The sequence below is a fragment of the Equus przewalskii genome, chromosome 3 (assembly GCF_037783145.1).
Source record: "Equus przewalskii isolate Varuska chromosome 3, EquPr2, whole genome shotgun sequence".
NCBI classification, from domain to species: Eukaryota; Metazoa; Chordata; class Mammalia; order Perissodactyla; family Equidae; genus Equus; species Equus przewalskii.
Window position 1 is genome coordinate 10,509,652 of NC_091833.1, and position 70,491 is coordinate 10,580,142.

General features: G+C 46.9%; 2 protein-coding genes and 2 long non-coding RNA genes across 5 annotated transcripts; 2 read left to right on the forward strand and 2 right to left on the reverse strand.

The window, feature by feature from the left end:
* Positions 1-358: 358 nt before the first annotated feature.
* On the reverse strand, positions 359-14,560 carry SLC38A7 (solute carrier family 38 member 7). Of its 2 annotated transcripts, none has more exons than XM_008516115.2 (12): positions 14,497-14,560; positions 13,759-13,978; positions 10,897-11,318; positions 9,549-9,747; positions 9,167-9,311; positions 8,169-8,267; positions 7,469-7,526; positions 7,181-7,295; positions 5,726-5,873; positions 4,975-5,174; positions 4,091-4,145; positions 359-2,359 (listed from the first exon to the last, which is right to left on the reverse strand). In XM_008516115.2, exons 3-12 carry the CDS (start codon positions 11,164-11,166, stop codon positions 2,257-2,259), a joined length of 1,392 nt encoding a protein of 463 aa, XP_008514337.1. In that variant the 5' UTR covers positions 11,167-11,318; positions 13,759-13,978; positions 14,497-14,560; the 3' UTR covers positions 359-2,256. The 2 variants fall into 2 exon arrangements, with proteins under 2 accessions (XP_008514337.1, XP_008514336.1); XM_008516114.2 differs by having other exon boundaries at positions 14,493-14,560.
* Positions 14,561-18,500: 3,940 nt separating this feature from the next.
* GOT2 (glutamic-oxaloacetic transaminase 2) lies at positions 18,501-41,437 on the reverse strand. Its single transcript, XM_008516112.2, has 10 exons — positions 41,248-41,437; positions 31,132-31,288; positions 28,691-28,819; positions 26,657-26,716; positions 25,972-26,133; positions 25,635-25,739; positions 24,284-24,434; positions 23,655-23,820; positions 20,278-20,428; positions 18,501-19,750 (listed from the first exon to the last, which is right to left on the reverse strand). Exons 1-10 carry the CDS (start codon positions 41,334-41,336, stop codon positions 19,628-19,630), a joined length of 1,293 nt encoding a protein of 430 aa, XP_008514334.1. The 5' UTR covers positions 41,337-41,437; the 3' UTR covers positions 18,501-19,627.
* On the forward strand, positions 36,760-40,567 carry LOC139082197 (uncharacterized). Its single transcript, XR_011537949.1, has 3 exons — positions 36,760-36,840; positions 36,969-37,178; positions 40,360-40,567. It is a non-coding gene; the product is annotated as an uncharacterized lncRNA (long non-coding RNA).
* LOC139082195 (uncharacterized) lies at positions 41,261-48,556 on the forward strand. Its single transcript, XR_011537947.1, has 3 exons — positions 41,261-41,423; positions 45,762-46,014; positions 48,241-48,556. It is a non-coding gene; the product is annotated as an uncharacterized lncRNA (long non-coding RNA).
* Positions 48,557-70,491: the final 21,935 nt, after the last annotated feature.

The following is a 70,491-nucleotide window of genomic DNA, read 5'->3' on the forward strand; positions in this document are numbered from 1 at the left end:
CATTCCCACATCAGGGGCACAGATGGCGAAGCCAAAAGGCCTGAGCCAGCCCTGAGGGCCTATGGTTAAAGTTCAGTGCACTCCACTTTGGCAGCCTGGGTTCGGTTCCCAGGCGTGGAACCACAACACTCATCTGTCAGTAGCCATGCTGTGGCAGCGGCTCACATAGAAGAACCAGAAGGACTTACAACTAGAAGATACAGCTACGTACTGGGGCTTTGGGGAGCAAAACAAAAAACAAAACCCCAAAAAACAAAAGGCCTTGCCCCCCCGCTTCCCCCCAATTTCTGCCCCAGACCATCTTCTTTCTGTCAGTGGCCTGGACCCTGTCCCCAGCACCAGACACAGGCCACACAGATCAGCAGCACAAGTCCCTTTTTTTATTAACCATCCTCCCCAGTCTGAATGTGCACAAATAGAAAAGAAACAGTAAAATGCCCTGGCAGGGAGGGGGCTCCTGAGGTTAGGCCAAGAGGCCGGATTCCAGCTTTTTCCCGACTGGTCCAGTTCTGTGCAGTGACTCTCCCTACATCCCCCCACCCCGGAAACCCAGCATCAGGAGGCTGTGCAGCCCTGCTGACCGCCGTCCTCCGACCCTCGGCAGGCGTGGGCGCTGGCAGGGTCTGGTGCTGTGCAGCAGCCTGAGAGAAAACAGCAGAGTGGGTCTGGCCCTGGGGGCCGAGATGGGACGTGAGGAAAGGCAGGTCGCCCGTTCTGGGGACTGAGCAGAGGCCTCTCCAGCCTCCAGCCAGCCTCTGCTTCTTATATCCGACTGCCCTGAGTAGGGGTCTGCTGGGCGGTGGTCCCTTGCATCCCTGGTACAGAGGTTTGGGCAGGAGGGGCCAGGGAAATACTGGTGCTCCAGGCGGACGAAGCCTGATTTGGTACCTGGGGTTGACCGAAGTGAGCGGCCAAGGTGTTGAAAATGGGAACAAGAACGGGGAGAACAGTGTCCCTCCTCATCCTGCTTGGGGCACAATCTGGGTGTGACCTCAGTGTGACCGACAAGCCACTGAAGGAAGGCCTGGTGGATGTGTGGAGCTGAGGAAGCTGACACGATGGGGTTTGGCAATCCCCCACCTGCATACTTATGTGCACAGGAGAGGTTGAGCTACATAGAGAAATGGGGGAGGGGGTGAAGAAGTGATGGAATGGAGAAGGAGCAGACAAGATCCACAGTGGAAGGGAAACTTCCAGGCTGGCGCGGCTACACTCAGACGTCACCCAGTTAATGACAACGCGGCTGCCTTTTTTCTCTCTGGGCTACCATGCTGCTAGGGCTGGCAGGGCAGGAGAAGAGAAGCAGTGGGTGAAAGTGCAGATGTCAGACAGGCTCACCTTGATCCTGACCAGCCCAGCCTGCACGGGTCTGAAAGGTTCCCAGACTTTTCCGTTACCCACCCTCATGCCTCGGAAGAGAGGGGCACGTCTGGAATCTGAAGAGAAAAGCAGACTCCCCGCATGGGGAAAGCTCACGGAGGTGTGCTCACAGCACCGTGGTGGCACAGGACGGCCCCTGGGCTCTGGCTCAAGGCTGGCCGGCACCGTTTGTAAACATTAGACTTGGTGATGTCGGGATGGAGGAGGGGGACGCCTGGACCCTCAGGTCAGAGGAACAAGACAGCGTGAGGCCCCAAAGCCTTGGAAATGCCCCTTAGCCATGGGAGAGGGCTGTCAGGCTCACTGGGGGCCAGGAGGGAGTGGACAAGGCATGGATCTCTCTGCCTCTGCGCATTTGTACGACTTCAGTGCTCCCTTTGGAACTTGCCAGATCCCAGAGGAAGCCACGGCTGGCTGGGCTGCCAACAGACTGGAGCAGGCAGTGTGTCTGGGGGTAACGAGCACAGCCCTACTCAGGACAGGCTGCTCTCGGGGGGACGACCCTTTGCCCACCCTTTCTCCAGAGGGAGGTCGGGCTGGGTTCTTTCTGCTGAGACCTCCTGGCCCTCTTCACCCACGGGTTCCAGGCATGGAGAAGTCGAGAGTTGGAGGAAGGGGGAAGGTTCCTCTGTGACATGAGACCTCCTCCCACCATCTATGGCACTGCCAGGATGGGGGAGACAGGAAGGGAGCTGGGTTTGAGTTGTCCACAGGTTGGGGCCTGATTTAACCCCAGAACTGTCCCTGGAAAAGGATGTCCAGATGTCACTCCACCAGTAGGGAGGAAGGATGCCGGACTCAGGGTGGCCCCGCAGCTCTAAGAGATGGGATGCTGGGTCCAACAGCAAAGGCCACGTGTTCCTTGGGAGGCAGTGGTTATGCCAAGAGATCCACAAAGATGGCATTGGCTGTGGTCTGGCCGAAGATGAAGGCTCCCAGGGTGACCAAGAGGACTCCGTAACTGACCAGCGCCCACCAGCTATAGGGCAGAAGGTGAGAGGCCTGGTCAGTTAACCCCTCCATGACTCTGCAGACGTCAATACGTGTATCAGTTAATCACCGTAAATTACTTATACCACTTCCGTGGGTGGAGCATTTCCTATTTCTAAAGGACTTTTCAGATAAAGGTATTTGGGGCCAGGTGTCTGATCTCTAGTCCACAGGTAAGGAGACCAAGACCCAATGGAATTAACTGTCTGGTCACAACACACCAAGGGCAACACCAGGATTAGAACGCATGTCTCCTGATGGAAAGATGTTCAGGAAAAAGCAGGTCACATGCAGTGTGATTCATTTCATTTAAAAAAAGCAGACATCTGCATATATATGTATCAAAAATAGCAAGAGGGTTATAACTGGGTATTGAGATTGAGTGATTTTTATTTTCTTCCTTAGGCTTGTTGTATTTTTTAAGTTTTCCATAATGAATGAGTATTATTTGCATGATAATTTTTTTGAAAAGCATGCAACCTGTTCTCAACCTCTCTACTATTCAAGGACATGTACATATTAAAACAATGTAGTGGTGGCCAGCCCCGTGGCCGAGTGGTTAAGTTCATGCACTCCGCTCCGGTGGCCCAGGGCTTTGCTGGTTCGGATCCTGGGCATAGACATGGCACTGCTCGTCAGGCCATGCTGAGGCAGCTTCCCACATGCCACAACTAGAAGGACCCACAACTAAAATATACAACTCTGTATCAGGGGGATTTGGGGAGAAAAAGCAAGGAAAAAAAAAAAAAGACTGGGAACAGTTGTTAGCTCAGGTGCCAATCTTTAAAAGACAGAAAAACCCAATGTAGTGTTTTGCATGCATCAGACTAACAAAATTTTAAAAGGCTGTTACAGACAGTGCTGGCAGGGGTATGAGGAACAGGGCACGCTTACTCACTGCTGCTAGGACTCTGGTACTTTTCGGAGAGTAATTTGAACCCCGGTGCCAAAGTAAAAATGGGCATGTCCCGGGACCTAGCAATTTGCCTCTAAGAATCTCCTATCAAGATCCTCGAACAGGTGTGCCACGCTGTGTATGTATAAGAGTGTTCACATTCAGCACACATTCATACAACAGAAAATTCTGCGGCCATTCAAAAAGGAAGAAGTGGCCTTCTTGTGCTGACATAGAGTGATCCCCAGTGAAAAAAAGCAAGGGAAAAAAAGTAAGTGAAAAAAAGCAAGTGGCAGAAAAGTGTGTCTGGCATAGAACCATTTTTGAAAAAAACCAAACTAGGCACAAAACCCTGTGTGTTTGTGCGTACACATGCATAGCTATGTGTACACAGACGTGTGCACGCACAGAAACAGTCTAGAAGGGCACGGACAGCGCTGAGGACCTGGAGCTCTCTCAGGAGAAGGGATGTGGTGGGGGCGGGCTGTGGCGGAAGAGGGTCTCCCACTCTTTAAAGTCTTTCCGTAGTATATAAACTGTTACAACTAGCGCGTGTTACCCATTTGAAAAAAGAATTTTGAAACGCAAAGTACACAGTCTCCTGGAAGCTGTGTAATCTAGCAACACTCAAGCCGAGAGGCAGGCAGAGCTGGTCACTCCCGGAGCAAGGCCAGTACTGGGCGTGGGGCCTCCCTTGCTGCGCCCAGAGGGTGATTAATTAACCCATAGCCTCACCTGCGGCTGAGGGTAGCTCCCGGCCCCTGTGCATTTTAATCTTCTTGCCCCCAGCATCTCCCCAAGACCAGGGACTGAGCCCTGCTTTACCTGGCTGGCTTGACTTCCTCCATCTCAGAGAGTTTGGCTTGAATGAGGCACAGCCCTGGAAGAGAAGGGGTGGCCCTGAGACCTCGGGTGGGCTCCCTCCCTCAGCCCAGCCGCCCCTCTCACCAAGAGGCAGTGGTGGGAGATGGAGAAAGGCCTTTGTTTACTCTTCAGATATTCCATCTCTGACCCCCCTTCCCCCCCAGCTGGAGGCCTGGCCTCTGCTCTCCCAGGAGAGGCCAGCATCTGACAGGCACCCCGGGGCTGCATGCAAGACTCAGGGCTAAAGGGGCAGCACTGGCAGCAAGACCCTGCCCAGGCCCTTCTGAGTAGATGTGGCCCCCTTGCTCCAGTGGCCAGGGCTTGCAAGGTTGTCTCCTGGATAGAAATGAGCTGGGGGTAGGCGGAACTCATGGCTGGCAGACAGGATGATTTCCCAGGCACCTGGTGGCAAACCGTGTCTGAAACTAAGGTCTCCCGGTTTTTGCATCAGGGTGCTGCCACCAAGCCCCACTGCCCTCTGGGGACTGAACCAGCTGGATTCCTGATAGTCAGGGAGCAACAGACACTTGAGTGAAGGGTTAAGAGAACAGGCTGCGGACCTGGACTGACTCGGGTTTGAAAAGGTTCTGTTACTCATGAGCTGAGTTTGTTCACCTCCAGGAAAGTCTGTTACCCTCTCTGAACCCCACATCTTCTCCTCCGTAAAACGAAGATCATAGCTACACCTTCTTTTCAGGAGGTGATGCATGCACAGGGGTTGGCACAGAACCTGAGGTGGGTGAACACCAAATCTGGGTGGTTACACTCCCTGGCAGGTGAGCAAGTGAGGAGCTCAGGCTGGGACGCCCTGGGAGTCAGGGCTGCAGGGCGCCAGGGGGCCGCACCTGGGAAGACGAAGATGAAGCAGGCGGCCAGGCCTCCGATGACTGAGATGACCTTGCCGATGTCAGGGATGAAGAGCGCCAGCAGCAGCGTGAGCAGGAACCAGACCAGCGTCTGCAGCACCCGCCGCCGCCGCTCACGCCCCACGTCCTCCTCCACCGGCATCCCCTGGTAGCGCAGCCACAGGCCTTCAACCACCGCCCTGCCCATGGGGAGAGGCATCAGAGGCACCCCTGCTCACGGCCTCCACCTCCAGCTTGCGGAGCCAGGCCCCCGACCAGGTAGATTGTGGGTGAGGCCCTGGTCCCTGAGCCTGTTTCCTTTTCTACAAAATGGGCCTAGCCACACTCTTCCAGGGTCCCCATGGGGACTGCAGGAGACGGTGAATGTGAAGGGTTTAGCTCCTTGCCTGGCCCGGGAGGGCTCACCCAGGGGAACTGGTACTATCATTCTCCTGAAAAGGAAGGGCCTGGGGTACCCAGAAGGCTGGGTGTTCAGGAAAGGATCTGGGCTAGAGGTTCTTAGAGGACTCACAGAATGTTCTGGGGACCCTGGGACAAGGAGGCCCCTAAGACCCAGCTGGGGGTACTTGCAGAGCCATCCTAGGCACTGACTCTTTCCTACGGGCTTCAGTCTTCCCTTCTACAAAATGAGTTCCACACAAGGCCAAAGGACCATGTTCAAAGGGCTTTTAGGGGCTCTGAGGGGCCCTGGGGAGAGGGAGCACCCCAGCCAGGTGGGGCGGGCTCTCACCGCCCACAGAAGTGCAGGATGGGGTAGGAGGTGAGCACGCTCAGGATGATGAAGGCGCGGGCAACAGCCACAGCCATGTCCTCCGAGGGGTAGGAGAGGAGCACGTCGGGGTCCACAGCAGCTCCAAAGGTCAGGAAGCCACAGATGCCTGAGGGCATGGACAGGAGGGCTGGGTCAGGGCAAGCCTGGGAGGGTAAGGGGATGGACCGTCCACTCCTAGGTGCAGCATCAGAGGGGCAGGGCGCTGGAGGCTCATACTGAGGCTTAGAGTGTCGGGGGGCTGGGATCAGAAGCCTCCATCCCTGAATCCTCACATGCCCCGCCCCAACACCGCCACCCTTCTGATCTTGAACTCGCGCCGCACATTCCTGTCTCACAGCTTCTGCACGAACTCTCTTCACACCGCCATCTTCTCATCATCCAGGTCTCAGCCCAGATGTCCTCTCCTCAGAGAACCCCTCCCCACCCAGCCCCCCACAACAACCCCACCCTAGGCACTCTCTCACATCGCTTTGTCGGTTCCCTTCACAGTGCTCCTCTCTCTCTGATTTTTTTTTAAATTTGTTTATTATCTGTCTCCCTAACCAGAACACAAACCCCAGGGGAAGAGGGATTCTGCCTATTTGCCTCTCCTGTTCCTGGCTGTGTCTTCAGAGGTGGAACAGTGTGGGCCCCGAGAACCATCTGTGGAAGGAGTCACAGGGCCATTCTTCCTGGTCTCCCAGGCCGGCTCCCTCACCCAAACCGTCCTCCACCCAGCACCCACAGCCACCTTCCGCCGAGCCTGCCCCTGTGTGAAACGCTGCCTCTGGCTCCCAGCAGTCCTCAAGGCCAACAGGATCTGGCCCTGTTCCCTGTAGGGCCTCACTGCTGTCATCTGCCCTGACTCACTCCACTCCAGCTACACAGATCGTTCTGTCCCTGTCTGGCATTTTCTGCTTCCTCCGTCTGGAACGCTCTTGCCCCACTGATTGAGATTCTAGCTCCTTCCCAAATGCCAACTCCTCAGAGGGGAGCCTTCTGTGAACCACTTCCCAAAGCCACGCCCTCCCATATCCCCTCACATCTCCTCTGTTTCACTGTCACCATGGCACTCACCAGCGTGTCGGAATCCCTTACGGACCCCTGGTTTACTCTTGTAGGACTGTCTCTCTAGACCGTCAATTCTGTGAGGGCGGGACCAGGTCCGTCCATCTCCACGGCTCCCCCCATGCTGAGAACAGTTCCTGGCACTCACTAGGCACCAGTTGAGAGCAGCTGAATGAATGGACGGACACAGCTCTCTCGTTTGGGCAGGAGGAGGCGCACGGCAGCCCAAAGTGAAGCCAATGCCCACAGAATGTTTGAGGTGCTGGGAGTGCAGCGCTGTCCCCAGGAAAGCTGGGCCAGAGGACTTGGGGACGATGAGGAAAAGTGGGAGCACTCCAACCCCAGCCCTTGGGGGGGAGCACTCACCTGTGCCCATGTAGACAGCGAGGGCGATGACCATGGCAGCCGTCACCACACCGCCCCAGGTCTTCACCTCAGGCTGCCGCATGCTGTTGAAGACGGGCACACTGCTCACGTGGCACTGTCAGGGTGGAGGGTAGGGTCATGGCGGGGAGGTGACCTCACCCCAGTTTCCAGGAATAAGGAGCAAGTCCCGGGGCCCCCACTCCACCCTTCCTTCCAGGATCCCCCCCATCCTGCCTGTAACGTGGGTTCCCAGGGAGGGGAGGGAGCTAAGGGGACCGCAACTGGCACCTGAAATCCGAAGCAGATGGTGGGCATGGCGTTGAACACAGCTATCCAGGAAGCTGGCCTGTGGACAGACACATAGGAATCTGTCGCCTGTGAGCCCCCCAGAGCCACCCACCACCCCCGTGCCCCTCCTATTCACTCAGCCCACCACGGCCTCCACCAACCAGCATTCTACACTCAACCCACACAAGTCTGGGAACCGGGCGAGGACCTATCTCCATTTCACAGGTCAGTAAACGGAGGCTCTGGAAGGCCCTCCTGGGACCGAAAATCCAGAATTCCTGGCTCCTGCACTGGGGCTTTTGCTTTTCTGGTTTCTTCCTTTCAAAAAAAGGAAACTTTAAAAAAAAAATAAAAAAACCAATTCATCCTCATGCAGAAGATACAGAAATTACAGGTAAGTACAAGTTGGAGAAATGTGCAATTCCACCCGGCAGTCTCCAAGACCTGAAGCCTGGTCCCACGTTAGCCCATCTGCTGGAGTTAGTGGTAAAGTCTCGGCATCTCTGCCTCTCACTCTTCCCTCCAGTAAGAAGAGATGAGGATCTCTCACCTCCTTCCTACAGTGACCAATGACTCAAGCGCTGATGAGCTAATGAGGCTTGCCAAGAGCACCTGTGTGGCCTTTTGATGCCCGACCCAGCACCTCCTGGGCCCAGGTGGTGGCTTCTATCCCTTGTGTCTCCTGGGGGCCCTCACCCACCTGGTCAGGATGTCCCCCGGGGTCATCTCTTTATCTGGCCAGATGTATTTGATGATAATGATGGCAGTGACGTACCAGGTGCCCACGACACTCAGGAAGCTGTGGGGAGAGAGGGACGGACTTCCTTTTCCCCAGCCCCAGCTGCCTTTTCTCTGACTCCATCCCCAGGGGCATCCATCCTCAGCTCCAGGGACACCACAAGTGTCTACTGAACGAATTGGGAGACTATTCTAGACAAACACTCAAGAAAAGCATGAGAAATAAGTTTTGGAGAAACCAGCCACAGCTAGGAGGGAGCTGGACGCCAACAGGGAACGACAGTGACATTCGTGGCCATCAGGAAATGCGCTGGTTCAGCTCCATGGCTCAGAGGCCACGGTGGGGGGCTGGGCTTCAAAGCACATGTGTTACTTCAATCAGAGCAGCCCAGACTGGGTGAGGGCTGCAGACAGAGCCTTTGAGAACTAGGAGATGCTGGAGGTAAGAGGGTACAAATACTGGAATGTCAACATCAAAGGGAACCGTGGAGAAAGCTGAGCAGGACCCTTCAATTACAGATCACAGGAAACAGCCTAGAATCCCACAGCTGTTCCAACCCTGAGCCGAGAAGCCAGTCCTTTCCCTTCATCCCAAGCTGCATGGAAGATGCTGCCTGGCTAACAATCCCAAATGATCAAAACTCCCATTCTCCCAGGGAAAGCCAAAGCCCAGGCCAGGTGGCTGCCTCCACACTGATTGTCGCCCATCCCATCTTTGACAAGGGCATTTAGAACTGAATCTCTCACTGATGCAAAGGGCCGCCGACCCCCTTGTTGCTCACACCAAAGGAAGTCTTATGCCAGAAGCCCTGCAAGCCATGGTTCGCCCTGCCTTGCCCACTCTTGCCGCCCCAGATTTGGGGTGTCAAGAAGGGGAGGGGTTCCCCAGCAGCCCTCGGGTCTCTCGCTGCCTGTGACTAGAGCTTCTGTCCGGTTCAGGCTGGGGTGGGGCCTCCGAACCTGGCATACTTCTGGAAGCCGATCTCCCTGGGGATGGAAAGGGGCAGGATGAAGAGGAAGGCAGTGAGGCTGATGGTGAACTTGCGGTCTGCGTACCAGGGGCTGCCGTGGGCCCCCTCAGGCTCCTTTGCCATCACAGCTATAACTGCACAGGGAGGAAGGAGGGAATGTCATGCCAGGCTCCTGCAGGGTGTGGCCGTCCTATTTTTTGGGTCTCAGGACCTCCATCTGTCTAATGGGCCCAGCGGCCCGGAGGGAGGATTCCCAGGTGGATGCCGGGCCCAAGCCAGGCCGTGGGCAGGTGTTCCATGCCCCTTCCCTCCCCCCAGGACCCCCAGGGCTGCAGGGGAGGGATGAGGCAGGTACTGAGGGGGAACCTCACTCTTGTCCTGTTGGTCCCCGATGATGATGAGGAAGGCGATGCAGGTGCCGAAGGTGTAGGTGGCAATGGCCACCTCACACAGCACGCCCGTCAGCTTGCCACACACAGCCCACACCACCTCCTGGTAGGTCCTCTCGTTGCTCGCCTGGGAGCAGTAGGCCAGGATGACGAGGCCGCTGATGATGAAAACCAGCATGCCCTGCAGGCAGGGGCAGAGCAAGAGTGTGGGAAAGGCTTGGCAGCGAATCGCAGCCTGGCTCGCTCCGCGCTTCCTGGGCCAGTGCCCAAAGCTGGCTGGCAAATCAGTCTCATCTTGCAGGGCAATTTTAACAGATTACTGGAGGCTGTTGAGGGGAGACTTTGTTTAAAAACAAAAGAAGTTTTGTGGAAAATTTCAAATTTAGTAGAGAGATGAGGACAAAAGTAGACAGAACAGTGTAACAGAGCCCCATGTACCGAACACTCAGCTTCAAGAAGGATCAATTCATGGCCAATCTTGTTTCATCTATTCCTTCTCCCACTCTGGATTATTTTAAGAAAATATACACTATCATATCATTCCATCCTTACATATTTTGGCAGGCAGTTCTAAAAGATAAGGGCCCACTTTTTAAAGATTTTTATTTTTTCCTTTTTCTCCCCAAAGCCTCCCAGTACATAGTTGCATATTTTTAGTTGTGGGTCCTTCTAGTTGTGGCATATGGGACGCTGCCTCAGTGTGGCCTGATGAGCAGTGCCATGTCCGCGCCCAGGATCCAAACCGGCAAAATCCTGGGCCGCCGAAGCAGAGTGCGTGAACTTAAACACTCGGCCACGGGGCTGGCCCCAAGGGTCCACTTTTTTTTTTTTTTTGATTAAGATTAGCCCTGAGCTAACTGCTGCCAATCCTCCTCTTTTTTTTGCTGAGGAAGACTGGCCCTGAGCTCACATCCGTGCCCATCTTCCTCTACTTTATATGTGGGACGCGTGCCACAGCATGGCTTGTCAAGCGGTGCCATGTCCACACCTGGGATCCGAACTGGTGAACCCCAGGCCTCCGAAGCGGAACGTGCGCACTTAACCGCTGGGCCACCCAGCCAGCCCCAGGCCCACTTTTTAAACATAACCACAAGATTATTAAATATCTAGTTGATGTCCAAACTTCCCTGATTGTTGGGAAGGCTTTGGAAGCCTCCTCTGGGCTCAGAGGAAAGAATGCTGGAATAGACTGCTAGTGTCTGCCATGTGTGAGGGAGGGGAGAGTGGTAGCATTCCTATTGACCATCCCTGATCCACAGCTTCCCTTTCGAGGCAAAACCGCAGACCCACCACTTGCACAGCATCCTGCCCTCCCAGCCAGCACACTCACCATCTGTAGCGTGACGCCGGCTGCCACGCCCCCGGCAGTACTGAAGGCGGCTGGGAAGTTCAGCAGCCCTGCACCCAGGCAGGCATTGACGACGATGAAGACGGCCCCAAGCGTGGAAGTGGTGCCTCTGCCCAGATCCCCAGAAGAGGCCTCCCGCTCACTCTTGGGGGCCGTGTCCACACAGGGACTCTGCAGCAGGCGGGCCCGCTCCCCGGCGTCCGTGCTCAAACTCCATTCGCCATGGTCAGCGTTGATGCTGACCTGAGCCATGGCCCTGGGAGCCCTCTTCTGGCAGGGTCTGCGGGTGCTGCCTCACCACCACATCCCTGGGGCGGCTGAGGGGACACCTGCAGCTGGAGGGCAGCACCAGCCTGTTGAAGGCTGTTATCCTGGGAGGCCTGTGTGCTCTGGCTCTTCTCAACCTAGACAGGAAAGGCAGGCACCACTGTGATCCTGAGGTGGGCACAGAAAGGTGGGCACAGAAGGTGAAACAACTTTCCCAAGATCACACGGCTGGGATTCAAACACAGGTGTGCCTCTGTGCCGACACTGCGTTGGGCGCCATAGTGTGGGGTGGCAGAGACAGACATATTTCAGATGCAAATCCTGTTGGCTTCAGGCTTACAGACCTGTATGGTCAATAAGATATAAACATAAAAGAGAGGGGAACTAACATGTCAGCACTAGAGAGAGGACATGCATCGGGCAGGAATGTCAGGGATGTATCTTATCTCATTTAGTCCTTGTGACAGCTTCATGGTCATAAGGTTCAGAGATCAAATCACTACCCGGTGTCACATTATTAGAAAGTGGCAGAGCAGGATTTGGATCCAGATCTGCCTGGCTTCACAGACCACAGGGTCCCAAGAACAGCCCTCATCCAGAAACTCACTCAGGGTTTCCATGGATTACAGCCCAGCATACTTGCCTCTGGCCAAGAGTCTAAATTCTGCATAGCTTTCAAAGCCCTTCGAAATTCTCACTCTTCTCCCGCATGACAACCCCCTCCCCGCATGCTTGTCATGCTTGCGTCCTCAGGAGAGCAGCTATCAGTCCTGTTCTTGGAAGGCTCCCAGCCCCTCTGCCAGCCTCCCTTTCAGGTCCCACTTCTTCCCCTTTCCTTGGATGCTCACTGAGATCTTCTGGAGCCACCCTGGGGCCCAGCATGGCCAGCACTGGTCTCCTAGGCTAGACTGCAAGGCTCTGAGGCCACATGTGTGGTGTTTATTGTTACCATTAACTGCCATTGCTGCAGCTACGGAATTCTTTATCTAAAATCCTCAATGTAGCCCTAAAAGGTGGGCATGATATCACCCCTTTATCAAGGAAGGAAATGAATCCCGGGGGATTAGGCGCTCTACCCCTGGTCGTATAGCGGTCAGCGGTGGAGCTGGGACTCTACTCAGGCCTGTCCGACCCTCCAGCATCCATCTGTTTGTATTTGCCCCACTCCTGGGCCCAAGATGAGACCTTGGGCAGGGCTGAACACAGATAACAAGCTTGTCACCTGGTCGATTCTCTTCCCTCTCTGGGGAAACACAGGTGAGTTACAGCTTCTTCTTTGGCTCTCTTCTTTGGTCCTCTTCCCAGAACCCTGAGATGCTCTGAGGAGCTCAGCCCTGAAAAATGGCCTTCAGTGTTCTCAAGTTCAGTTCACAGCCTGAGACCCTCAAGAGAAAGGGCAGCCTTCCAGAGTCAAGTTCACCCTCAGATCGGGAGCAGCCCTGAGCAGGGAGTGGCCGTGACCTGGGGCTCTGATTAGACTCTGAAGTCAGAAGGCTGACTCCTCCACTTCCTAGCTATGTGACCTTGGTCAAGTCACTTCACCTCTCTAAGACTTTACATCATAAGTTACTATGAAGAGTGTGTTCATATTAGTAAGGCTTTAGCACTCAATAACCGGTCATTGCTACCGTTAATGTTTGCAAACGCCCTTTCCCATGCTGCTATTCACTATGCCTAAGAATCCTCATCCCTAAGCAAGCAGAGAGGAGAATAGTGATCAAAACCAGGGCCTGGTGCGATTGGCCAGGTGCAAAGGCACTGGGGTAGCTAATGGGAGGAAGAGCAACATGAAAGCCAGATTGAAAGACCAGGGGCTGAGGGGGCCGTGAGGAGCCAGGCTCTGCCTTCCCCAGAGGCTGCTGATGGCTGGTCATGACCCAAGCGGGTGCAATCTTCCACAGCTTCCTTTCCCAGAGTCTCCTCCTTCCTAAGTCCTGAGCTCAGGGTGTTCATACAAAACTCTGCATTTGACTCTTTACTCATCCCTCCCTGGGTTATTCTCTAGCTCAGGGGAAGCAAAGGGGACTGACCGGATTCAGCCATAAGCACTGACCTAACCAGAGCCCACCACAGAGGCATCCCCTCTGATGCCCTCAGCACACTGAGGGGTGCAGAACGGCTCATGGAGCTTCCTGGGTAGTCAGATGCTTCCCATCGCTCCTCCCGGTGATCGTCGAACCAAGCTGGGAACCGTACACTTGTGTGAGGGAAAAGGGAGAGGCCAGAGGATCTCAAACATCTGTCACCAGGCATGCAACCAGGAGACACAGCTCCAGAGGGAATACCTCTCTGCTGGCTCCAAGTCCAGAAAGATCAGTCACAGCCCTGCTTCTTACGCAACCTGCCACCCAGCTGACAGCTCAGCACAAAACCCAAAGCAGTGGGTGATGGAGGCCGAGTCTCGGGCTCGCAGGCTTCCAGCGCAGCTCCAGAGAGCCCTGCAAAGTTAGCGCTGCCGGAGCTGTGAGGCCTCCCCCTCCACCCTGCTCACAGCTCGGATGCAGAGAGCTCTGCGCGGTCCGGGATCTCTCAGCTTCCCCTTCGCGCCCCTTCCTCAGCTCCATCGCCCCAGCTTACCTGCTCTTTCCACCTGTCTGTTATGGTGGAGGTGGGGCTGCTCCTCACAGCTCCTTCTCTCCAGAGATCTGAGATCTGATTCTTCCCGCTTTCCTCTCCAGCCCCGATTTCTTCTTTCTCAAGACTTTACCTAAAATCTGCTGTCAGCAGAGAGAAGAGTTCGGGCTGTTTCTGTGCTGGTCAGCAGAGTGAAGGGAACTGAGCAGCTCTGACTCAACTCCTAGAACAGAGCAGCAGATCAGATAGGGAACAGGCTGAGGCAGCGAGAGGTTAGACTAATGTCACAGTGGCTAGGGGGCAGAGCCAGAACCAGAAGCCTGACGTCCATATGCTCAGGCCAGAGCTGAAGCCATTACGGCAGGCCCCTCAGATGGGAGTGGGTTCCCAGTCCAGCCTGGGGCTGGATCTCAGAAATACGAGGGGTGGGCTGCCTCGGGAGCTGGACCAGGGCACATCCGGGGCGGGGGTGACGATCCCCAGGCCTTCAGCGAGGGAGTGAGCTGCTGTGGGGTGAGCTGGGGAGGGGCTCTGGGATTCGATCCCGGCCTAGGACTAGGCGAAGACAGTCCGGGCTAAGGCGCGGCGGAGCCGGCTCAGCAGAGCCGGGCGTGAAGCCGGGGACGCGGGGCCCCGGAGCCCCGTAGGGAGTGGGCAGGCTCCGCCGCGATGGGGGCTCTGGGGACCCGGGGACCTAACGCTTCCACCCTCTACCGCCTCTAGCTCCTGCCATCCACCTACGGTGCTTCATTCCCGAGCCGGCTGCGGGGACACGTGAACAGCGATCACATGACCGCCAGGACTTGGGCGTGACGCGGCACAAGCTGGGAGTTGTAGTTTTCCGAGGGCGTCAATCTTGGACGACTCTAGCTTCCTAAATCCTCAGCGCGACAGCAATGCCCTGAGCCAGCCTGGCGCCCAGCCCGCCTGTGTTTGGCCTCTCAGCCAAGCCAAACACTCCTCCTTCCTCTTAGGAGGAATATTAGGAGATTTGGCATCTTTGCCAGTCCTGCTGGAAGGGGCCAAAAAAAAAGCTATTGGGCCTCATTATCCTCCCCCCGCTCCCTGTTTGCCTTGACGCCCACAGGCCCACTGCCAGTGACACTGGAGTTTCTTTTACTGAGGACCATCAGGGACCCTTCCTACCTCTCTGAGCTGTGGTCTTTCCTACAAGAGAGAAGAATGGTCTTACTGTTCATGGCTATAACCCCAGGGCCTAGACTCTAGAACAGATTCTGGGGCATTGCAGTCACTCATATACATATTTGTTGAAGGAAAGAATGGGTGTCCAGAGCGCTGGCTTCTGTTCCTGGCTGAGTGCCATTTGCAAGTTGTCACAGAATCTTCGCCATTCCAACGTCCTCATCTGTGTTATGAAAATATACCTCTCCACACATCACAGATCCTCACTGATGAAGAAACAAAGGGGATGCCACAGAAACCCATCATTTTTTTTTAACTGAAATTTTTATTGAGATCTCTGAAGGTTCACGTGCAGTTACAAGAAATAACATGAAGAGATCCTGTGTACTATTTACCCTCAATGGAGACATTTTGCAAAACTGTGGTACAAGACACGGCCCGCTGATCTTACTCAATTTCCTCAGTTACACTTGTAGTCATTTTTTGGTGTGTATTTAGTTCTACACGATTTAATCACATGTATAGGGTTTATACATCCACACCATAGACAGATACTGAACATTTCCATCACAAGGATCCGTCCTGATGCCCTGCTATGATCACACTCACCTCCCTCCAGCAAGGCCTCCCTGCTGTAACCCCTGGCAACTGCTAATCTGTTCTCCATTTCTAAAAGGTTGTCATTTTAAAACTGTTATATGTTGGGGCCAGCCTGGTGGTGTAGTAGTTAAGATCGCATGCTCTGCTTCAGCGGCCTGGGGCTTGCGGGTTTGGATCCCAGGTTCGGACCCACATGCTGCTCATCAAGCCATGCTATGGCGGCATCCCACATACAAAAACTAGAGGAAGACAGGACAGAGGTCAGGTCAGGGTCAGTCTTCTTCATCAAGAAAGGAAAAAAAAAGGAAAAAGCTATATAACAGAATCATAGTCTGTAACTTTTAGAACCGGTGTTTTTTGCTCAACATGATTCGTCAGAGACACATCCAGGTTGTTGTTTCTATCAACATGTATATGTTTTATTACTGAATAGAATTCCATGGCATATATGTACCACAGTTTGTGTAACTAGTCACTCGTTGAAGGACATCTGAACTGTTTGCAGGTTTTTTTTTTTTTAAAGATTTTATTTTTTTTCCTTTTTCTCCCCAAAGCCCCCCGGTACATAGTTGTATATTCTTCGTTGTGGGTCCTTCTAGTTGTGGCATGTGGGACGCTGCCTCAACATGGCCTGATGAGTGATGCCATGTCTGCGCCCAGGATCCAAACTGGTGAAACCCTGGGCTGTCAAAGCAGGGTGTGCGAACTTAACCACTCGGCCTCGGTGCGGCCCCCTGCACCATTTTACATTCCTGCTAATAGTGTGTGAGCGTTCCAATTTCTCCACATCCGTGATGACCCTTGTTATCATCTGCCTTTTTGATTATAGCCTGCCTAGTGGGTGAGAAGTGATTCTCATTGTGGTTTTGCATTTCCCTGATGACTAATGATGTTAACATCTTTTCACGTGCTTATTGGCCAATAGTATGTCTTCTATGGAGAAATGTCTATTCAGATACTTTTTCCAGTTATTAATTGGGTTGTCTTTTTATTATTGGCTTATAAGTGTTCTTTATATATTCTGGATACAAATCTCTTATCAGATATGTGATTCACAACATTTTCAGTACTTTTATAAGATTACCATTTTAAAAAAGAAAGAGTTGGTCTTTCAGTTATTAGATATAAATAAACCAATATTTTCTATGAAAAAAAAAGGAGAAAGGTTTAAAGCACAATTCTCAAGCTGGTTGAGGGAGCTGGCCTGTGGCTGTTTAGATGGAAGCCCGAGGCAGTTCTGTCCGACAGTCTCCAGTGGTTGGTTCATGCTAGCTGTATCTGAAACACCTAGTTTTCTTTTTCTTATTTTAAACAATAGATCCCAAGCCTTGAGTCGGAATGCCCAGAGGTAAGGCCAGAGAACCAATATTTTAAATAAATAATCCAGATTTGGGAACTATTTTACCTTAAATTACAATGAAACAAGGGCATGACTTTTCCTTCTGAGCAGGCAAACTTCCTCCTTCATCAGGTGGGAGAACATTAACATCATAGACCCGGACTAGGAAACTATAAAAAGGTGGAAGGTAAAGACTGAACTGTGGAGAAAAACATCAGGTTCACACCCAACAGGGGTTTTTGGTGAGGAATGGGACTTTGGCGAGGGTGAGCTGGCAGCACATATGTTTAAAAATAACAAGGTCTGGGGCCAGCTTGGTGGTGCAGTGGTTAAGTTCACACGTTCCGCTTTGGTGGCCCAGGGTTTGCCAGTTCGGATCCTGGGTGCAGACATGGCACCGCTTGGCAAGCCATGCTGTGGCAGGCGTCCCACATATAAAGTAGAGGAAGATGGGCATGGATGTTAGCTCAGGGACAGTCTTTCTCAGCAAAAAGAGGAGGATTAGCAGCAGATCTTAGCTCAGGGCTAATCTTCCTCAAAAAAATAAATAAATAAATAACAAAGTCAGCAAGGTGGTCAAGTTCCTTTTCTGGTTGAGGTCTTGGCAGCCAACTTTCAACCATCCTGGCTCCAGACAAGGAGACTTAATTCAGTTTCCCCTCACTCAGTCCCTTTATAGAGCAGCTGATTAATATGTTGTTTTCCCACTTAAGATACTTTTTCAAAGGTATCAGTGAACCAGTCCATTCACTTCTCCTTTCCCCACCTTGGTGTGACCATTAGCAACAGGAACACTGAAGAGCCCAGGGTCAGGAGCAAGCCCACTGTGCACCGGGTCCCTCAGGGAGTGAGAATCAGGGGAAAAAACAAATTGAGGCTGCTCTCCCTCCCAAGTGCCAATGTGCCGTGGATGGGCTCTGAGCTGACTCCTGCTCCGCTGCCTGTCTGGCCAGTAGCTGTCCCATCTTGAATGGCTCCTAGCACTAAGCTGAAGGGGACAGAATAACTTTGGGTGGGACTGATGGCACGCAGGTACCATTGCTAGATGTCTGCTGACGGAGCACATGACTTCATGATAGAGGTTGCACATTGGCCATCTGTTTGCATCTTGCTTGCAAATCATTTAAAAAAAATCAAATTAGCTGCCAAATTTTAAGCATCAATAGACCTCCCATAAAAGTCAGGATTTCCATTTTATTTGAAAGATTTAAGTCCTGCAACCCTGGGCTGTCATTCTCACAGAACCCGTAACTTCCCTACTTCTCATCACTGAGGAAGCTGGTCGGTCACCAGCAACCATCTTACAGCCAGTTTGCACCCCTTCTTTTACTTTACATTCACTGTTTATTTATATTGCCGACTTGGCTCCTGTAGACATCTTAAGTTGCCACCTCCCCTCCATCTCCTCATTCCTGCCCATATCCATGGGTCCTTTAAGGCACTCTACTTGTCCCCCAAGGTCCAAAAGATTATACTGACATTTCCAACATCTTTGGACTGTACAGGCCGAACAGCAAGACGAAGATGCGTCTTTAGTCTACATTTGGAGCAGCTAACATATTTACTGGCTTATGGTCAGCGGGACGTGACTCCAGACTTACGATATCTACACCCCCCACCCTTTCTTTCCGTTAAAGAAAAAAGATAACGTAGTAGACAGTGGTTGGGTCTACAGTAAGTTTATTGTAACAGAGAAACCAGGCTGCAATAAGTCTACATGATTCGAGCAGATGGTGGTTATCTTTCCAAAGGGTGAAGCCTGAGTCCAGCTGGGGGCACAGAAAGGTTAAAGCCAAAGCTCAGAGAATCCTCTCTCCTGGTTCTACCCTGCGACGCCCGACTCATGATGTGAGATGAGTGACTGCACCACCACGCTGAACGAAGGTACGAGGTCCAGTTGGGCAGAGGCAACGTCCCGACAGGAGACAGTTAAACACTCATTGAAGAGGATGCAGAAATAAAGTTCAGTCACCTACTCTCTGCTATTCTCTGCCGAGAAAGGTGAGGCTATGGGACGAGCAGTAAATTATGTTCTTCATTCTTCAAATAAGTACATCCTACAGGATGGGGTGATGGTCAATCAAGCAGTATAATAGGATGAAAATCTAGGCTAGTTATGGACCTTTGTGCCCAAGGAAATGAACAGCAATGATAAGGGAGCAGAGAGCAACATTAAAATGCCTGCAGATATTAAAAAGGAGCACCTTCTTTCTTTCTTTCTTAAATAAGACAGGAAACAGCATCTTTTATATTCCTTGCTGCAGTGGCAGCAGACTCACTGGTTTTCCTAAAACATGATTTCTGTAATAAGGTCTGTTGACAGGGCTGCTCAACCACAGGACTAACGGGAGGCTGCCTGTGATGTTAGAACGAGGGCTTCTCACACAGCCTCTCCTACATGCTATTTTCACGCTGGATCTACAGAGGAACCCCGACACCATCAGGTGCTTCAGTTAAAGCTTCTGAAATATGGCAATGGTGTGACTGCTAGGTTTTTTTGGGCTATGCCTTTCTTGTACATGTAAACTCTTCCGGAAAAGCTGGAGACAAAGGAATGAGGGAGAATTTGGTTTAGAGCCGCAAAGTTCCAGACACCAGCCACACGTGCCTCTGCCCTATTTCACTACACGTTCTTTGCTGAGAAACACATTCAGTCGCTGAGTGTTACGTACTGTGGTTGAAAGAAATGCTCTGTTCACCACCATCCACCCGCCCTCTTCTGCCTTGTGAACCTCACACCAGTGGGGGTCGAAGACAGGAAGGTCGTCTCTGTTTCCTCTCACGGGGGAGTTACTTGGTGACCTGGTGAATGGCATGAGCAAGGTAGCCCACGTTGCCAGAGGTGACCCCTGCCACAGAGATGCGGCCGTCCTTCGTCATGTAGATGGAGAACTCCTTGGTCAGCCGCTCCACCTGCAGAGAGGAGAGAGCTTGGGCACTTCTGGGTCAGATGGACTTCCCCGGCCCTGGCATGGCACAATTAGCCAACTGTTAAAGCAGAAAAATAAACAGCTCTATTTTCTCACTTAAACCCTATTCCTAGAATTTGGGGTGCTAGCTTAGAGTGAAAAAGAAGAAAAAAGTCTTAGATTCAGCATTTGTAGAAAAACAGATTCAGAATCCAGCTTTGGAGCAGCTCTCTCTCCTATCAGCATTCGGGCTCCTGCTTGTCCTGGGATCCCTCCAGATTGGCAGCAGTGGTCAAAAAAGGATCGCAACGGGCTCTGCTCTGCACAAGTTTGTAACCTCAGGGAGGACACAGACAGGCCAGTGACTAATGAAAAATGAGACAAAACGAGCGCTACATCCTTCTGTTACCTAGGAGGACTCCAACATAACTGCTTCTAGGGAAATCCTGAGTAGGCAGGCGACCTATTAGGAATTCTGGTTTGCAAGAGCTGATCAGTCAGTCGGCTGCGGAGAGATCGGAGTCCACTCACCTGCTCCGGCTTCAGTCCTGTGAAACAAAACATGCCAATTTGGTCGGCGATGTGCTGCCAACTGTGGGAGGAGCCCTCCTTCTTGAGGTTGGAGACCAGCTGAGTCCGCATGCTAATGATGCGGTCGGCCATGCCTTTTACTTCTTGCAACCTGTAAAAGAAAAAAAAAAAAAAAAAGGAAAAATGCAGCTCAATTCTGGACAAGCACTGAACAGAGAAGCCACAGCTCACAGCATTTTGACCTCCCGTGAGTACTGCCCCAGTGTGCCTTAAGTCTCTGTCCTTGACTGCGTCATGTGCTGTCACTGGTCTGGGAAGAAAGCTATTTTATAGCATTCTCTTTCATACTGGGACACTATTTTGATCAGGCAACTAAAATAGTTAACAAAATTGAGTTAGTAAGAAAATGAATGAATGAATCACTCTAGAACTTGGGAAGGCTAAGGTGCCCCATCCTTTATGCGGGAGGCAAAAGGTGTGGGCTAAACAGGAAAATATGACCCCATTTTTAGCATGCATGAAATAAACATTCCTGCCAGCCCAATGAAGACAACGCACTGTGAACCTATGAGGTGCTAAGAGCTGAGGAGAAAGGGAGGCCTGAGATGTGGTCCTTGCCTTTGAAAGCTTACAACTGACGCCAGGAGCAAACCTGGAAACGACCAACTGTGGAGCAAGGCGGGACAAGGTAAGAAGCAGTGGAAGAGTGCTGTGCCGAGAGTACCCCAAGAGGAGAGGGTGTCGATCTGGGGGCCTGGAGAGGCAGGCAGTCCTCCAGCCACACACAGCTCGCTTGATTCTGGATAGTCTTTCCCCTCCTCAGAATCTACCCTTGCCATGCTATTCCCGTGGCTCTATGGGAAATTCCTGCCGGCTTTCACCAACCCGATGACTGCAAAAACATTTACAGTTTATCTTCCTGTTCTTACGTGTTCACTTTCCTAAACGATCTCTGGATGACGATGTTAAAACAGAGGTTACAAACTGCCAATTAAAGGTCTTAGTCATGTTTTATTTGACTCAGTTAAACATTTTAACATTGGGCACTTGCACACAGAAAGGTGGAGTTTTCCTCTCTTGAAAAATGAGAAGCGGCAACACTGCACCAGCAGGGCGATGACTGGAGGTGGAACCCCCGGCCCCTCTGGGGATGCCACTGATTGTTAAACTTCCTGCAGTCCCATCCACCCAGCTGCATTCACTTTGAGCCCTGGGTCTTACGGCACTGAGTGCCTGACCATGGCCAGATCCGGGGCGACCTTAGCAAAACCCCTCCATGCTCCCTGTTGCCTGCAGAATGAAGCTCTGGCTTCTCACAGGACCACTAAGGGGCTTCATGACCTGCTCCCCCTCTGCAGCTTTGCTGCCTTCTCCATCCTCCTCACACTCGGTGTTTCTGCCATGAAAACCACCTGAGACTTCGGAAGCACACTCTGCACAGCGTGCATCATGCGCCGGCGCTTCCCCACACACATCTCCCTGTCCGGTTTCCTTTCTCCTTCATTTCCTTCAGGGGAAAAAACCCTTCTTCTCTCTTCAAGGCTCAGCTCAGAGGCTGGTGTCTTCATCACATCCTCCCTAACGCTCCCTAGAATCCACACTCCTTTAGTCAGCATTTATTCTGTCCTGTATCAGTGCCACGTGTACCTTTCTCATGAGACTATAAACTCCTCAAGGATAGAGACCACATCCTAGTCATCTAGCACAGTATCTCTGCCATCATTGTACACTACAGACTTCCATAGTAAAATTCTAAGTGACAAAACAAAACCAACTCGATCCCTACAAATAGCAGTATGGTATATAGTATGTTACAACAATGGATAATAGCAGGCAAAGACAAAAGGCTGGGTTACAATGACTGGAGTTATGGTTAACTATTTCCCCTCTCCCAAACTTTCTAAAATGCACTTACACATTAATTCTTTTTTTTTTTTGCTGAGGAAGATTCACCCTGAGCTAACATATGTGCCAATTCTTCTCTACTTTACATGTGGGTTGCTGCCATGGCATGGCTGACGAACAGTGTAGGCCTGCGCCATAGATCCGAACCTGTGAACCTGGGATGCCAAAGCAGAATGTGGTGAACTCAACCACTAGGCTATGGGCCAGCCCCATTACACGTTAATTTTATAACAGAAAAAAATAAAATTATAATTTAAATTTTTTGGTAAGTCTAGCATGGAGCCATTGTATTGAAAAGAACTATCCTGAACCAGACTCTTACTATTTACTTCAATGTTAATTTAAGGTAGAAAAAATAGTTGTCACACGATGACTAGCTGAGCTGTAGATAGTTTCTTGCAGACAGCAGACTTAGCTTTTCTACCCAAGAAGCTTCTCAGAGATCTATCCCCTCAATTGACCAGCTACCCAGGATAAACTCTCATATCACAAGTCACATCTCCCAAGGGCTTCTTGGCTTTTATTAACTCTGAATTACACAGAGCAGGGATTCACAAACTTTCTATAAAGGACCAAATCGTAAATATGTTAGGTTTTGTGGGTCATATGCTCTCTTTCACAACTACTGAACTCTGCTGTCACGGCCTGGAAACAGCCACACACAATCCAGCAAGAAATGGGTGTGGCTGTGTTCCAATAAAACTGTATTTACAAGAATAGGAGGTGGACCACATCTGACCTGCAGAGCATATTTGCCAGGCCCAGATCTAGGGGAATATTTTCTAAATTGAGTGTCACGACCCATTAGAAGGTCATAAATTCAATGTAGTTGGAAGTAACTGGTATTTAGAAAACACTGGAGTATAGACATGAATCTTAAGTATTGAGTTTTGGCAACCGTTTCAGTTCTATAAACACACATAGGTGATGTGTGTTCAGGGTCATGATGTAACTGAATGTCATATGTGGACGGTGGTCAGAAAGATCGAGTAACACTAATCTAGAGCACAGGTCAGAGAGATTCAGATGGTATAGATAATAAAAACCAAATACATGCAGAAACATTGAGGGGCCGGCCCGGTGGGGCAGCGGTTAAGTGGGCACGCTCTGCTTCTTGGCAGCCTGGGGTTCGCTGGTTCAGATGCCGGGTGCAAACATGGAACTGCTTGGTAAGCCATGCTGTGGTAGGTGTCCCACATATAAAGCAGAGGAAGATGGGCACGGATGTTAGCTCAGGGCCAGTCTTCCTCAGCAAAAAGAGGAAGAAGATTGGTAGCAGATGTTAGCTCAGAGCTAACCTTCCTTAAAAAAAACCCACAAAAACCAAAAAACACACATTCCTCTGTCCCTTCCTCTCCTTCCACACGTGGAAGCTGTATGGTACTGCGTGTCACTAGCTGCCAACTATAACGAGCTTTCAAGGATCAATGGTGGGAAAGGGAGACGGCTGGGGAGTGGCAATGTGCCTTTACCATTGTTTTCGCAGATCAGGGCTGGTCAGAATGGTTGAGGCGATCCGGGCCCCATTGAGAGGCGGGTTGGAATACAGGGGCCGGATCAAGATCTTCAACTGTGACTCCACCCTTTTGGCTTCATCAGCATCTTTGCAGACCATAGTGAAGGCTCCCACACGCTCACCTGAGAAGACAAAATGGTTCTCGTCTTCTAGTTCTATCTAAAACGCTAAAGCAAATCAGGATTAAATTTGCTACATATCATCTGCTTTCGTCAGAAGCAAAAATAATGCTGTTATAAATAAAAAGTTTTCAATACCCAGCATGGTGAACCTAGGTACAACAGAAAGTCTGAGTACTCAAGAGTGCTCAAAAGCCTCCTTTTCTTGTCTTACAGAGCAGTCACTTTTTGTTTAGAGAGGCAGTAATCAGTTTCTTTGCTGGAGGAATTCAGGGACACTGAAGAAGATATGGCTAAGATCAGTAAAATCCACTTTGCCTGTCTTTCCGCTCTGGGTAAGGAGGGACATGGAACACACACACAAACACCACCTCCCCTCGCCCCCAACTCTACACCCTTTGTGGCATCTTCTCCCAGCATTTCTTCCATCTCACACTGTGAGGTCAGGCTGGGTCCTTTGGCTTACCGTATAAGCCCATGTTCTTGGCATAGGATTGGCAGAGACAAACATTAATGCCCTGTTCAATGAAATAGCGTACAGCCCAGGCATCCTTGTCCCCATCACCACTGGCAAAGCCTTGGTAGGCCATGTCAAAGAACGCAAAGAGATTGTTTTTCTGGAAAGGAAAAGAGAAGACCAAAGCTTTAGGCAGTCCCTCTTAAGATGCCCCGGATGGTTACCGTGCTTATTGAGACCATGCTGCCTCACACAGACAAAGTCAACACAGTTTTCTCCCCAGATGGCAGTCTGGAGATGTTTAATTTTCCTGCAGTTAAGATAACAACATATATTTTTTTACTTTGGTGGATATGGTCCCTCAAGGAGACATTAAGAAAAGAGAATCTTAATTTCAATCTGCCCAGAATGCTGCTTGGTCAAACAGGAAGCTCTTTTCGGGCCTGTGGTGGTCTGGGTAATTGTTCTGGTCCAGTCACAGGACCAGCATCAGCCTTTTCTGGGGTAATGTAACTCTGGCTGACTCATCTTATACCCAGGGCTCATGGGACGGCCTCATTAGAACTGTCTCATCTTGAAAGTGCCCTCTGGATGCTGTTTCTCTGTCTCATTCTCTTTGCAGCTTAGGGCTGACAGAACGTAAAGAAATGGCAACCAGGGCCCGGCCCTGTGACTGAGTGGTTAAGTTCGTGTGCTCCACTTTGGTGGCCTGGGGTTTTGCTGGTTTGAATCCTGGGCGCGGACATGGCACTGCTCATCAGGCCACAGTGAGACAGTGTCCCACATGCCACAACTAGAAGGACCCACAACTAAAATATACAACTACGTACTGGGGCAGTTTGGGGGAGAAAAAGCCAAACAAAAAAGAAAAGGGCAACCAAAGGGAGTGAAAATAGGGACACACAGCAAGAGGAATATTTCCTTCCCCAGGAATTCTGACTAGAGCCTTCTCTGATAGCTGCCCCTATGCACGATCTTGGCAGTGCCAGGGTAAGTAGCAAGGACAGGCGGGGACATGAAAAAGCGGCTCAAGGATGAACAAGTCACTGCCAAACACAGCGAGTACAGGCACCAACAGCAGACACCCTGGGGCCAGTGGACGCCTGCTGTACAGGCCAGCCAACGACAAGTTTTATCATCCAGGCTGAGGAGCAAAAATTATTTTCAAACTGCTCATCTATCATCAATTAAAAAATTGCTAATTATGCAAATGACCTCTTTCCTGGCAATTTAACAATGCACGGAAATTTCATGCAGGCTCCAAGATTAATTAATTCTCCCTGTTAAGAGGTTGCCAAGTTAAGCATCTAAAGCTAGTTACTAAAAACAGAACCGTCACCCGTCAGCGCGCCCTCCTCACCTTCACCAGTGTTGCTATTTCTTTCCACTGCTCAGGGCGAGGGTCCACTCCTGTGGGATTGTGGGCACAGGCGTGCAGGAGAATAATGCTCTGCTGTGGTATTTTCTGAAGAGACAAATGACCAAGAGATTACTTTGCACCTTCCAAGGGGACAGCTTCCCTGAAATGCCATGAGGTCACTGTTATTTGATAAGTGACACAGATGACCTGAGGACTGGGAACTAGCTCATCCCCCGCATTTTAAGTCAGGTATTGAGATCCAGCTGGGAGACATCAAATCTCTACAAACAGGTTTACTCCTTGCTTCTTCACCCCTCCTGCCCTGAAAGCCACTTACTGAAATGTCCTCCAGGGCGCCCGTGACGTCAAAGCCGCACGTCTTGGGGTCGTAGTACCGATAAGCATGGAGCTGCAAGCCAGCGTCCCTGAAGATGGGTGTGTGGTTTCCCCAGGATGGTTTGGGCAGAAAGACATCTCGGCTGAACTTAAAAAATCTTTGCTAAAAGATGGGATGAAAGGGAACGGAAAAATGAAGCAAGGAGAGAGAAAAAAGTTGATTATTATACTGAGAGGACACTTTTCTCTATTGAAATTCAGCTTCTCTCTAGGACTGAGAGAAAGTATTGACTCAGCGGCGAGACTGCCTGGATTGGAATCCAGGCTCTGCCAATTAAATTGGCTGCTGTTGCCAAGGACCTATCTGGGCCTCACTTTCTTCATCTGTAAAATGGTGTTAACTGAACCTCCTTCATGAAGATTAAAAAGCTAAAACAAATCTCCTAGTAAGAGTATATATGCAATAAATTCTATTTATTATAATAACCTTGTAATTTCTTCCAAGTACTTTCGTGCCCCCTCCCTTCAGGCAGGACTCCATTTATCAGAGAACGGGAAATCTTCCAGCTCTGTGGCAAGAGGAAATCCACTTCCGGGTCAGCAACCACGCACGCCATAGGAAACCCCACCATCCTCAGCTTACAGACTGTCTTACAGCTCTTTCTTGAGGGAGTTTGCAGACTCACCAGAAAATTGGCTCCGATCCTTAAGGCCCCAGTTCCAGAAATGCTCTGCACGGTGACATACTGAAGAAGAGACATGCACGGTCAGTGAGGTGCAACTCTCTGTGGCCCACAGCTTAATAAAACCCAGCTCAAGCCCGCAGAGCGGCACCTTGCAGTCAGTACCCTTCCTCCTTTAGAAGCTGAAGACAACGTTCCAAAAGAATGTTTGGAAACGAGAACAGTGCTATTGTTTCATTTCTCCATTTTCTAAGAGATGGGTTGAGTCTTCTCAGGGGTTCTCAAAAGGCCCGTCTCTTCAGTTTTCAAAGCCTTTCTGATGTAGAAGCTAATTTCTTATGGCCTATTATTAGTGCCACCCTGTGTTATGTGAGGAACTTTCAGGACACAAAAATCCCACCCTCTTATGAAAAAGGAGTGATTCATACAGAGAAAAAAAGACACTGAGAACAGTGACTACATTAAAATGTTACTCTACAACTATACAAAATTGAATGACTCTCTGAACATCAAAAAAACAAGTCATCTTGAAAAGCAAGTTAACAAGTGCATTAGCATAACACTTCTACATTTTACAGTTGTCTGAGAGGTCCCCTTCTATGATGACAGATAATCTGAAAATGTTATCTTTTGGGTAATAGAGAGATGCCTGTGGCAGATCTGTTGCTTCAAATTGGTCAACTTTAGGGGATGAGTAAGAAACCACAGGTTTTTTTTTTTTAAAGGCACCAGAGAAGTACGAGGCTCCATGAAACATAAACCTATCTTCTAGACCAGGGAGCAGTGGGTTAAATGGGGGGAACCCAACTACCAAACTCTTCACTAAACAAAGTTTGTCTCCACAAACTTTGGCATGACGGAAATAAAAACATAACTGTAGATCTGAAAATAGTAATGATTCATAAAGGCAGAGCAATTTACAAAAGACAAGCAGATGTTATTTTAAGACAGGCCAGTCTTACACTTAGGTTACAATTTGCTGGACAGAAAGAGAATAAGCAAAAATTCCAGAAAAACACAGAAGTTTCTGTGAGGGGTTAACAGGCGGTTGGCTGACTGCATGGATACCCATCAAACCGCGTTCTGCCCATGACGTCCGATCACGACCGCATCACCCCGGGTGGTGGCTGTATGCTCTTCCGAGCTAATGAGCTAACGTGTGGACTTAGACCAGGCTTGTGAAGAAACTGTATTGATTCTGGCTTTGGGGGAAGGGAGAGGAGAAATGCTAGCTTAGTTTTGCTACTTTGTGTGTTTTTCCCCAGAAAAATAAATATTTAAACATACAAATGTATCCATTAAAAAACACATTTGTTTCAAAAGAAAGTAAATTGTAAAGCACAGGGGCCCACGGGCCAGGGCCTGGCAGCACCCACCTGCCCCAGGCGGTTCTACAGGAGCGCCGCCTGTGTACACTGTGGGCACACACACTAGCTTATGTCTAGTGACTTTAGGGACATCTTTCTCCCACAATAAGTGGGACCCCAGGGAACGGGAAGGAGGAGACACCGCTTGTCCTTCCTGCCACGGCTGCAGTAGAGCTCTCTGGATCTCTGGGAGAGGAGGGAGATGGCAGGAAGGGAGCACCGTCTGCTCTCTTTCAATGTCCAAACGGGCTGTGAAGGGGCACCAGAGGCCACTGGACTAGCCCTGGCCTCGACAGTCCACTTGTGGCGTGTTTCCTGCCCGCTCCCTCCGTCTAAGCCGGAAGCTCAGGGCATGAGGCTGGGGGCTAATTCCTAACGCATATTCAATGTGAAATGAACATAAGTACCCAGAGACTAACAGCAAAAGCAGGGTCGAATCCATCAAATTACTACTGCGTTTTTGGAATTGGTGTTATACGAAATCTTTTATATTTAATTAGTGCCAATTTACCACCTAAAGAAGAGACATTAGCAATAGTGTGGCCACCCCAGAACAATCATCACACACAAAGTGACATCTCTTTTCTTATCTGTCTAATTATTTCACATGTGTTTAAACTGTTAAATTTATAGACAGCCCCTGTATGATGCCAGAGTCGGCTCTGCTTACCCGGCCGCTTTTCAACGCTTCACTGTTCTCACCCAGGGCCAGCTCTGCAGATGCCTTACAAAACTCCGCCAGCCCCCCAATGGGCAGGTATTCTTTGTCCAAATTTTTTGCAGCAATCTGGGCCTCTGCCTAGACAAGAGAAAATGCATCCATTTAGTTTCTTCTTACCTGGAATTATATCATGATTAATAGTCAATGTTTTCCTTTTTTTTTTAAAGACTGGCACCTGAGCTAACATCTGTTGCCAATCTTTTTTTTTTTTTCCTTCTGTTTCTTCTCCCCAAAGCCCCCCCAGTACATAGTTGCATATTCTAGTTGTAGGTCCTTCTGGTTGTGGCATGTGGGACACCACCTCAGCATGGCCTGATGAAAAGTGCCATGTCTGCGCCCAGGATCCAAACTGCCGAAAACCCAGGCTGGTGAAGTGGAGCGTGCGAACTTAACTACTTGGCCACAGGGCCGGCTTCAATAATGAATGTTTTGTAAGTTAAATTTTGGAAGTAAAGCCTTGTTTTTTATTTGGAGATGCTATCTAAGAAGAAGGGTAATAATCTAAGAAGAAGTAAAATATTTTATATTGCAGAACAGCAATATCTGAAAATTTTTATTTTATTATTGCTTTTTTTTTTTTTTGCTGTTGTTGTTGAGGAAGATTCACCCTGAGCTAACATCCGTGTCAATCTTCCTCTATTTTATATGTGGGTCACCACCACCAATGAGTGGTGTAGGTCTCTGCCCAGGAACTGAACCTGGGCTGCTGAAGTAAAGCGTGCTGAACTTAACCACTAGGCCACGAGGCTGGCCCTATTATTTTTTTAAAGTTAGGTTTTATGTGGGTGGGTATACAGTGTCTCTTTGTTACCATTTAACATAAAATGGCGTTCTTGGAATGCACAAGAACAAGGTTTAAGGACACTTAAAATAGATACAAGACGATAAAATAAAACTAAATACATAAAAAAGAAGTATTTCAGGGACGGCCCGGTGGCATAGCAGTTAAGTGTGTACATTCCACTTTGGTGGCCTGGGGTTTGCCGGTTTGGATCCCGGGTACGGACATGGCACCACTTGGCAAGCCATGCTGTGGCAGGCATCCCACATATAACATGGAGGAAGATGGGCACGGATGTTAGCTCAGGGCCAGCCTTCCTCAGCAAAAAGAGGAGGATTGGTGGCAGATGTTAGCTCAGGGCTAATCCTCCTCCTCCTCCTCAAAAAAAAAGTATTTCAAGGTATATGTCAGTCTAAGAACTTTAAAGGTTAATAATAATAGCCACATATCTTCATGCTTTTGAGTCAGAGGCCTGCCTGTTCCATATTGGCTGTGTGACCCTGGGCAAATTATTAAACTTCCTGAGGCTCAGTTTCCTCATCTGTTGAATGGGGAACAACTGTTTCTACACCTCATGTGACTGAGGTGAAGAGCTGATGAGGTAATGTACAGAAGCGTGTGGACGTGTTCCAGCTTGCAACAATAGCTAACACCTGCCAAACACTTTCGCCTGACTTACTGAGACCCAAGGCAGTCCCTACAGGACCTAAGACCCAGCAGCGGGCAGTTTTTAGTAGAGTCCTCTCATCGGAATTGTTTCTTGAGCTTTTTTCTACTCAGAGAATTACAGAGATGACACCTAATCCACACTCCCATACGTTCTGAAATTTCTTCTTTCGGTAGTTCGCTCTATTACTGCACCGGCTCGGGGGGGCCTGAACCCGCCTCCTGCACAGTGCACAGCTCAGATGATTACAGAGGTCTTTCCTCTTGCCCAGAAGTATTCTTCCGTAACTGCCACTCACGGTGCCTAGTTCTGCTGTATGGAGGAACACCACCTCACCACCCCGCTTTGGAAGTGACAAAGCAGCACATTCATATTTCATCAGAAGAGGTGCAGATGGAAAGAAAAATACATACTTAACAAAAACTATTCTAAGGGGATTAGTTATACTATTTATAGTTATAATGATAACCAATAGAAAGACTACTACTAAAAATACAACAACATAAAGAAAATTATTCTGTGGTTCAATAGGAAGAAAGGAGCAAGCATGCCTGTGTAGGAGGGCTTCATTAAGGCAATCAAAGTGAGAGAAGCGGAAAACAACAACAGAAATCCTCATCCACAAAGGGCTATTCCTGTCACCAAGAGACAAAGTTTAAATTCTTAGTCTTTTTCTGCACCCTCGGGATTAGACATGACACTATGCCTCTTTTTTTATGGATAATCACGGAAGTCCAATCTTGGAAAGACCAGGTAGTTCCAACCTCTTACTTTTACAGCCTAGGAGACGACAGCCCAGACAACCTAAGTGATTCAAGCAGTTAGTATCAGAACTAGAACCCAGGTCTCCAGACTCCCAGCCCAGCAGTCTTTCTGCCACTCTCCAGGAGCTCCCTTCAGTTGATTCAGCCCCATCAAGCAGGGTACGGGTGGCAAACTCACCTTCCGGACGCTAGGGAGCACGTAAGGTTTTCCATTATCATCCCGGTAGGCACCAACTCCCAGATTCATCTTTTTGCTGTTGGTGTCTCTCTTATAGGCTTCTGTGACTCCCAGGATGGGATCTGGGGGCCCCATCTCCACATGGGCCCACCAGGAGCTGAAATGGGAAATACAAGACATCAGTCACAGTAGCTAGATTTCCACGGTCAGAGATGTCTCGGATCTGCCAAAAACCCATTTCAACAATGTCTGCCTGTTTATTACACACAGGGTACAGCAATAGGCACCAACAAGCCAACAATGCGTAAGACTTCAAAGCACTTCGCAGACGAGTGGAGAAGACCCATAATTCCACTACAAACACTGAGAAGCAGAAGGGGGGCACTGGGACGATCCTGGGCGGGACAAGGCATATGCGTAGGTTCTCGAAGCAGCCCAAACCTGACTCAGGTCAGGCAAAGCACACTTCAAGTAATTTGGCAGTGAGAAGTTGAGAGTGGTCAAAGATGAGACTAGAGGAGTAAGCAAGGGCCAACGCAGGAGTATTATGTGATGCCCCCTCCCCTGCAAAGGGCTGGGGTTTTATCCTGCTCCCAAGCTTGTTAAGGGCATCATTTGGAGAGCTTGTTAAAAATACAGGTTCCTGGGCTTCACCTTGGAGGGAATGAAAACACGTAGACTCATTAACGTTAATGAGGGTAGTGGTGATCAGATTAGGGGAATCACATGAACGGACTTACATTTTTAGAGCCCACGTAGTTGCAAGGTGGGGTACTGAACACAGAGTGGTAAGGGTAGATGCAGAAGGGTCACTGAGGAATCTGGTTTGTTGCCCAGCAGGAGTGACAGAGATGAGGGCCTGAACTGAGGGGGGACAGCAGGAGTGGAGAGGATGACAGAGAATTGCTAGGTACTTAGGAATTAAAAATCAGCTGGAAGGACTGGTTGTAATATTTCACTGATTTAATTACTTATTGAGTTAAAACATTTGACAATGTTCATTATTTTGTATTTGTATGAGAGTCATGATTTTACCTTAAAAAATTAAGTCTTAGGGGTCATCCACCAAGGCCCAGCGGAGTTGCCTGACTGGGCCGGTGACCCGTGCTGCTGAGGAAGTGCACTCCCTGAGTGACCCTCAAGAGGCAACACAACTTTATCCAGCTCTGGTTCTCGAGCTCATTTGGGGGTTCTGGATCACTCGTGGCCAGTAAGCTGGTCCCCACTGGCAGCAGTGACTCTGAGTCTGGCTTCATGCTCTGACCGCTCAGTGATCTCTAAATGGACAGCAAAGGTCTACTCTCTGGTGAGAATTCTCTGGTGAGAGATGACAGATAATCTGGTTTGTTTTTTTTGCCATCTCTTTTTTATCCGATTTGTGAGATTTTTGTGTGTGTGCTTATTATTTACCTGTGGCTGAAGTTGTAGACCTGAAGAGCTACAAGCTCCCTATATGTTGGTAATTCAAAAAGGCTTTTTTTGGTTTTTACCTCTGAGTGTCTGAATGTGAAGTGTTTTCCAACTCTGGAGAGATAAATTAGATTATAAAACCTCAAATTAAAGGCACTCTATTCTGATTGTGTTATAGAGACGGAATTTCTAGTATTTCAAGTGTGCTAGACTCAGTTTTTTTCCTTAAAGAAACTAGCTCAGAAACATTTAAAAAATTCAAGTTCATATAAGTAAGGTAAATCTTTGATAAATGAGACTAGTTTAATTTTGATTTAATAAAAATAGCCATGTCTTTTATTTATTAATGGTAAGTATAACACAAGCATATATTTTCATCTCTGTGGGTTTTTTCCCCCTAAACTTATTCTGGGTTACTGATAAAATAAATTAACATTACTCCTCCATAATGTTTAAAATTATGAAAAATGTAAATTTGTTCAACTATTCTGACAAATTTTTAATTTCAACAGTAATGACATATTTTGACTCTGTTATTAACAGATTTTAATTTTTAGAATACTTTTAGATTTACTGAAAATTGAGCAGATAGTACAGATCTAGCTCCCACGTACCCGCCTCTCACAGTTTCCTCTTACCACTAACATTTTATGGTAATAGGGGACATTTGTCATAATTAATGAGCCAATATTGATACATTATTAAGTCCACGATTTCCTGCTCCGCCTGCTGTGACAGCTTCACACCTTCTGGTATAGTGGAGGATGCCCCTCCACTGGAATTCGATATTTTTCTCATTAGACTGGGGTTATGGATTTTTGGGAGAACAGTGATTATATTTTGTAATATATCAGTTTGAAGACAATTTCCAAGATCTTTAAGTAACTTAAAATCTTGGAATAATATTACAATGAGTCCATTAACGGATTAATGAATCATTGGATACCTAGATAACTTCTGAGTAAGATAAAATACTGACAACATTGATTACTAAGCCGGGTTTAAAGTTCATATACTTTTGCTTCTTATTTTTATGTGCTTCAGAGAGGCTTTAGCTTTGGGTCATTTTAGTGAACATGTTCTTTCTTCCCATTTTAAGAAGGTATAAAAGGGATGTGTGTGTGGCTGGAGGTGTTGCACTGTGTGGCTCCATGAGCTTTACTGGTCTGCTAATGTGCTTGTGCAGGGCTGACATCAACGCCCTCCCCGTTTTATCTGTGAAATGAAAGTTACTTCGGTTAAAAGTTATAGTTAATAAGTTGATTCTATACCAGGATCAATAGTGACAAAGCAATACAACTGTGTATATGTTTTTGTCTTTCAAGGAAAAAGAGTCGTGTTGTCCCAAAGCAGTGGTTCTCAAAGATTTTGGTTTTTGCATCCCTTTACGCTCTTAAAACTTAGTGAGGGCCCGGAAAAGACTTTATTTATGTGGGATATAACTAGCAACATTTACTGTATCAGAAATTAAAACTGAGAAATCTGTTATACTCTCCTAAAGTGTCAGTTTGTTCTAAACATTAAAGAGCATGTAAAGACAAACCTTGGAAAGGGAATTCTGTTTTGATTTCTAATAACTGAGTCTGAAAAAAAGCTACGAAAGGTGTTAATACCTTAAAATTCTGCTCAATCTTGCCTGGTTTAGCGATCAATGACTTTCCTTACAATACGAAAGGTTATATTTTTACCTTCTGTGTACTCTGCCTGGATAGGAGAGATTCTGTGTTTTCCCAGAATACTTCTCTAGGCTTTATGTTGACTCTCTTATATCCTTGATTATTTAAGGAAAAAACAAAACTAACAAACAAAAATGGTTCTGCACACCTGAAAGAGGTAAGGTTCTTTACCACCATGTTATATGTTCAACGTGAATTTTTGCTGTTGTTTTGATTAAATAGGTACGCAATGATTATTTCTCAGGCACTCACAAACCCCATCTTAATCAAGTTGATGAGGATTTTTAGGCTGGTTAATTTTAAAACTGCAGATGAGAATCAGGCTCTGAGGAGTGGAATTTGCTTGCCCTTTGATCAGAAACAACTGCATTTGTGAAGGAAATCTCCATGCCTCCCTCTCTGCGCCAGGAGGATGGCCTTATCTCTGGAAACTCTTAATGGGGAAGGCAAGAACTTAAGTTGTTTACTGTCTGGCAACCTCATGTAACTGACCCCCCACCCCAAAATCCTCCTTTGTCTTTAGTTGAAGATAATATTTGAGCGGTGACTTCTGCCACTTACTCAATCTGGTTTGATTCTTATCTAAAAGTTGTGGGACCGCCCAATGGCCGGACCCTACCGGCAGTGGTACCATTTTAACTTTTTTTCCTTTGTCTTGCAAAGAGATGACTCACATACCCATGCCTTAAATTTAGCCCTAACCCTCAACTCGGGGCAGCAGCAGGAGCTCTGACTGCCTGTGGGTCCCCACGCACCAGCTCTGCCTGCCCATGGGTCCTGTCCCCATGCCAGCGGGGGCAGCAGCAGCGGCTCTGCCTGCCTGTGGGTTCTGTCCCCATGCCAGCGGGGGCAGCAGAAGCAGCAGCAGCAGGAGCTCTGACTGCCCGTGGGTCTTGTCCCCACGCACCAGCTCTGCCTGCCCATGGGTCCTGTCCCCATGCCAGCGGGGGCAGCAGCAGCGGCTCTGCCTGCCTGTGGGTTCTGTCCCCATGCCAGCGGGGGCAGCAGAAGCGGCAGCAGCAGAAGCTCTGACTGCCCATGGGTCCTGTCCCCATGCTATTCTATACTATTCTCTAAATAAAAGAGCACTACTGCCAGATCTTAAGAGTCTAAGAAATCTTTCTTTCGACTCCTCGGCTCACCGACCCTGCATCAAAGTGACCAAGTATCACCCAACAACCTTTTTGATTTGGCCTTCCCCAAATTGAATCCTAAGTATAGAAAATGAAAATTTCAGGCTAACTTTCCCCTAAAACTATCTTTGAGATTTCCCAGAGAAGCACCATCTTTTTTCCCAACACTCTCCTGGCAGCACGAACGCATTAATCTATCAAACTGAGGTTTTTACCTTATGGCAAATTACTGTTCTGAGACAAAGATTAATCTACCCTTTTTCTTCAGAGGAAACAAGCAAGGAGTTTTTAATACAGTTTCATATTACAGAAAACAGTGTCTTTATGATCTCTAAATCAATCATTGAGAACCTGCTATGTGGTAAGAGCTTGGAATAGAAAGAGTAAAACACAATCCCTCACCACCACATTAGCCCAGCGGGGAGTTACACACAATGCAGGCTGGGGGGTGGGAGGGTGGAGGGGTAATATATGGTGATACAAAGACAGCCTCAGGGCAGAGAATATTATTTACAAGGACCCTGAGGACAGGCTCTTACAGCCTGGGTAGGGGAGATAAGTATAGGCTCAGGAAGGCTTCGAGAAGGAGGTGACCTATGAGGCAAGTGCTACGGATGAAAGGAGGAAAAAGGCATTCCAAGCAGGCATAAGAATAAAGGCTAAGGGTTAGAAAAAGCTGCGGGGGGGGGGGGGGGAAGATGGGGGTGTTGGGGGTGTTACAGTATAAAGTGGAAGCAGGAAGCAAGGCTCTAAATTACCTAGGTGAAATAGCCCATGTTCTCTTAGCAATCATTTATCCAATCTCAACCGATCAAATGTTTCAGCCCGGCACAGGGAAAGTTCCCTGCGCTCACCATGCTGACTAGCCCGGAGGATTATTTCGTTAGAATTTCTTTCCCAACAATCGTTTTCTTGTTGAGCTGTGGTCAGTCAGCACTCACAGCTCACTCCTCCATGAGGCACACTGGATGGCTGGATGGACACGGAACTACAGTTAAATTCATGCTCTCTCGACAAGTTGGAAATTGCCTCAGTCTCAATAGCCGTAACTGGTATGCACAGCTAATTCTCTGTTATTGAAGGGTGTATTATTCCATGTTTGGATTTCCCAGGCTTTTCTTTCTTTTAATAGGTTGCCTCGAGCAATGTCAGTACTGGGCAAACAGAACAGATTCAACAGCAGCTCAGCCACTTACTAGCTGTGTGAGCACAGGCAAATCAATTAACTTCTCTAAGTCGCAACTTTTCTTATCTGTAAAATGGGGGCTCAACTTACCTATCTCACAGGGTTGTTATAAGGATGAAGGGAGTTATGAAACATAAAACACTCAGAACAGAGCCTGGGACAGAGCGAGTGCCTGATGTTTGCTGGTATCAGTTACTAAATTAAACTACTACACTTATTTATTTATAACCGCCATGCCTGGTGAGGCCAAGCACGTACAGAATTCAAGGAGCATGTGGGCATAAGACTTCATGGCCAAATGGAGGTCTTTCTTGCTTTTCAATGATTACTACTTAGTTTTTTCTAGAGTCTCGAGAGACATTATCATCCTGCTTCCTCACTACCTCTACTGCCAGGACTCAAAATCCCTCTCATTCTTTTTCGTTGTTCCAGGCCGCTTGGTTGTTCCAGTATGTAAGCAATAGTAAGAAACAGATACCTTGAAGCAACTTCTGAACCGGGCCTGAAGAAAGCTTTCCTAATTTCCTGCCCACAATTCAGACCCTGAAAACATGCAGCTACCTGCCTGTCTACATCACCGTCGTGAACTGACGAGTGAAAGGAATACTTGGAACGTCAAGGACGTCTTATAGAGAACTTCTGGTAAGCAATTTTCATTTTTAAAAAGATGGTCTGTCTAGCAGGTCTTCAATCAACGATGACACAGCTGTTGCTCCTAACCACCAGGACAGAGGGCACTATTCTTGTTAAATGGTGTGAAAAGCCTTAATTTGTCACGTTCTTTAAAAAGTTTTCTAGCAGAGAAATTCTCTCAGAAACAATAGCCTGGAGTTTTCTGCCAGAGATCTGGTCAAGAGTGGTATCTTTTAAGGAGAATTCTAGAAGCAATGTGAACACACTGCATCTCAACATAGGATCTGAATACAGGAGCAGGGCCTCTCCCTTTGATCAGTCCCACATCAGCAACCAGGCTCAGGTCCTCCACACTCGGCACTACTCCATTCTTTAAAAGGGTAAAGACTCCATGCCCACGTTGTAAGAACTCTGCCTGATGTTTTTAAAAGGCCAGTAGTAGGTGAAAACAAGAGTGCTCTGTGGACAACGATGCTGACACCCTGTGGCCTACAGTGATCCCTATCAATGCACTTTGGACAGAAGAGCAAAGTCTCAGGCACGGAACAATACTGACCAGCTAACCAAAAGAGGTGAGGTACAAAGTATTCAGATAAGCATTTCCAATTCAAATACCCTGCAATTGCCCTGGGAGCCTACCCAGTGCTTTATAGTTCCTAAAATGCTCTCCCTCCTGTTCTTATTTTAAAATAAGAAGAGAAGTTAATTAACTGGCTCATGACCACAGAGCTAAAAACGACAAAAACAATACTACAATTTTGACTTTCTAAGTACCGGTTATCGTACCACTATTGCCACTGCTTTTCTTTTTTTCTTTTTTTTTTAAAAGATTTTTATTTTTTCCTTTTTCTCCCCAAAGCACCCCCAGTACATAGTTGTGTATTCTTCGTTGTGGGTCCTTCTTGTTGTGGCATGTGGGACGCTGCCTCAGCGTGGTCTGATGAGCAGTGCCATGTCTGTGCCCAGGATTTGAACCAACGAAACACTGGGCCGCCTGCAGAGGAACGCGCGAACTTAACCACTCGGCCACGGGTCCAGCCCCAGCCACTGCCTTTCTTAAGGGTCTCAGGATACTCCTTCAGTCATTTCACTAAAAACTAACCAGAATTAAGTAATTAAGAACAAATCATTATAAATCATTAAAATTAGCATATTATTCTTTCTTCATTGACCTGTGACTACCCGGTGGTGCAGTGGTTAAGTTCGCACGTTCTGCTTCGGCGGCCCGGGGTTGGCCGATTCGGATCCCGGGTGCAGACACGGCACCGCTTGGCATGCCATGCTGTGGCAGGTGTCTCACATAGAAAGTAGAGGAAGATGGGCATGATGTTAGCTCAGGGCCAGTCTTCCTCAGCAAAAAGAGGAGGATTGGCAGTAGTTAGCTTAGGGCTAATCTCCCCCCGCCCAAAAAAGAAAAAAAAAATGCAGCTAAATGAAACATTTGAACTTAGAAAGTTCTATTTAAATGACCCAAGTATGCCTGTCAATGGATGAATGGATAAAGAAGATGTGATATATATACACAAAGGAGTACTACTCAGCCATAAAAAAGATGAAATCTTGTCATTTGTGACATAGATAGAGCTTGAGAGTATCATGCTAAGCAAAATAAGTCAGATGGAGAAAGTCAAATACCACATGATTTCACTCAAAAGTAGAAGATGAAAACAACAAACAAACACATGGACACAGAGATTAGACTGGTGATTACTGGAGGGGAAGGGGAAAAGGAGGAGTGAGAATGGGGTAATAGTGCACATACGTATGGTGACAGATGATAGTCTTTGAACATGAACATATGGTGAATATGATGTAGTCTATGCAGAAATCAAAATATAAGGATGCACAACTGAAATTTATATAATGTTATAAACCAACGTTACCTCAATAAAATAGTAAATAAAATAAATGACCCACGTATGAAAATTAAGCATTTCATAGGACAAATCCTTAGTTTTTCAGAATACCAACTGCCAGGGTTTCACTGTATTAGAATGAGCTGTTTTTAAAAAAAGAAACTTCAATTACTTGAGTTTATTTTAAACGTTTTCCACTTTCACCATTTGGCTTTGGGTAAAGGTCACTTCTGCCATGGCGAGAGTGCAGGTTCTGACTGCCCTGGTGCCTGAATAGCTACCACTCACGGCCAGATATGGCCTCAGGTTCTATCATCCACTCACGTGATCACTGTTCAGATCTGAACAGTACTTCCTCAGCGGCAGGCGCTCAAATATTTGCAGATTTTATTTTTTTGTACACATTTTGCACCACTGTGGTTCCCCTACAGGTTTACACTTGGATCTAAAATACAATATTAAAATGTCACATTTGTTGCTGTTGCACTAATCTAAAAATCAAGGCTTGAAAATAAAAATATTCCATTTGAAAGACATGCCAGGGCCTGTCTAAGTGCTGAGACAGATCAGTGAACAAAGTACTAGGTACAGCTCTCACGGAACCTACATTCTAATGAGGAAAAGGCAGGAAAGAAAAATGAGTCAGGCTCTCAAACTGAAAGAATGACTAAAAGGTCACACTCATAAGGATTTTCACCCAGCACTTTAAGTAGAGCTGCAGGCCACCCAGCCAAATCCAAAAAACCAAGAGATTATTGATGACTACTATGGTGCAACAGACTTTCTCTCGTCCCTAACTTTAGGCACCCTTTCTGTTCTCCAAAACTGGTGCATAAATGATAACCTCTCTAATTCCGGTCTGCTAGGTAGGCTGGTTTAAAAAGCAAAACTCGACAGTGGGCCAAGAAGGAACCAAATCAGGGAGACAAGAAAGTATGAAAGCCTGGACAAAACCGTACTGCTGAGGGTGGGGCTCTGGACAGGACAAACTGTTCTGCTGGCTTAAAGACATCGTGCATACATCCAAAGGAAGGCAAGGCACCCCGCAGCAGAGGCCATGGCTTTGCTCCTTGAAGTTAATATCTGGTCGGAGTGGTTTAGAGAGACAGCTCTCGATTAGGCAGACCTTAAGGACTCTGTCCCAAATAGGCTTCTTGAGTGAATCAACCACCTGGCTCAGGTCTCCACTAGGAAGGAATTACCAACTCGTTTAACGCTGCGTACTTTTTCTCCGCAACACTTATCACATCGATTGAAATCACATATTTATAATTTTCTGAGCGACACCTGTCTCTGACTCAGGCTCGTTCACCGCTGTCTCTCTCTCTCACCAGCCTCTGGTCCAGTGCCTGGTTCTGTGAAACTGCGATGACAAAATATTTACTAACTCAAAAGAGTAGAGTGAGATAGAGAGGAAGAGCGGCGGCTTCCCCACGGCCAGACCTCCGAAGGGCTTAAAAAAGAAAAGGAGGTGCACTACACCCCGACCGTTTTCCATCCAAAGGCCAAGTGGCCGGGGGGGGGGGGGGGGGGCGGGGAGGGGAAGGGAGGCGGGGCGGGCACCGGTGACTCAGGCGGGCACAAGGGTGGGAGGATGCCGCGCAGCAAGGTCACCGAGCGCAGAGCGGAGAGCCGGTCTTGAAAGCCAGAGCCCCGGGAACCTTCCTCCCCCCGCCCCGGGCACGCAAACGGCCACCAGCACCGCCCTATCAACGCCAACCGGTCCCCAGGGAGCCCACGACGGGTGAGCCCCGCTGTCCCCCAGGGCAGCACGTCAAGGGCACACGCGCCCCCCAGAGCCGCCGCCAATCGGCGCGAGGCGGCCCCGGTGCCACAGCCAATGGGCGCGAGGCCGGCCCGGCGCCGCAGGCCGCGTGCTCTCCTCTCGCCCCTCCGCCCGCCTTGCGCCGAATCTGCGGCCCAGGACCCACCTCCCCTTGAACGGGAGTCTGGGCACCGAAGAGGGCCACACTTCCTAACCCAGGGGAACGCGTTGGCACGCTCGCCTGCAGTCCTGGGGACAGCGGAGGGGAGGGCTGTAGGACCCCGAGGGTCATTGTGAGGGGCAGACGCTCAATCATCAGCCCCCAGTGAAGCCGAGGGGCAACAGAGAAAGCGTGCGTGTGCGTGTGCTTGCGGGGGGTGGGCAGATGTCCTGGGGCGCCCAGAGCTCGGCAGGGCGGGCCCACCATCCCGGCTCCGTCTCGGTCTCCCCTGCTTACCTGGCTCTGGCAGAAGCCGCGGCAGCGAGGCCTGGGTGGAAGGCGGAGGCGACCCCGGACAGGACGCGGCCGGAGTGCAGCAGGGCCATGGTGGGCGGCGAGAGGGCAGTGGACAGCTGCAGGACAGAACGGAGAGCCGGCGGGCGCGGACACGGAGGCGCGGGTTCCGTCTGAAGGTAAGGACGGCGACTTCCCCGGGCGAGGCTAGAGCGGCCGTCCGCCAGCCCGAGCCGCGTCACAGCGCACCCTGGCGGCCGGAGCCGTGGGTCGGCCCCGCCGCCGAGTCAGCACTGCCCGGGCCACGTGGTCCCGGAAAAGGGGGACGGCTCTGCTTATCGCGGTTAGCGCGCTTGAAACGCTTCATTCATTTAATCACGACGGACCGGACCGAAGAGGTAGCTGTTGTCATGCCAATTGGGAAGATGGGGAAAGGTAGGCTGATGGAAGTGGAGTAATTTGCCTAAAACCATACAGCCAGGAACCAAGGGGGCCGACCCTCAATTTTCAGCCGGATTTTTCCCCAAGTGCAAATCACCTCACCTTCTTCTTGAATGTTTCCTTGTCCCTGTAATGGAGAAGATAACATGGCTATCTCATGGGGGCATTTGTGAGGATTAAGTGAGATTAGCTGATTATGTCTAAAAACAGGCCCTGGTTTAGTAAGCACAAAATAACCTGTGGTTATTAATGACAAACGTGTTTGTCAAATCCTTGTGTGAAGGGAATTAATCACTTTTAGAGGAAAAAGCGAATGAATCTGAGAACCCAGAAGTTGAATGATTCAAACAAGCCCCTTGTTATAAACAAGGGCTGTTTCTCTGACACTCTTTTCTAAAACCCAAATAGAATGTCCCTTGCTGATTTAATTTATCCTCTGTGGCATCACATTGCCTGAATGCATAAGTCCAGATGTCCACTAAGGTCACATTCTAGGTGCTTCCCAGTCCAGCCCCAGTTTACTGTCTCAGACTCATCAGCTCTCTCTCTGATCACATGCTGTGCTCCTACAGGCCTCAACTTTCAATTCTGCTACTGTATTAGTTTCCTATAGCTACTGGAACAAATTACCACAAACTGGATGCTTTAAAACAACAGAAGTTTATTCTTTCACAGTTCTGGAAGCTAAAAGTCCAAAATCAAGGTGTTGGCAGAGTTCTTTCCTTCCGGAGTCCCTCAAACAAAGTCTGTTCCAGGCCTCTCTCTCAGCTTCTGGCAGTTACCAGCAATCCTTGGCAGTTCCTTGGTTTGGAGACACGTGACGCCAATCTCTGCCTCCATCTTCACACGGTGTCCTCTCCCTGTGTGTGTCTCTGTGTCTCTTCTCTTCCTATAAGGACACCAGTCATATTGGATTAGGGCCCACCTTAATGGCTTCATCTTAACTTGATATAAAGACTCTATTTGCAAATAAGTCACATTCACAGGTACCTGGAATTAGAACTTCAATATCTCTTTTTGAAGGATACATTTCAACCCATAGCAATCTCTGTCCCTAAGATCCAGCAATTATACTTCCAGGTATAGACCCTAGAGACCTCACACATGTATAAGGATGTCAGTGAAGCATTGTTTATAAAAGCAAAACATAGGGAACAACCAAGTTTCCCATTGATAAGGAAATAGATTTGCTCTTACAGTCTCACGATGGAACACTATAGAGTTATTGACATGAATGAACTCAGTTTGTAGGTATCATCATGGATAGACCTCAGAAACATAAAAAAGCAAGTTGCAGAACTATAGGTATAACATGACACCATTTAGATAAAATTTTCAGATACACAAAACCATACTATACATTCATTCATAAATGTATGTAAAAGTTTGAAAAAATACAGCAAGGATACTGTTCAGTACAGGATCTGAAGGGCATGAGAGGGTGTTTGCCCTTGTGGAAGGAATGACACAACTCTGTCATATTTACTTCATAAAAAATTACAGATAATATTAACAATTGTTACCAATCTGGGTGTGGGTATTTGCCATATTGATCTCTGTAATATGTATATTTAACTTTCTCATAGGAAAGCTAATTTGAATTACTGGTATGAAAGATGGATTGAAAAGGACAACCAAGGAGGTAGGGAGACTAGCTAGAAAAAAGGCTGACACAGTAATCTAGGCAAGAAATTCTGATTGTCTGAGCTCAGGTAGGAGTGGCAATGATGGAGAAAGGGTTACAGATCTGGGACATATCAAGGTGGTAGAATAAAAGGGTTTGGTGATTAGATGCAGGGAGAGGTGGAAAAAGAGTCAGAAATAATTCCCAGTGTATCAGTTAAAATTGGGATTGTCTGCAAGGAACAGAGACCCAAAATAATTGCCTTAAACAAGATAAAACTTATTTCTCTCACATAAAAATCTGGAGATAGGCAGTCCAGGGCTGGCATGGCGTTTCTGCCCTACAAAGTGCTCAGGGACCCGACCTTCCAGGTTATGACTCTGTTCTCCCTCAGGTGTGGCCCTGGTGGTCCAAGATGGTAGCCACAACTTCAGCAATCACTTCTCCATTCCAGGCAGGAGTCTAAAGGAAGGGGCAAAAATAAAGTGCAAAGGGTATACACTAGCTATCTTTTTTTTTTTAAAGGCTGGAAGCTGACCTAACATCTATTGCCATCTTCTCTTTTCTCCTTCTTCTCCTCCTCCTCCCCCTCCCCGTCCCCCTCCCCATCCTCCCCACCCCCAAGCCCCCAGCACGTAGTTGTATATTCTAACTGTAGGTCCCTCTGGTTGTGCTATGTGGGACGCTGCCTCAGCATGGCCTGATGAGCGGTGCCATGTCCACGCCTAGACCCAGACCGACGAAACCCTGGGCCAGCTAAGTGGAGCTCGTGAACCCAACCACTCGGCCATGGTGCCGGCCTACCCACTAGCTGTCTTTTAAGGAAGCTATAAAAGGAGGAGGCAGACTGTGGCAAAGATCAGATGGAGGAGAAAGAGGCAGGGGAGGGCAAAAGAGGGAGGATTTGGTGCCAGCTGTGGAAATCGGGGAGGCCTTCATGGGGAAGGTGGCATTTGATCTGTACTTTGAGGACATGTGGTATTTCACCATATGTGGAGTATGTGGGTATGTGGGTATGTCAGTAGGAGGGAAGGAAGGAGCATGGCCCGTGCCCCCGTCACTGTCCAGCCTGTCTCTGCTGCCCCTGCTTTCTCCTGTCCTTCTTCCTCATTCCAGTCAGAGTGACTCTCCACCTCCTGAATCTCCCTCCAGGAGAAGGCTGTGGCTGGTCAGCTTCCCGCTTCTGACTGATCATCCCTTCTGGCCATTTCCCTGGGTTTTTTTCGCTCTCCCACTTTACACCCTGAACCCTACTATTGTTACTGAACCAGGTTTGTTTTGCCTGCTGCACAATTATGCCACTCACCAAGACGACAGATTTGCAGCAGAAAGAGGGTTTATTCACAGGACAGCCAGGTGAGGTGACAGGAGAACCAGTCTCAAATCTGCCTCCCCCCAAAAATGGGGGTTAGGGCTGTTTATGGGATAAGGGGGCAGAGTAGTCTAAAGTGTGGGAATAGATGATTGGAGGTGAGGAGAAGTGAGGTAACAGATGACCTGCGCAAGCATAGTCAAATTCATGGCTCCTCATAGGACTCATGTTCACAAAATGTTGGCATTAGCATGATCTGAGGGTGGAGTTTTCGGCCCCTTGATGTCAAAGGGTCACCTATTGGTAATCCACACAGGCCCAGTTGATGAGTCAGTGGTCTTAACCAGCCTGAACTGGGTCAACTCTCAGTTCCTGAAAAACGCAAGCACCTATTACCGTGGTGACCCAAGCATCAGAGATGTTATCTATAGGGTGGGTTTTAGTAAAGCACTGTCTAACTACTTTTGCAAATAGACAACTAACTGATTATAGTTAAAACAAGTTGGCCTCCAGTTTCACTATTAATTACTAGGATTCCTGAATCCTGCATTTCACGTTTTGGTCCTATCTGCCACTTAACAGCTGCAGATTCTTCAAGCCATCCACCTGCCATTGCAGTCAGGGAGCCTCTGGCAGCCACCTCTGCATTCAGAGTCAACCATAATGTCTCTGCTTCTCTGTATTTTACCATAAGAACTTCAGAGTAAGCCCTCGTATGTGTATGTTTTAAGTCCATCAGTTTTTTTTTCAAATCAGTTTTAATAAAACAATGTGCCAGCCCCTGGACTAGGCAGTCTGAGTGACCTGTGGGCTTGGGCATTCCTGGGCACTGGGTTCCTGCGCTTAGAAATTACTAGACAATGTGCTCTGTTCTGCTGTGTCATGAGCTTCTGGGGCCTTTCTGCCGTTTCCTGGTCACCTCCAGGTGGACCCAGAGGAAGTGTTTCCAGGATGAGCTCAGAAAGGGCTGCCCCCAGGTACCCCAGGTAGATGCAGATGTTTATTGGATTCTCCTGGGTGAGACGGGGTGGGGAATGTCTAATAGGAGGAGGTCCTGAGTCACAGAGGAATCCTTTCTTCGCCTTCATTTGTATTGTTATGACTCTTCTCACAGCTGGAAATTTTTTTTTTTTTGCTTAGGAAGATTCACCCGGAGCTAACATCTGTTGCCAGTCTTCCTCTTCTTGTATGTGGGCTGCTGCCACATGCCTGCTGATGAATGGTGTAGGTCTGTGCTGGGAACCGAACCTGGGCCGCCAAAGTGGAGCACACTGAACTTAACCACTAGGTCACCAGGGTTGGCCCAACAGCTGGGAATTCTGCTGGAGTTAGGAAAGCTGCCTGGAATTGCACTGTCTAGTCACCAGGGACCAACAAAGACAAGGCTTTGCAGGCAATTCAATAACTCTTCTCAACCAAAGCCCCACACTTCCCACCCCAATCCTGTTGAAGGTGTAGACTGTAGGAGTCTAGAGACTGGAAGGCCTTTCAGAGCTCTTTTAGGACAGTGCTTCTCACACTGTCAGTGGCATCAGAATCACCAGGGATCTTGTTACCATGCACATTCTGATTCAGCCGGTCTTGGGTGGGGTCTGCCATTCTGCTTTCCTAACAAGCTCCAGGTGAGACCCATGCTGCTGGTCGGTAGATCACATTTTGAGCAGCGTAGATCTAAGCTATGCCTTGCCAGTCTTTTATAGATGTCACAGGAAGCCTGTGTCCCAAACTCCAGAGTTCCCACTATATCAATGGAAAACCTGAGGCCAAAAGAGGGAAGTGTTGCCTGAAGTCACATAGCCAACTGGGGTTCGAGACCAGAGACAAAAGCACAGGTGAGGGGTAGATTCCTTTTACCAATTTCAGCGCCAAAGGCATTTGTCTGCGAGTATCTCCTGATCTGTTCTCTGCCCTGAGTCAGTCCTTTGGCGGGTTGTCCAGGAATCATCTCTGGGCCTCCACTCCAGGCCTAGGCTATTGGATCGGTGCTGCAGGTCAGCCTTCAGGCTGTGGCCAGAAAAGATCTAGTCTCCCCAGGCCAGAAGACTGAGGGCAGCTTAAAGAAAGGGAGAGTTTTGTACAGATGCACACCATATTGGGGAGTGCTGTGGCGATCAGTGTTAACTGAACCAGGTTCATTTTTGCCCATTGCCCAGAAAGCCAGTCACCGAGGGGACGAGACTGTAGCAGAGAGAGGGTTCTAACTACAGGGCAACCAAACAAGGAGGTGGGAGAACCACTCTCAGATCTGTCTCTCCGAAAGTAGGGGCTCAGGGATATTTATGGGGTAGGGTGTGGGGTGGTCTGAGGTGTGGGAATAGATGATTGGAGGTGAGGAGGTGTGAGGTAATTGATGATCTGTACAAGCGTAGGTAAGCTGCATGGCTCTTCATAGGATGCATGTTCACAAAATGGCGGCATTACCATGATCTGAGGGTGGCGTTCTTAGCTCCTGATGTCAAAGAGTTTACTTATCAAAGGGCTGGCCCAGTGATGTAGTGGATAAGTTCATGCACTCCGCTTCAGTGGCCTGGGTCGTAGGTTTGGATCCCGGGTACAGATCTACACCACTCATCAAGCCATGCCGTGGTGGCGTCCCGCATACAAAATAGAGGACAGTTGGCACAGATGTTTGCTCAGGGCCGATCTTCTTTAAGCAAAAAAAAAAAAGAGGAAGATTGGCAACAGATGTTAGCTCAGGCCCACCCTTCCTCACACACACACACACATACACACACACACAGTTCACTTACTGAGCCTTTTTGTGGGCCCAGTTGATGGTTTGGTGGTCTCAACTGGCGTGAACTGGACAAGGGGTTTCAGTTCCTGAAAAAGCATTCTTAATTACTCTGTTGGTCAGGTGGGGTCAGTTGAGCTGGTCCTGGAGGGCCCGCGGTTACATCAGCACCCATGGGGAGTGGAGGACCTGGGGCGGGGAGGGGGAGAAGCACTGCCAGAGGCTCTGGGCTGTAACAGTCCTGAAGAGTTGTCCTGAACTGGGGCCTGGCATGATCCCTCTGCGTCGATTCCTCTCCTCTGCTCCCTCTGCCTCCTTCCTGCTGAGGGACCTTGCTGGGCAAGCAGAAGCTTCAGTGGAAAGGGGGCAGGGGATCTGAGCAGCATTCCACAGCATCTGCTACACAAATGTTTATATAAAATATGTAAGGAGCATAGTTGTGAGGTGCCCACGTGTACATGGGTTGGGTGTGTGTGTGTGTGAGTAGCTGTATGTGAACATACCTGTCTTTGGAGTCTCTGGAGGGCGTGCATGTGCACTTGGGGTGAATGTGTTTCAGTGTGACCTTGTTGTGTTTGCATTTGTGTGTGTACATGGAAGCCAGTGAGTGGCATGTCTCTGTGCAGGTGTCTATGAGTGTGCCTGTTTGCGTGCGGGGATTCTGTATGTGGGAGTGGTGGGGAGTGGATGTGTGCCGGCTTCCAAATCCATCAGACAAGAAGCCCTGGGGCCTGTTCCTGAAGAGGCCAGAGGAGGCTGGGCTGCCTCAGGGGCCTTGGTTGGGGTGGGGATTGTGCTGGTGGAGAGGGCCGCTCTCATCTGAAGAAGTAGCCCTTCTTTGGAGTGACCAGGGCCTTTTGTATCACTACAACCTTTGTCCTCCAGGCCAGCCTGCCCCAGGGAAGTGCAGAGCCGCAGAGGAAGAGGCTGGGGCAGGCACTGCCCTCCCACAGTCAGCCTCCTCCTAGCAGAAGGCAGGAGAGAGTTTCTGGTGACTCTGCCCCTCCTCAGGGTGGAGAGCGTCTCCCAAGCCCCTGCAGAGCATCCTGGCCTCTGGCTAGTGGACCCTCTAGAAACCTCGCCCACTGGCTCACAGAGTGTCTCCAAACACTTTTCTGTGTATGTGAAATTACTCTGGAAAAGTACACCCCCCTACCTCCACTTGCTAACTATAAGGATTTTAATAAATGACTTAAAAATACTTTATTAGTGCTGTCCGTCTTTGGCTCCCCATGTGCAGCCCCTGGGTGTGTCTCGATTCCCCTTTGTTCTGCTTCACACTCAGACTTTTCACCAGAAACACCCCAGTTCTCCTGTCAGCCATGATCATGACAGCAGGAGGTACAGGTTCTGGACGAGCCCTGGGCTCGTGCTGGCTGCTTGCAGGGAGGAGGAGCAGAGCAGCACGCGTAGCAGGGAGTGCCTGTGCGTGCCAGTGTTGTGCCAGGGGCTGTGGGGTGGGCAGAGGCCAGACACAGCCCAGTAGATGCTGGGAGGGTGGGGTTCTAGGAGCCCAGAGTGGAGAGGAGTTGCTTCTGGCTTGGGGATTAGGAAGGGTGACATGGAGGAGGTGGCATGTAAGTGGGACCTTGAAGGAAGACATATTTCAACATCCTCATCTGTACTTCATGGCTCTCAGTGTCTGAGAGACCAGAGCAGGGCACAGTCGTCTCCCCCATTCACACATGTGTGAGCTCAGGCCCCAGACTGTGGAGAGACTCACCCAGGGTCACACGGAGCCCCTCTGATAGGGCCCAGCCTTCGGATAGTTGGCTCGTTGTTTTTTCCGATCAGTTCTACCTTTTCTGGCTCCCTGTGCTGGGATCACCCTGCCCTGCCCAGGGGCGTGAGGACCAGGTGTCAGAGCCAGCCAGGGTTGTAAGGTGAGAGCCCAAACATATTCCACCTGCAGATCCCAAATATGTCCTCCTCCCGCCTATCGCAAGACCTGACACGCTCACTGTTGAGTCATTTCGGACTTACCCATTTCCTTCAGCCAGAAATTCAGGAGTCATCCTCGATCCGGCTCTCCCTCACCTCCCGTACTTCCTGGCCGACCTCCAGAACACGTCCGAAATGCTACTGCTACTACTAAAACACTCACTCCTTCACTTATTCCTCACGGTGGTGCTGTGAAGTTGGTGTCCAAAGTCCATAGCCAGGGAGGGGCAGGCTGGGATTCAGCCCGGCTGTGTCTCCTTATTCCAGGAAGCCGAAGCCACCTCCTCTTGCCTTCCACATGGCCACCGCCATCAGCCTTCTCTTGGGTCATACCAAAAGCCCCTCACCGGACTGTTTGAGGTCTTGCTTCTTCAAGACATTCCCCGTGGAACAGCCAGCGGGATCCTTCTAAAACATATGGCTAATCATGTCTCTCCCTTGGTTAAAACCCTTCAGAGGCTCCTCAAGATAGAGTCCAATCCCCTCCACATAACCCTTGAGGAGGCCTTGCAGGATCTGCCCACCAACAGAGAATGGCAGATGCTGGCCTCCTCCCATGTCACAGACAATGCCAGGGCTGCACCCACAGCCCTTGGATCCTTTTACTGCCTTGGTGCTCTCTGCACCCCGTGTGCCTTGACTCTCAACAGTCAGCCATTATGTGCCTGGAGTGTTAGCCACCCTAGGGGGACATGGCCACAAAGGGCAATTATAAAAGAATATGCTGCATCTGTCACAAGCCTGTGAGCATCTTGAAGGTGAGAACCATGATTTCAGATTCTCTAAGTGCACTGACAAATGTGAGTGCAGACGCCGCTGCCAGAGGAGTGCAGGACAGAAACACCTAGCCCGGGGTGTCAGAAAAAACCACTTTGGAGGAGAAAACACTTGACCTAACTCTAGAAGAAGGAGTAAAAGTTTATTAAACAAAAAAACAACAAAAAAAGGAAGGATGTTACCAGGATGAAGGAGCAGCACTTGTCGAGGCTGGAAGACATCAGAGAACGAGATGCAGATAGTCAGACAAAGTCAAGATGCTCCCAGATACTACAGAACCAGTTGGGGAGGGGCGAGAGCTGTCCCACCAGCAGTATGATGAGGTTTCGTGGCAGGGTTATCAGCCCTATCTTTACAGAAGAAGAAGGTGTCTGAGGCCCAGAGAGGTCACAAGACTGGCTCAAGGTCACAGATTGACAAAGTCAGGTCTGACCAGGTCTTCAATGTTCCTCACCTTGCAAGTGTGCAGCCCTGAGGGGGAGACTGAGGGAATTGAGACAAGCCCTAGGCCTCTCTCAGCTGACAGTGGGGAGGGCAGAGGGAGGGGGGCGTCAGCGACCTCAAAGCCAAGGCTGGAGGCTCCCTGGGGAGAGATTCCCTGGGCTCGGTAGTTAAGAGGATTTGAGCTCCTCCTAAGCACAGTAGAAGCCAATGTACCCAGTCAGGGCATTTAATTCCCCGGATAAATTATGCTTGAATCATGCTCAGGACCTGACAGAGCCACAAAAAGAGTAAGAACAAACCTTCATTTCAACCTTGAAGCTCTTCTCCTGCCTTAATCAAGTCCGTTGTGTCTGGCCCCACTTCCAGGCCCAGGTCTAGCTCTCATTGCTTTTGTGGGTTGAAGTAAACCCCTTCACATAACTTAAATGAGGATTCTTGTTGATGTTTTTTTTTTTTCAAAGATTGGCATCTGAACTAACATCTGTTGCCAATCTTCTTCTTTTTTCTTCTTCTTCTCCCCAAAGCCCCCCAGTACATAGTTGTATATTCTAGTTGTAGGTCCTTCTAGCTCTGCTGTGTGGGACGCCACCTCAGCATGGCTTGAGCAGTGCTAGGTCCACGCCCAGGATCAGAACTGGCGAAACCCTGGACCCTGAAGTGGAGGGAGAACTTAACCACTTGGCCATGGGGCCAGCTCCCGATTTTTTAATTATTAAAAAAGAAAGAAGATATCAGGATCACAACAGTCCAAACCGCTGATTTTACTGGGCACAGGCTGTCCCTCAAATTGGAGAGAGCATTTCCCAAAGAGTAAGGGTGATATCAGTAAGGCCATTGACCATGAGGGGTGTGGTGCAGCCTCCTTGAAAAGACCCAGATGGGCTGGAGCTGTTCCCATCTCCAGTTGGTCCTTGTTGGTGGCTAGAGAGGCTCCTGTAGGCTACACGGGGTCAGATGGCTACTGTGGAAGGCTGTACTGGCAAACCATGGAGTTGCTGGATCAGAAGCTGCCTTCAAATGCCGTTTATTCAGAATGAAACAACAATCTCAGACTTCGTGAGAACACAGAAAACACCAGCTCAATCCCTTCACTTTCCAGTTGGAAAAAACGTAGGATTTGATAAAGAAGATGACTTGCTTTAAATCGAGTGAGTTGATGGTATAGGCGGAATCAGAATCCAAATCTTTCAGACTCCAGACCATCACTCTTACTGGGTTTAGCTGCTTAGATGGCAGAAAAAGGCTTCTGGTTCTAAGTTTTTCCTTCCATCTGATTACTAAAGAAAAGGCTTCCCAGGAACAGGGAAAAAGCAAAGGGAGTTGGTGGCAATAAGAACGTTGAGAAGCTCATTTACAAACTTCCAATCTGACGCCGCCTTTGTGCCCTCGCTAATGGGCGTATTTTACTGGCATGGCTCTGTGTAAATACAGACCTGTCAGTTGCCTGTGCCATGTGACTTAGGAGTGGCAAGTGTGGCCCCTCAATAGGAAGAACTTCCCCCTTCACAGCTGAGCCTGAAACTACAGAAAGAAACATGAGATGTAGGTAACGGTGACAGAGAGAAAAAAGATTGTTAATGTCGAAAAGACTCTCAGATCATCTCGTTCAGCATTTCCTACAGTACAATCTAGGGAATGCTAATTTGCTATCACGAAGAAAAAAGGTGGTTAAATGGCTTTTGGAAACCTTGGCTTAATTCAAATCAAACCAGTTTCTTTTCAGCAGGGCTTCTCAGAGTTTTTATTGCATGCATTTTAGATTTCTAGGGGAGATATACAAGATGCAAAGTTTCCCAGACTTTTTCGACCGTGGAACCCTTTTTTCCCTAAGAATAATCTCATGAGTCTAATGTTCCTGGGAATAAATCTTTTAAATGTTGACCTCCTTCAGTAGTCTAATTTTACAGATGAGAATACAGAGGCTCTGAGAGAGAAGGGACTTGTTCGAGGTCACAAAACTGATTTCTGGTGGAACCAGGACTCAAACTCAGATTTTCAGACAGAAATCCCAGAACCAAATCCCTCTCTTGTTTCCTACTGTGTTCCTAGTGCTTAACTTTGTGTCTCCAATGGAGTGATTAATAAATACGGTAAGGCACAGAGACTGACAAGAGCTAAGTGCTTTACGTGCATTGTTTCACATGGTCTGGATTAAAACCCTAAGGGATGGCACTGTTATCCATTTTACAAAATGTTAAGTGAGAAATTGTGAAAGGTCTGAGATTTTACCTTATTTGCAAGCTTACAAGTTAGCCTGTCACAGTTTTATACACATATACTGACAGAAGACATGAAACCCCTGGGTCAGCGACACAGGTGATGCATTACTCTCAGCAAAAACAGCAGCCGGGGCAGCATTTCCCCAGGCTCCAGATTCCACAGGGAAATGTGACGAGGGCCAGATGTTACCTGCACGTGCAGTGGGGTGCCCCCCAGGAGAGGAGCCCTGAGATTAGGAAACTGGTGACCTATCCGACGTCCCCTCTGGAGAGAGATTACTCACTACCCTGGAATGTGAGCGAAGCTCCTCCTAGGGAGAGGGAAGGAAAAGGCATACCTTCACTACCTTGGGATATCTCCAGAGGTAATCTCCACATGTCTCAGGAGAGAACATACTTCTAGATTTTCAGGTTGTTTGCTATTCAAATGTATCTTTTGTTCAGAAGGCCCAAACCATCCACAAAGTGAGAAATCCAGGGACACTTGTCTCCCAACAGTGAAACAGAAATTGAAGCTTAATGGACAAATTATTTGACCTTGGGCAAGTGAAAATACTAGGAAAATAAATAAATTAATGGGTGAATGACCTGGGCGAAGACACTTTCTACTACAGATGTAAATGACCACCTTTATATTTTCCTGAAAACGGGTTACGATGGGGAGAAGGGAGGGATAAAGGTATATGAGTGCCTTGTGATCATGCCAGAAAACCTCTATCGAACTAATTGAAGATGGCCCCAGCTATTCACAGCCAGTTGCAATAGCTCGGGGACTCAGTCACATGACCAACACAGTTTCTGCGCAACTATTTTGCACAAAATAGACCTCACTGGTCTTGCAGTGTAGCTTCCTTGTATGCCTGGTTGAAGCCTGAGAGGTCCCGTTCTAGCCGTAAGGAAGCCTTGTCACATTGGCCTTATGTTTTCTTTTAAGAGTTTTATAATTTTGGCTCTCATATTTAAGCTATTGATCCATTTTGAGTTAATTTTTATATATGGTATGTGGTAGGGGTCCAACTTTATTGTTTTATATGTGGCTATTCACATTTCCCAGCATCATTTGTTGAAAAGACTATTCTTTCCCCATGAAACAGTCTTGGCGTCCTTGTTGAAAAACAATTGACCACAGATGTATGGGTTTATTTCTTGACTCTTAATTCTAGTCCATCGTCCTATACATCTACCTTTATGCTAGTACCACATTGTCTTTATTATTATTATTATTTATTTGTTTTTTATTTTATTGAGGTCATATTGGTTTATAATATTATATAATTTCAGATGTACATTATTATATATGAGTTTCTGTATAGACTGCATTGTGCTCACCACCAATAGTCTAATTTTTATCCGTCACCAAACATATGTGCCCCTTTACCCCTTGTACCCACCCGCAGCCATCTTCTCCTCTGGTAACCACTAATCTGTTCTCTTTATCCATGTGTTTGTTTATCTTCCACCTATGAGTGAAATCATATGGTGTTTGTCTGTCTCTGTCTAACTTATTTCACTTTAATACCCTCAAGGTCCATCCATGTTGTTGCAAATGGGACTATTCTTTTCTTTTTTATGGCAGAGTAGTATTCCATTGTATATATATACAGGACATCTTCTTTATCCATTCATCAGTGGATGCGCACTTGGGTTGGTTCCATGTCTTGGCTATTGTGAATAATGATGCAATGAAGTTGGGGACGCATAGATATCTTTGTATTGTTGATTTCATGTTCTTTGGATAAATACTGAGTAGTGGGATAGTTGGATCATATGGTATTTCTATTTTTAATTTTTTGAGAAATCTCCATACTGTTTTCCATAGCGGCTGCGCCAGTTTGCATTCCCACCAGCAGTGTATGAGTTCCCTTTTCTCCATATTCTCTCCAACACTTACTATTTCTCGTCTTGTTAATTATAACCATTCTGATGGTTGTGAGGTGATATCTCATTGTAGTTTTGACTTGCATTTCCCTAATAATTGGAGATGTTTAACATTTTTCATGTTCATGTTGGCCATGTGTATATCTTCTTCAGAAAAATGTCTATTCATATCCTCTGCCCATTTTTTTGGTCATGTTATCTTTTTGTTGTGGAGTTGTATGAGTTATTTATATATTTTGGAAATTAACCCCAAGTTGGATATATGATTTACTAATATTTTCTCCCAGTAGGTGGGTGTCTTTTTGTCTTTTTCTTTGTTTCCTTTGCCGTGAAGATTTTTAGTTTGATATAGTCCCATTTGTTTCCCTTGCCTGAGTAGACATGGTATTTGAAAAGATGCTGCTAAGACCGATGTCAAAGAGTGTACTGCCTATATTTTCCTCTAGGAGTTTTATGGCTTTAGGTCTTGCATTCAAGTCTTTAATCCATTTTGGGTTAATTTTTGTGTTTGGTGTAAGATAATGGTCTACTTTCATTCTTTTGCACGTGACTGTCCAGTTTTCCGAATACGATTTATCGAAGAGACTTTCCTTTCTTCATTCTATGTTCCTGGATCCTTTGTCAAAGATTAGCTGTCCATAGATGTGTGGTTTTATTTCTGGGCTTTCAATTCTGTTCCATTGATTCGTGTGTCTGTTTTTGTGCCTGTACCATGCTGTCTTGACTACTATAGCTTTGTAGTATATTTTGAAGTCAAGGATTGTGATGCCTCCAGCTTTGTTCTTTCTCAAGATTACCTTGGTTATTTGGGGTCTTTTGTTGTTCCATATAAATTTTAGGACTCTTTGTCTATTTCTATGAAGAATGTCATTGGGATTCTAATTGGGATTGCATTGAATCTGTAGATTGCTTTAGGTAATATGGGCATTTTAACTATGTTTGTCCTTCTAATCCGTGAGCATGGAATATCTTTCCATTTCTTTATGTTGTCTTCAGTTTCTTTCAATAATGTCTTAGAGTTTTCAGTGTATAGGTCTTTCACTTCCTTAGTTAAATTTATTCCTAGATATTTTATTCTTTTTGCTTCAGTTGTAAATTGGATATTATTCTCGACTTCTCTTTTTGTTAGTTCATTATTAGAAATGCAGCTGATTTTTGTAAGTTGATTTAGTACCCTGCACATTTGCTGTACTTGTTGATTATTTCTAGTAGCTTTCTGGTAGATTCTTTAGGGTTTTCGATATATAGAATCAGGTCATCCACTAACAGTGAGAATTTTACTTCTTCTTTTCCAATTTGGATACTTTTTGTTATTTTCTTGCCTAATTGCTCTGGCCAAAACCTCCAGTAGCATGTTGAATAAGATTGGTGAGAGTGGGCATCCTTGTCTTGTTCCTGTTCTCAGAGGGATGGCTTTCAGTTTTTCACTGTTGAGTATGATGTTGGCTGTGGGCTTGTCATACACGGCCTTTATTATATTGAAGTACCACACTGTCTTTATCATCATAGTTTAGTAGTAAGCTTTGAAATTAGGAAGTGTGAGTCCTCCAACCTTGTTCTTTTTCAAGATTGTTTTGTGTATTCTAGGTCCTTTGAATTTCCGTATGAATTTTACGACCAGGTTATCAAGTGCTGCAAAGGAGCCAACTGAGATTGTGGGAAAGATTGTGTTGAACCTGTAGATCAGTTTGGGGAGTATTGCTCTCTTAAGTCTTCTCATCCACAAACATGGGATTTCTTTTCATTTGTTTAGATCTTCTTTAATTTCAACAGTGTTTTGTAGTTTTTGGTGTACAAGAATTGCACTCATTTGGATAAATTTGTTTCTAAGTATTTTGTTCTTTTGGATGATATTACAAGTGGAGTCGTTTTCTTAATTTCATTTTTGGATTGTTCATTGCTAGTGTATCGAACCACAACTACTTTTTATATATTGATCTTGTATCCTGCAACTTACTGAACTTATTTATTAGCTCATAGTTTTATAGTAGATTCTCGGGGATTTTCTGTGTATAAGATCATGTCATCTGCAAATAGAGACAATTTAGCTTCTTCTTTCTGATCTGGATGTCTTTATTTCTTTTCCTTGCGTATTTGCACTGGTACAATGTTGTACCTCCAGCACAATGTTCAATAGGAATGGCAAGAATGGACATTCTTGTCCTCTTCCTGATCTTAGGGGGAAAGCTTTCAGTCTTTCACCACTAAGTATGATATTAGCTGTGGATTTTTCACAGATGCCCTTTAGCAGGTTGAGAAAGTGTCCTTATATTCCTGGTTTGTTGAATGTATTTATCACGAAAGGGTGTTGGATTTTGTCAAATGCTTTTTCTGAATCTATTGAGATGGTCATGTGGTTTTTGTTTTTGTTCTATTCATATGGTGTATTACACTGATTAGTTTTTGTATCCCGAACTAATCTTATGTTCCTGGGATAAATCTCACTTGTTCATGGTATATAATTATTTTTATATGCTGTTGGATTTACTTTGCTAGTATTTTGTCAAGGATTTCACATCTATATTCATAAAAGAGATTGGTTTGTGGTTTTCTTTTTCTGTCGTCTTTTTTTTTTTAATTGTTTTTTTTCTCCCCAAATCCCCCCAGCACGTAGTTGTATATTTTAGTTGTGGGTCCTTCTAGTTGTGGCATGTGGGACGCTGCCTCAGCGTGGCCTAATGAGTGGTGCCATGTCTGCGCCCAGGATCTGAACCGGTGAAACCCTGGGCTGCTGAAGCGGAGCGTGCGACCTTAACCACTTGGCCACTGGGCCGGCCCCTGTCATGTGTTTATCTGGTTTTGGAATCAGGGCAGCAGTATTGGTCTCATCCAATGAGTTAGGAAGTATTCCCTTCTCTTCTATTTTTTCAGAAGAGTCTATTTTTTCTTGAATGTTGCTGAAGTGTTTGCTGCTCCTCTTGGGATCTGAAAATATTTCCTACCTTTGCTGTTGACTTTATGGTCTTTCTAATAATGGAAAAACATCGATATTTAAAGTCAGAAGACTTCGAAGTGGAATCTGCTTTCACTTTAACTGTTATGTGACTCTGAACAAATTGTTTGAGAATTAAGATGATCATTACCTCTGTTACCATTTTCTTCTTTATCTCCATCATTTATTGACTGTTTATTATGGACTTTATATTCCTTTATCACCTTTAAATTTCACAACAAAATGATGGGGCAACTGCTGTTGTTATCTCCATTTTATAGATAAGGATATACGGCACAGAGAAGCTAAACTTGTTCAATTTGTGAGCTTTGGCAGATGGCAGGCCTGAAATTTTAACCCAAGTGGTCTGACTCCAGAAGCCACAGTTTAATAACCACTAGATAAACTCTTTTTTTTTTCCCTTTTTCTCTCCCCAAAGCCCCCCAGTACATAGTTGTATATTCTTCGTTGTGGGTCCTTCTAGTTGTGGCATGTAGGACGCTGCCTCATCGTGGTTTGATGAGCAGTGGCATGTCCACGCCCAGGATATGAACCAACTAAACACTGGGCCGCCTGCAGCGGAGCGCGTGAACTTAACCACTCGGCCACGGGGGCAGCCCCTAACCTCTTTTGAAGTGCCAGGCATTCTGTCTGCGTATATGTGTATGTGTGGGCATGTGCATGTGTATGAATAAATTCTCCTCTAGTTTTCACAAGTCTACGAGAGAGGCATCATCACCGTCACTATAAAGATGAGGACACTGAAACTGAGAAAGGTTTAAAAAGTCGCCAAAAGTCACAGGGCTAATAAATTGTATTGTTGGCATTTGAACTAAGAGCTCTGTGTCTGCAAAAGCTAAGCTCTGTCCATTGTACGATTCTGATGTTTCTGAGCCTCAGTTTCCTCATGTGCAAATGAATGTAATTAAAGCTATTCCCTAACAATGACTGAGGGCAGTATCATGTAAGACCGTGGTATGTGAAAGCCCTCATAAGCTGTATGCACAGTCATGGTTGCCTATGCTCATCTTTGTCTGGGCAAGCCAACCAAGAGGAGTTTCCTCCGGCAGGCGCCATCTTGCTGGCTTGAATATTAGGTGGACATTAGATCCACTTGTCTAATTTTCAAGGGCCTAGTACAACATAGGAGGTAATTTGTCTTAGTTAGAAAGACAATTTAGTGATAAATCTACCCTGAAGCATGAGTAACCCTAGACTTGAGTGTCCCTGAGGGAGTCTTTCCTATCTTAGCAAAACAAGTCAACCTGAGGCCCAGGGACATGTCATCACAGTCTCGCTAGTTTAACACAAAATGCATTGAATCAATAGGTCTTTATTCCTCTCACCTCCAAGAGACTCCACTTCTCCCCACAAAACGAAACAAGTGGGTGGTTTTTGCGAGCATTGAGGTTAATTGGATAATGTAAATTCTAGTTGATATTTATCAAAAGTTATTGGATTCTTGACCTGCATTTCTGTAGATGCTCCTTTTGGGTTACACAAACAAAGGGCACAATTAGGAAGCAGACGACATTTATTATACTTGTTTTTGCCTTGAGAATATGTCTCCCCTTGATTTTTAAAACACTTTCTGAACACAAAGGTTAGATCAGAGGATGGTTGCCAGCCAGCCTCCAAATGATAGTATTTGCTTGAAACAGAGTTTATGCTTTAATTTAACTTAATTTTTTGGAACAGCTTTATTGAGATATCATTCACTTACCATATACTTCCTCCATTTAAAGAGTACAATTCAATGGTTTTTAATATATTCACAGAATTGTATAGCCATCGCTACAATCAATTTTTGAACATTTTCATCATCCCAAAAGAAATCCAGCAGTTGCTACCTCCATTTCTCCCCTCCCCCACCCCTCCCCTCTCCCCATACTAGGCAACCAATAATCTATTTTCTGTCTCTGTAGATTTGCCTATTCTGGACTTTTCATATAAATGGAATCATGCAATAATAATATGTGGTCTTTTGTGACTACACTTTCATTGTGAGTCATGTCAATTCCTGCTCACAAAGCTACCACAAATATGAAGAAATCTATTCTCAGTGTCTTAAATCATTTGGATCACGTGGCCCCAGGCAATCTAAATCACCTCTATGCTGAATTTGCTGAAGTTGATTAGTTCCAGAATTGCTGTCTCATTTCTTTCTCTCTCCAGCCTTTTAGCAATAAAATGCCTTCTTCCTACTGATTGAGGACAAATAGAAAAAAAATCCTGTGTAAATCCAACTGGAGGGAGACCACGTGTGTTGGCTTAGATGTTAGCCATTTGCCTTTATATCCCCTTTCATAATAGTCCTCTTGTTTCAGCGTCCATTATCATGTCAGATGGGGTCTTTGCAACTGGCTGAGGATATTCCATCTCTCCTCTAATCTGAGTGAATTGATGTGATCAAAACAAAGGCTCAGAATTCACACAGATGATCAAGTCAGGGGACACAGAAAGTACAGATAAAATCGTGACCAGATCCATGGGAACAAAATAGTTTGAATGCTACCTCATGTGGTGTCTGTGAAATGCCATTTCAGATGTACAAGGAAAAGTGTCATTGCCTGACTCTCCTGATTAAAATTTTTCTCTTGGTGAACTCCTACATTTATCATACAGGCCTTCACGATCTTGGCCTTGATTGGATACGGTCAATATTTATTAATCGTCTCATCAGCAGCCAAATGCATGTGGGACAGTGCTGGGTGTCATGATGTTCTTCTCCTGCTGCATCTTTCCCCACAATTTTGTCCCCTGAGCCTGCTGCCTGTCCCTATGTTCTTCTCCAAACAGGTTGCCTGTGCTCTCTGACACCTCCATGCCATTGTAGTGCTGTGCGCTCTTCCTGCTCTCCTCAACATCTTACTCATCCTTTAAGGTTGAGCTCAAGCTCTCTCTCTTCTCTGGAGTCTTCCCTACTTTCTTCCACTGTTGGTTTTCTTAGCATACTTGTGATAGATTGAAAAACACAGCCACAATATTTTGCAGCTTCTCCCATCGAAAGGAAGAGTCTGTTTCTCTATTCCTTGAATCCAAACTCGCCTTCTTACTTGCTTTGACCCATAGATTGTGGTAGAAATGATGCTATTCAAATTCCAAAGCCCAAGCCCCCAAATACCTTAAGACGTCCTCCTTTGCCCTCTTGGAATGCAGCCCTGAAACCACTGTGTAAGGAAGCTCTGCCTAGCCTTCCAGAGCGTGGGAGGCCAGTGGAGGAGAACCGAGGGGCCCTGGCCGGTGCCATCCAGCCAGTTCATCTCAGTTGAGCTGTCAGATGACTGTAGCCACATAAGTGAATGCAGGCAAGGCAGGAAAAGTTCCCATATGAGACCAGCCAAGATGCGGAATTATAAGCATATAAGTTTGTGATTTTATGCCACGAAATATTGGGGTAGCTTGTTATGCGGCAGTAGATAACTGATAACAACCAGCTGTTTTTCTTGGTGTTTATAAAGGTCGCATATGTGAAGGAGGTCACAGAAAACTGGGAAGGAGCATTTTCTCAGTGGGAAAACCTCTCTTTCTCCTATCTTTATTCATCTATTCACTTAACGCTCATTCACTATTTAGGTCTCCAATTATGTAACCATTGTCTGGGGGTCCTTCTCTGACTACCCATGGGACAGGTGCTCCCTTTGCACACACATCTCAGTATGGTGCATTTCATGCTTTATAGTTATAATTTCCTGTTTTTTCCCCAGATCTGTTTTCCCTGTGAAGGCCTTCTGTGGGCAGAGACAGAGCCCACCTCAAACACCACCGTGCGTGGTGAATTTGGCACAGCACATCACATATATGGAAGAATTTGCTGCTTATGGATCTCCTTGATTCCTTGAATGTTTACTGATGCCCTCACCAGGCCACCTGGCCTTTTGTGGGACAGCACTTGGTGTGACAATGCTCTTCCTTCTGGGAGATAAACTCTGCATACCTTCTATTCACAGGTGTGCATCTGATCACCAGAGCCAGAAAAAAAATGCTGTGCATATTGGAGTGCAGGTGCTATGTTCTCTTTTTAAATCATCTTTTCTTCAGCCTATAGCAGGATAAACAGCTGAGGACCCTGGGGATGTCTGGCCTGGAGCCCCTGGCCATCCTGGTCTCTCTTTTCTGATTAACAAAACTCGTCTTAAAATGTCCTAATAAGAATTTGGTATCAAAACCCATTCTTCAGGTTAACAAAACCCATCATAAAATTTTGTAACAAGAACTTAACACCATCAGGAGAGGTCTGACCAAGCAAAGCAGAGTGTGACGATCACTTCCATTGTTTAGGACTTCATTCTTTTATTAATGCAGCCTAAGCCCATATTGATTTGCTGACTGTAATGGCTCTGTGGCCAGCAGTAGCATGTAAAAAGACTTCTGGGTCAGAGTTACGTACTATCTGACCTCAAACTAAGAATGCACAGCTTATTGTATTTTATATTTAACATTTTTAGAACAAATGTGGCAATTTTCATGTAACAAAAAAATTTTGTGGTGACGAGGCATTTTAGGTGCTGTTGTTACTAAAGAAAACCACATTTTATGCAATACCTGTGAGAATTCCTGTTGACTGGAGTTCCACATTCCATTCCACTTAACTATGGCTGCCCTTTAGTAGGAGAACTTCTACTTAGCATTTGGAAAAATTCTTTGTTTAATTTGACTGGATCCTATTTGTAAAAGGAAAAAAATTGGAAGTGACACTAAAGTCTTTCCAGAGAACTGGATATTCTTTTTTTTTTCCCGCCCCCGGTATTTTAGGAAAAGCTGTAATAGTAGAATGAATGGGGTTTGGAAGCAGACAAATCTGGTTTGCATCTCTTTTCTATTACTGTGTGGGATATGACAATGGAGAAGAGACTAAACTGCACTGACAATCAGTTACCTGACATGAAAAAAGGGGATAGATGACTTCCCAGTGCCTGGCAGGGGAAGTTTGCCGTCAACATCAGCGAGTGATCTCTTTGTGGTTTCCTTCGATTCCTGGATGTGCCAGGTACAACCCCCACCGCTGGTGACCTAGTTGCCATTGGAGGCTAAATAAATCCTGACATTAAAACTATTTAATTGCTACATCTCCGCTGACTTCTGTGTTTAAAATAGGAAGTAAGGAACAGATGTAAGATCCCTCTGAACCTTGAGATTTGGTGGTTCAGGGACCTTTTCTCAGCTTGGACATCTTGTGTGGTGTGTGTGTGTCTGTGTTTGTGTCTAAAATAGGCAAAGCTGTGTGGAAGGTGACAGGACCTATGTGCATGAGGGCGGGAGTGCGGTGTACCTGTGGAGGCGTGGAGAGAACTGCCCACTACTAGGAGATGTGTTTTGAACTAGCCCTCTGCCTCCCAACAGGAGGCAAGGGCTCGGGACCCTCTGGTGTTCCTTAGGTATAGTCCAAAGTGTTGCAGAGAGGGGCTTGGCTGTTGTAGCGTCTGTGGGCAGATGCTGCCATCTTGTGGTAGAAGTCTCAGAATGCTCCGTGGAGGATGCAACTTGGGCGTGCTGCTGGAACGCAGGATTCTTCCTCCTCCTCCTCCTTCTCCGACTCTAGTCTTGGGCCTCTTTTTCCTCTTTCCTCTGCTCCCCAGCCCAGAGGAAGCTCTTTACAGTCTTTATATATATACAAAATATTTATTATGAAGAATTGACTCATGTGATTATGGAGGCTGAGAAGTCCTATAATCTGCTGTCTGCAAGCTGGAGGCTCCGGAAAGCTGGTGATGTAATTCCAGTCCAAGCCCGAAGTCCTGAGAACCAGGGGAGCCAATGGTATAAGGCCCAGTCTGAGTCTGAGGGTCCAAGGACTGGGGGAGTTGATAGTGTAAGTTCTGTTCCGAGTCTGAGGGTCCAGGAACCAGGAGTGCTTCGCTTCGTCTGCCTAGGGTTTCGCTGGTTCAGATCCTGGGCGCAGGCATGGCACCCACATGCCACAACTAGAGGTACCCACAACTAAAATATACAACTATGTACTGGGGGTATTTAGGGAGAAAAAGCAGGAAAAAAGGTGCATTTTCAATAAAAGTTTAAAAAAAAATTGTAGATTTGTCTATTTTCATGGACCATACTTTCAGTGGCAAGTTTCTAGGTATCACCTGCTTCTTACTTCCCTGGGGAGCTTTTTCTGACCTCCCAGCTCACTCCCAGAATGAGGTGCTCACAGAGCACATTCTACTTTTCTGTAGGAGCACTTACCACTGTGTTTAATTGCCTATTAATTTTTCTGTCACCCCCACTAGATCTTTGTGTCCTAGACAACAGTAACTGGGTTTTGCTACATTTATGCATGAAAAACTCAAGAAATATTTGCTGATGTAAGAAAGATATTTGAGGCTCAGTAAAGGAGCATGTGGTATAATTAAAATGAGGAACAAGAATTCAGTGGATTCAGGGAATTGCAGCAAGGAGTGGCAGTGAGAGTGTAAGAACCTTGGTAATTAAAAAAATTGTTGGAGAGAGCATGACTTTTCACATGAAGAAAAATGAAGAGTGAAAGCTGATGAGAACATCTGACACTGGGTTTCATTAACATCTACTCGAATTAGGAGGGTCATATCCTTGATAGTTTTTGTTTCCCTTTCTACCTCATTTCTAAAGGATCCGTGTAAAATGTTGACCAACAGATGGGACAGGGGCCTCATTTGAGAGCTCACATGTGTACCCAGGGATTACAGAGATTACAAGGGTTTGCACTGGATGTTGGGGCCAGGCCATAAGAATGAGGGTTTTCACTTTGTCCACAGTAACCAGAAGTAGGAAAATTCATAAGAAAATAAGGCATCATGGTTGGTGAAGAGAGCTTGGGATCAGAACCATTGGTGCACAGTAACAGCCTGAGGACACATGCAAGATTCTAAACAGAAAAGAGATGCAAAAACAAAGCCAGAGGGTGATGGCTCAGGACAGAGCTTGAGACAGAGAAATAGCTCGTGGAGATGACTTCTCTTTAGATCTTCTGATGTGGGGATGGGTCGTGAGGCTTAAAGGGGCAGAGGTAGGCTCTACTAGACAAGGTATCATCTTAAGAGGTGGTACATTTGGTATCTTTCTGCAGTAGTGACAGGAAGAGGCTCTTTCAATGCTTAAAGACCCAACTTTCCAGAGCCAAGACAGATGGGGAGCAGCCATCACTGAATGAATGGGTAGAAAACTGTAAACTTCACGGAACATTTTATCTCCATCTGCTTCTGTCTGCAATTTCGACTTGGTGCAATAAATGCAAGCCTCCCACTTCCCTTCCTCAGGCTGACCAGGCTGCCTCTGTCTTAGAAGTTGATAGGTAGCCAGGCTGTTTTGGAAGAGACCTGCTTAACCAAGATGTTGAGCGTAGAGTTTTCAAAAGTGGAGTACCTTTGCTTATATTGGTGGATTGTATTAATGTTTTCCTACCCTGGGCTTTGATTCTGCATGGCCAGTATCCTCAGAAAGAATTGGAAAAACTCATTCAATAGCTTTCTGTTCAAACACTGCCTTAGCCACTCACGTACTCACTCCATTGCTGTACTGATATATGGATTTATTCTGATCTTTATCTGTCTAGGAACTGGCAATACAGATATAAATTTGATACGGTCTTTGTCCTTAAGGAGCTCATGGTCTAGTGGAAGGAGAATGAATGGATGTTGTTTAGTTATCTGCATAATAATTTACGATTTCCCATAAATCTATGGGTTGGCTGTGAGTTTGCTGGGGCTCGGTTGGGAGCTTCTTCTACTTGTCTTGCTTGGGGTGTCTCTCATGCACTTGCATTCAGCTGGTTGATGGGCTTGGCTCGAAGATCCAATATAGCTTCACTCATGTCTGGTGCCTCAGTGCTCCTCCAGGTGGGCTTTCTCCTTCCTGTGGTGTCTCATTCAATAGTCTAGTCTAAGTTTCTTTACAGTGAGGTGACTGGCTTCACCAGGGAGGAAGTGGCTTCTTAAAGGAGAGGACCAGAAATGGTATCACTTCTACTGCATTTTACTGATCAAGGAAAGTTACGATGCCAGCCCTGACTTTAGAGAAGGGGTAATAGTAGTGGTAATGAGTGAAGTCGCACACATGTAGAGAGAGGGAAGGAATTGATGGCAGCTCTTTTTGGGGAGCATCTTCCACAGCTACAAATAAGTAAGAACCACAGCTAAAATTTTGTGAGCCCTTCTGTGTCAGATAGCGGGATAAATACCTGACATGTATTATCTTATGAAATCCTTATACTAACCAAGTAAAGTAGGAATCATTCCTATCCCCATTTTATAAGCACGCAAATGGAGGCTGGTGGAGGTTAAACAATAACCCCAGTTCACAGATCTAATAAATGGCCAGGATTCAGACTCCTCAGAGATTGATTTGTTGTTATGTTATGAGAGGAAGTTGAGTGAAATGGTGCAGGACTCAGTCTGTGGAGTCATCATACTGTAATAAATGCTATGAGAGAGGGCAATGGGGTTCAGAGAAGAGAAAACTCCTTCTGTCTGGGAATTCAGGGGTCTTCAGGGAAGGTGTCATTTGGGTTGGATGTAGATGCTTAAAGATGATTTAGACGTGAACAGATTGTTGCATTATGGATCTCTTGCAGGTGGGAAACATCATGAAAGTACGTTTGAGGAGCAGAAGCAGGAGCATGCACTGGGACCAAGTTTAGCTTGAGTGGATTCTAGAATTCAAGGAAGGAGACAGCAAGAGCTGAAGGAGGCAGGAAGTTTGGGGTCAGATTGTGAAAATACTTGAGCACTAGGCCGAGATATATGTGTGCCTTTATTTTGTGGAAACTGGGGAGACATTTGGTGTTCTGGAACAAGAGCTTTGTTTTAGGGAGCTTAAAATCACAAGGGTAGACTTGGTACACTGAACTGCAGATGCTGAAGGCGAGATGAACAAAGAGATTGCCTTCCTAATTGGCTTGTTGAGAGGAAACACAGATCTGGAGCTTTTTGGGATGGAGAAGGGGTATGGAGTAGAAGAAATCTTGAAGGGCTGGGTAGTTGAGGAAGAGTCAAAGATTGGTGTAGAATCTCTAGCCGAAGTCACTAAAAGAATAGAGTTGGAGTAGACATGGGGAATATACAGCTATTTAAACTTTGGGCTACTGGGTCAACTTCAAACAATGCTCTCGACCTGATGAGGGGTCAAGGTGGACTTGTGGGAGCTAGTCCAAAGAGTCATTGTTTGTAATGAGGAAACATGATAGTTTTACTTTTAATTAATTTTGCAAGGTATTATAGATGGGTAACGATTCTCTTCTCTTCTCTTTGTTAGTCTCAATCAAACCCAAATGGAGCCCAGTTACTTTTACAGCCTGCTCCATTAGCTGTATATGTGTTCCTATCCATATCCCTCCCCGTCACATCCTCACATTAACCTCCTAAGAGGTGCTGCCCTGTATCAGTGCATTAAGTGCTCGCTGGGGCGGATGCCTTGACCAATTGCTTTACATATAAGAAAAATGAGGTAGAGAAAAGTTAAATGACCAGCGCAACATAGAGTCAGGATATATGTGCTGACCTAAGTCAGAGCAGGAGGAAGGATATTTATGATCTTTATTCACAAGGCATGGGAAGGCGGAAGGTCAAGTCATAGTCAGATAAACCAAATAGTTGGGGAAGAGATGGTTACTGCTTTGTGGCCTGCCGGCATTAGGAATAAGCCTGGGATAGACAGAGCTATGAGCTCAGTTCCCTTTGTGGAGGCCGGCAAACACAGGATATTTACTTTTATAAGAGTCTCAATAGGTTCAGGGTAGAAGATTCTGTAACATTGCTGTGGTTAAGGACTTTCATTCTGATTAGAATTATACTGGCAAATGAGCCGGAACCGTCAGAACTTAAGTAGCTGCTCATCAGAACGTGTGCAGCCATTTTTGAAGTGGGTTGTTAACTTATTACTTGCTCTGTTGTTTTTCGTTTGCTTCAGATCTGGGTATGTGGATTCTGGGGCCTTGGGAATGGCAGCAGGGATTTGAATGTTTAATGCGGGGCACTTCCTACCACTCTGCCTCATTACCGACACTCACTCTCATTCATCAAAAGATCAGTAGCTCCTCGAGGAGGAGTGGGAGATTGCCCTGCGTCTCTTCATGTGCTTGGTCAAACCCCTGATTATTTGTCTGAGTTGTCTGTACACAGTCCCATACTGAAGGGAAAGGACCCACGTGGGAGCTGGTTTCCAAGAGCCATATAGTTCACTAAGGATTTCCTGGTTCAATCTGCTGTTACCTGTGTTCATTTGCCAAAACAATGCTACTGGTGTATACAACTAATATTTGTAATAGTAACCTATCTTACAATGGGGTGGGCAAGTTATATTTATTATTTTGAATCCTTATAACAACCCCTTTTATGGATAAGAAAACAGATATCTCAGTTTCACAGCTTTAAATACTGGTTTAGATGCCAAAGTTTATGCTTTGTCTTCTGTGATGGGAATTGAAGTCGCTGTTTTCTGTCTTACATGATGGGGAATAAGAATGTTAGGATAGGCCTTTGAATATAACTCCCATTATTTCTATACCCTCTTTTGGTTATTTCAGTGAATGTGGGCATCAAGTATATGCAGTTCCCAATGTTGTATTTCTTCCCTGCCATCATGGTATAGCCGAGTTAGGATGCTCCTGGGAGTAGTTCAGGCTTGGGCGTCAGGAAACTGGGCCAGGCACAAGATAGACGCAAAACACAGAGCATATGGATTTATTTTGGATCATCTTTCCTTCTGCAGCTAGGCTGGCTTCTGCCAATGGGAGGTGAACATTTGGAAGCTATACATGAATCAATACTTACCAGACATAGCTTAGGGTAATAGGTAGTGTTGATCAGAGGAGAAATCTATTGCGTGTGTAGGGGAATACAGCAGGCTAAGCTGTGTAATGAAAAGAACACAGACTCAGCAGTCTAAGAGACACTGATTTGAATTTTGTCTCTACAACCAACCTTGTGACTTTGAGCAGTTCTCTTGGTCGTTGTGAGCCTCAGTTTTCTTGTCTACAGAATGCACCTACCTCACAGGCTTGCTCAGAGGAAGCTGTAATTACTAGTTGCCAAAGCTTCCTGCTCCTCAGGCACTCTGATGGCTGCTTTAAGTACACTCTGTGTCTGTGCTTCTGCTTTTATTGATGTTGCACACTCACAAATACTTACTTTGGATATTTGACCATCAGTTTCTGCTATTACATTTTCCTTTACTTTTTCCCCATTTTGGTGGTTATTGAAGTTATATTTGAACACACCAACCTATTCCTGCTCTACTTAAGACAAAGACAACATGTTTAGTGGCTGTTGTGGAATTCTAAGAAGGGAGCAGGATGCTCCTGGATGCTATTGTGGAATAAAAGGAAAGGATCCAAGCAGAAGGTAAAGCAGAGAGCACTGTTCATCCGGCTGCCCGGGTCTCTGGGAGAACCCCTTGGAGCTCTGAGCCCTCAAGGGTCCAGCCTTATGGTCTTGGTGTACTGAATTTAACAAACAATGTATCGCTTTCCTAATTTCACTAACCTTTATCTGAATCTTGTCTTTGAACTTTATCAAATGTTACCTCTTACTATTATCATTTTCTAAGAATCTTATCATGGTTTTTATATTGTCAGGTCATTAACAATTCCACAGTATCTACTTCAGAGTTGGCACAGGGCAGGTGCTTAAGTTTTTACTTTTTTTGCTGTTGCTTTATTTTGTTTTATTGAGGTCATAATAGTTTATAACGTTGTGAAATTTCAGTTGTATATTATTATTTGTCAGTCACCATATAAATGTGCCCCTTTACTCCTCATGCCCACCCCCGGACCCCCTTCCCCATGGTAGCCAGTAATCTGTTCTCTTTGTTCATGTATTAGTTTATCTTCCACATATGAGTAAAATCATTTGGTGTTTGTCTTTCTCTGTCTGGGTTATTTCGCTTAACATAATACCCTCAAGGTCCATCCATGTTGTTGCAAATGGGACAATTTTGTCTTTTTTTATGGCTGAGTAGTATTCTAGTGTATATATATATATATATCACATCTTCTTTATCGACTCATCAGTGGATGGACACTTGGGTTGCTTCCATGTATTGGCTATTGTGAATAATGCGGCAGTAAATATAGGGGTGCATAAATCTCTTTGAATTATTGATTTCAAGTTCTTTGAATAAATACCCAGGAGTGGGATAGCTGGGTTGTATGGTATTTCTACTTTTAATTTTTTGAGAAGTCTCCATACTGTTTTCCATAGTGGCTGCACCAGCTTGCCTTCCCACCTGCAGTGTATGAGGGTTCCCTTTTCTCCACATCCTCTCCAACGTTTGTTATTTTTGGTCTTGGTGATTTTATTTGTAGATGTGTGGTTTTGTTTCTGGGCTTTCAATTCTGTTCCAATGATCTGTGTGTCTGTTTTTCTATCAGTCCCGTGCTGTTTTGATTACTATAGCTTTGCAGTATATTTTGAAGCTAGGGGTTGTGATGCCTCCAAATTTCTTCTTTTTTCTCAGGATTGCTTTGGCTATTCTGGTCTTTTGTTGTTCCATCTGAATTTTAGGATTCTTTGTTCTATTTCTGTGAAGAATGTCATGGAGATTCTGTTTGGGATTTCATTGAATCTGTAGATTGCTTTAGGTAGTATGGACATTTTAACTATGTTTATTCTTCCTATCCATATGCATGGAATATCTTTCCCTTTATTTATGTCATCATCGATTTCTTTCAATAATGTCTTATAGTTTTCATTGTATAGGTCTTTTACCTCCTTGGTTAAATTTATTCCTAGATATTTTATTCTTTTTGTTGTTATAGTAAATGGGATTGTATTCTTAAGTTCTCTTTCTGTTAGTTCTTTATTAGAGTATAGAAATGCAACTGAGTTTTGTAAGTTGATTTTGTACCCTGCAACTTTGCTGTAGTTGTTGATTATTTCTAATAGCTTTCCAATGGATTCTTTAGGGTTTTCTACATATAAAATCATGTCATCTGCGAACAGTGAGAGTTTCACTTCTTCCTTTCCTATTTGGATA

Bases quoted from the DNA above. Each gene is read 5' to 3' on its own strand.
- SLC38A7 (XM_008516115.2), bottom strand. From the start codon at position 11,166: ATGGCTCAGGTCAGCATCAACGCTGACCATGGCGAATGGAGTTTGAGC. The intron at 7,527-8,168 runs GTGGGTGAGGGC...GTCTGTCCACAG, and splicing joins CCGGGGGACATCCTGACCAG to GCCAGCTTCCTGGATAGCTG. The intron at 5,874-7,180 runs GTGAGTGCTCCC...CCATGCCCTCAG, and splicing joins CGCTGTCTACATGGGCACAG to GCATCTGTGGCTTCCTGACC.
- GOT2 (XM_008516112.2), bottom strand. From the start codon at position 41,336: ATGGCCCTGCTGCACTCCGGCCGCGTCCTGTCCGGGGTCGCCTCCGCC. The intron at 28,820-31,131 runs GTGAGTTTGCCA...TCTCTTGTCTAG, and splicing joins TGCTCCCTAGCGTCCGGAAG to GCAGAGGCCCAGATTGCTGC. The intron at 23,821-24,283 runs GTAAGCCAAAGG...TTGTCTTCTCAG, and splicing joins CAAGAACATGGGCTTATACG to GTGAGCGTGTGGGAGCCTTC.